Source organism: Eutrigla gurnardus (assembly GCF_963514095.1).
Source record: "Eutrigla gurnardus genome assembly, chromosome: 15".
Lineage (NCBI taxonomy): Eukaryota > Metazoa > Chordata > Actinopteri > Perciformes > Triglidae > Eutrigla > Eutrigla gurnardus.
Genome location: NC_139938.1, coordinates 672097 through 744185, shown reverse-complemented (window position 1 = coordinate 744185; position 72089 = coordinate 672097). Strand labels below are relative to the sequence as shown.

Genomic DNA, 72089 nt, shown 5'->3' with positions numbered 1-72089 from the left:
TTATGTCCAAAGTATCTCCCCCTACAGATTCAGTGGCGAAAGGTGAACTTCTGGTGAGACCAGGAGACTGGGTGTTCATAAAGACCCTGAAAAAGAAGAACTGGTCATCTCCTCGCTGGGAAGGTCCATATCAGGTTCTGCTATCTAAACCGACAGCAGTCCGCATCGCTGAGAGAGGAACGTGGGTTCATCTGACACACTGTAAAAGAGCATACAGCACTCCAGAGGGGACAGGTAAGTAAAAAGCACCACACCATGGCAGATAAACCGTGGAATCCATACCGAAGGACGGGATGCGGTATGAGAGGGACACTGTGTCTAGTGACTTTGATAACAGTGATAGGGGTAATTCCGATAATCTGGCTACACGAACGTCAAGTTCATCAACTGAGTGGCGGCAACAATCGCACCGAGACCAAATCACTGATTGCAAATTCGACACTAGCCAACATGACGCAAGCTAAACTAAGAACTAGGAGAGATATAGGACCACAATCTAGCGAAGACACTAGACCGGTGAAGGTCATTATCATGTGCACAGAACGACAAGATTGTGTGACATCTATAGACCTCTGCACTATGATTGACTGGTACAGAACGACAACAACAGTGGGCGTGGTCCGAGAAGTACATCTGCATAACAACCTCCCCGTGTTACAACTACATTGGGGTTTTCGGTGAATCAAAAACAACCTATGGGTGCGGATGTGAGGATTGGCAATGGGCTATAGCAAACACGGGAATAGAAGACTGGGGGTACAATCCAAAACCTCTCGCCTCTCCAGACCTGAAGGAACGGGTGTCCATTGTAAAACAGGCTAGCAAAGCACAGTGTGAAGTGAATGACTGCAATCCACTTATAATGATTTGGAAGAATGTTACCAGAAACGACAATGGGACATATGTGTTGGGGGTGTGGCTAAAGGGGAGAGATCCAACTGCACTGATAGGATTGAAAGTTGTAACTAAAAGGAGAACCACGGCGGGTCTATCAAGAGCATTACCTGCGTCAGATAACACTACAGCACCCCGACCCGGCAAACAATTGGTCAAATACCTCAACGTCACCACACTGCAGGACCGAGTTGCACTCGAGACAGGCTACCGGGAGAAAAATGAATGGTTAAATTGGCTGTATTATACGGTTCGGCAGAATAATCCTAACAATGATTGTCTGGCATGTGCAGCAGCGAAACCATCTTTGGGAACTATGCCATTTCCCCTGAACCCCGAAAATGATCCGACGGGTTTTAGATGTGTAGCTACTGCAACTGCATAATTCTCCGCTCCTACCCATTGACAGGACCTGTACCAGCTTGCACTACTTGTTTCCCCCGGTGCCAGCCTATACGCAGCCGCCCTGGTTTGAGCCGTATGACGGCAACTACACCTGTCTATCCAGGGAGGAAGGTACGCGCAGTGTAGGAGTTTTGACTTCCTGTAATTTGACCCTGAATCTATCAGCAGGAGACTTGGGCGTGCAGGATGCGTGGGTGAGGAAACAGTTTGTGGCCAGGGCGGACATCTGGTGGTTCTGCGGGGGTAAGACACTCCGGACAACATTACCAATTGACTGGATGGGTGTCTGTGCTCTTGTGCAACTTGTAATGCCATTTTATGTCCTGCCTTTGAATAACACGAGATCCCTGCAACATGCAGAGGCCTCAGGGACGCTGCATCGCATCAAGAGAGACGCCCCTGACGGCTCCTTCGATCCTCATGTTTATATAGACGCTATTGGGGTGCCTCGGGGAGTCCCTAACAGGTTTAAAGCTAGAGATCAGATTGCAGCGGGTTTCGAATCAATGCTCATGTGGTGGGCAACCACAAATAAAAATGTTGATTGGATTAACTATTTGTACTATAACCAACAGAGATTCATCAATTACACCAGAGACGGCATCAGGGGATTGTCTATGCAGTTAGATAAGACTAGTCTCATGGCGTGGCAGAACCGGCTGGCACTGGACATGCTGCTGGCCGAGAAGGGGGGCTTGTGCAAGATGTTTGGGGATATGTGCTGCACTTTCATTCCCAATAACAACGCCCCTGACAGCAGTGGGACTAGGGAGCTGGCAGGTTTGACATCGCTATCCGAGGAGTTTGCAGAAAACTCAGGTATTGACGATCACCCTTACTTTTCATGGATGGAGAGCATGTTCGGGAGGTGGTCAGGGCTCATACAATCAGTTCTGATAACCATAATTATAATGACCATAATTATGACTACGTTGTGTTGTGTTCCATTCCTGAGAGACTTAGTTCAGAGGCTGATTGACGTTGCCATGAACAAGATGTTACTGTACACCAGAGTGCCGGATGAGGAGGATAAAGGTGATGCAACATCATATCTATCAGATTACAGTGACGATGAAATAACCCCTGTGAAGTGTGCTTCCTGATTCCTAGGTGAGCAGAAAGTTCCAGGTGATCTGGAAGCTGGGGACATGTGCGGGGACTTGGAGGATTTCTATGATTAGTAGTTTAAATAAAAATAAAAACATAAATTCCACAGCACAATGATGTATTTACAGAAAATCCCATAAGGAAGATGTAAGATACTGATAAGCATTACGAGTGTAGCCTAAGAGAAGGATGTTATCTCCACTGTATGTTAATCACATGATGGAAGGAAGTCTGTAATGTTTTCCACGAGCTTAGGGTGAGATTTCTTAGGCAGGGTCAGGTTCGACTAACGGGATCGATGGGTTGACCAGCCTGCGTTGGACATTTTGTTTGATTTCTATTCTTCCTTCCCATTAAGCTTTAGACTGTTAGAGATTAGATTTGCTAGATGTATTATGTATAACCTTGTTTGAATTGAATCATTGTATTTTCCCGATTGGACTGGAGGACCACAAGGCGGTCGCCTGTAGGCAGAGGGGCCGTGAGAGAATTTCCCTGCCTGAATGTAAAGATGGTCACTGGAAGTTGCTAAGAAACTGCCTGACAGGGTTTTCGCTCTCACCCTCCACAAAATTTAACTAATTATTATGCTTGAGATAAGCATAAACAGGAGGGAATGTTATAAGAATTTTGTATAACCCCATGTCTTAAAGTTTTCTTTGTTCAGGTTACAGCTTTATGTGTTGAACTGTTTATTACTTTAGTCTCCCCATTGCTGACCTAAATGTTATCAGAGGCCTGGTAGTCATGATGTCTAGTTCTGCATGAAGATTAACTGTCAATGACGCATTATCTCCTGTGCCTTTAAAAGACTCAAGTCACAACAGTGATTTGAGCACTTCCTCTGTAGCATCCTCACACGTTGTTGCACTGTAACTGCTCCTCTTGTACAAGATTAAAGTCAGACGTCGACTTTAGATATGTCTCCGATCTCCTCCTTGGGTGAATTTATTCGTTTACGGAAAAATTCTTTTAACAAACGGGACCGCACTTTTTGACATTTTACACGTCTCTGAACCGGTAAACCTCCAGATAGCCGATCATTGGGAACTCATAACATTTTACCTGGTTAACTCACCCCGCACTCCCTTATCCTCGGATACCCGTGGCTAGTACGCCACAACCCAAGTATTAATTGGCACACCGGGGAGATTACGGGGTGGGGAGAGAGCTGTAAGGACCGTTGCAGGAAGCCAGAGCCCCAAGATAGGACTGTTACATTGAGTAATGTCTCTGCTCACTCTGCCATAGACCCAGAGATCTCCAACCTGACCAGGATACCAAGCTGCTACCACCATTTAGCTGAAGTTTTCAGCAAAAGCAAGGCCACAGCGCTTCCACCTCATCCCCCTTATGATTGCGCTAACGAGCTCCTGCCAGGTTCCACCATCCCCAAAGGCCGGTTATTTTCGGTTTCGGGGCCTGAGAGACAGGGCATGAAGGACTACATAGAGACCTCCCTTAAGGCTGGACTGATCCGACCTTCCTCGTCCCCGGCCGGGGCGGGGTTCTTCTTCGTGGGGAAGAAGGATGGGACCCTCCGTCCCTGTATAGACTACAGCCCCCTCAACGAAATCACAGTAAAAAATAGATATCCCCTTCCCCTCATTACATCAGTATTTGACCAACTCCAACAAGCACAGATCTTTACCAAATTGGACCTGAGAAATGCCTACCACCTCATTCGTATTCGGGAAGGGGATGAGTGGAAGACCGGATTCAACACCCCAAGCGGCCATTATGAATATTTGGTCATGCCGTTTGGTCTCACTCATGCTCCAGCAGTATTCAAAGCCATGATTAATGACGTGCTGAGAGATTTCCTGGATCCATTTGTATATGTCTACCTTGACGACATTCTCATTTACTCTCCCGACCTTGAGACCCACCAGAGACATGTCAAGCTCGTCCTACAACGACTCCTAGACAATCACCTATACGTAAAAGCTGAAAAGAGTGAATTCCATGCCGACACCATCTCCTTCCTGGGCTTTATCGTAGCCCCTGGAAAGGTTAGGATGGACCCGGCTAAAGTTAGCGCGGTAGCTGAATGGCCAACACCAGATAGCCGCAAGAAAGTACAGCGATTCCTAGGATTTGCTAACTTTTACAGGCGGTTTATCAGAAGCTTCAGCGCAACAGCAGCCCCTCTCCATGCTCTCACTTCTCCACAGGTGCCATTCCACTGGTCTGCCGCCGCCGCAGCCTTCAAAGAGCTTAAGCAGCGGTTCACCACAGCACCTATCCTCACGCTTCCCGATCCCTCTCGTCAGTTCGTGGTGGAGGTGGATGCCTCCAATGAGGGGACCGATCCCCTGGCCGTCCTGTCTCAGCGAGCGGAGGCAGACAACAAGCTTCATCCTTGCGCCTTCCTGTCTCGACGTCTGACGGCAGCTGAGCGGAACTACGATGTGGGAAATCGCGAGTTGCTGGCAGTGAAGGTGGCACTGGAGGAGTGGCGACACTGGCTGGAGGGGGCAGAACACCCATTCTTGGTTTGGACAGACCACAAAAACCTGCAGTACATAAGAAAGGCCAAACGGTTAAATTCTCGTCAAGCTCGCTGGTCATTGTTTTTTAACCGTTTTCAATTTTCTTTATCCTACAGACCGGGGTCCAAAAACACAAAGCCCGATGCCCTGTCCCGCCTCTTCAGCCCCGATCCTGTGGCCACGGAACCTGAGCCCATCCTCCCACTTAATCGTGTGGTTGGCGCAGTTACCTGGCCTATAGAAACCGAGGTGAAGCAGGCAATTGGTGAGACCCCTCCTAGGGGGTGCCCTGATAATCGCCTGTTTGTCCCAGTTGAACTGCGCCCACAGGTGATTCACTGGGCTCACTTGTCTCTGCTCACCTGTCATCCGGGCGTACGTCGGACCATGTTTGCCATCACGCAGCGGTTCTGGTGGCCATCCATGGAGCCGGAGGTTCGAGAGTATGTTGAGGCGTGTCCGGTCTGCGCCAGAAACAAGAACTCCTCCAGACCGCGTGCGGGCTTGCTGCAGCCTCTCCCCATTCCCTCCCGGCCATGGGCGGAGATCTCCATGGACTGGTCACGGGGCTCCCGGTCTCTAAAGGTAACACCGTGGTTTTGACCGTGGTGGATAGATTCTCAAAAATGGCACATTTTATAGCTTTGCCCAAATTGCCGTCAGCTAAAGAGACAGCTGAAATTATGATGAAGCATGTATTTCGGATTCACGGATTCCCACAGGACATTGTGTCAGACCGGGGGCCCCAATTCATCTCACGGTTCTGGAGAGAGCTCTGCAGGCTAATCGGAGCCACGGCAAGCCTCACATCGGGTTACCACCCAGAGGCTAATGGCCAGACGGCGCGCCTCAACCAGCAGCTGTAAACGGGCCTCCGGTGCCTGGTGGCAAAGAACCCTGCGTCATGGAGCAACCACCTCACCTGGGTCGAGTACGCCCATAACTCCCTTCCCACCTCAGCCACCGGTATGTCCCCTTTCAACTGTGTTTTTGGCTACCAACCCCCGGTCTTTTCAGAGTCCGAACCCAAGGTTTCTGTCCCCTCCGCCCATGCCCTAGTCCGTCGCTGCCGCCGCATCTGGGCTGCAGCACGCCAGACGCTGGTCCGACAAGGGGACAGGGTCAAGAGAGCAGCAGACCGCAGAAGGAGACCAGCTCCCGCCTATCAGCCAGGTCAGCGAGTGTGGCTCGCAGCTAAAGAACTGCCTCTCCAGGTGGAGTCGCGTAAACTGGCTCCACGCTTCGTCGGTCCATTCCCCATCTCCAGGATTGTGAACCCAGCGGCTGTGCGTCTCCGTCTGCCCCGGTCCCTCAGAGTACATCCCACCTTCCACGTCAGCAAGATCAAGCCAGTCAAAGACAGCCCTATGGTGCCGGCAACCACAGCCCCCCCACCCCCCCGACTGGTCGAAGGGGGGCCGGTCTATACTGTGAAGAAGTTATTGGCGGTGCGCAATCGGGGCCGGGGCAGGCAGTTCCTCGTGGACTGGGTGGGGTATGGACCGGAGGAGCGCCAGTGGGTTCTGGCCAGCTTTATCATGGACCCTGATCTCATCAGAGACTTCTACCAAGAACACCCGGACCTTCCAGGGCCGTCTGGTATCCGGCCGTAGGGGGGGGGGGGGGGGGGGGGTAATATCACACCGATTTGTAAAGTTGAGTTATTTTGTCCTGTCTCCATGTTTGTCTTGTCATTTCCTGTTTTATTTTGAAAAGTAACTCTCCTCTCGTTTCAGGTCACTTGCCCTTCCTCATGTGCCCAGTCTGTCGTCACCCCTGATTCCTGATTGTCTCCACCTGTCACCCATTACCCTCATGTGTTAAATAGTCATGCGTCTCCCTTTGTCTTGTGCGCGTGTGTCTTGTCGTGAGTGGAGTCGCCAAAGATCAAGTAAAGTCTAGTCCAAGTAATAACCATTCAGTAGTCTGCCTCATTTGAGAGTTTTTTGTTGGCCTTTGCCGTCCTATTGTTTCATAGCCTGTTTTAGTTCAGATATCTTCGTACGTAGCAATAGTTTTTCCCTCTCCGGAGGCGCTTTATGTTAGACCGTTTTTTCTCCTCTGTAGATAGAGAGTTTTTTGTTGTTAGACCCAGTTGTAGTTTTTCCCTCTCCGGAGGCGCTTTCAGTTTAGAGAATTGTTTTTGTTTATTTCCCCCATAGCTCATAGGGTAGTTTTTGGTTGTAAGTTTTTCATAGCCATCCCTCCTTTGAGGCGTCTTCTGTTTGGGTATTTCTGCTCGGCCTAAATAAAGTCCTGTGTCCTTTTGAAAAAATCTGCACCCGAGTCCTTTCCTTGTCTCCTGGGTGTGATAATTACAGTGTCATTTAATAAGCCCATTAGGCCTAGTCAATGTCAAGGCATGCACAATCCTGCAAGCAATTTGGGAAATTGGCACATCGTCAAACAATCAGGGTCTGAGTGGCCGAAATGTCATAAATAGACGCGGTGACGGTTGTGAACGGTGGCAAAACTGTGGCAGCGATACAATGTATCCTCGTGCTGAACCAAAGAAGTCGCCGTCCTCGGAGCCGTTTAGTTGGAATAGATCATTTCATAAGGATCAACTTCAATCCCATGGATATATTGACCGACGCTGCTATATTGCATAAGTTTCGACTACAACGGCAACAAATACGCATGTGATTAAGGATGTAATTGGCTCAATCTCTTCCGCTGTTTCTATATTTTCTATTTATTTTTTTTAAATCAGTATAGGCTATGGTAGTATGTTTGACCATGGTTAAATAAATGTTTAGGCCTGGAAGGATTTCTAGCAATGTTTTATTCGCAAACATGGCAATATCCTACATTTTATAATATAGTGCTGTCATGCACCTGCACATGTAATGGAAAATCGAACTCTGAGCAATCGATTTCAGCACTTTCTTTCTGGACAGCGCCGTGTACGTACGACGTAAGGAGTGTTTCTTAAGAAGACTCCTAAGAGACCGTTCGGGAACCACGACTACAAAGGTAAACAACTTTGGTGAGTCATAACGTAGGAGTCTTCGTAGCGTGCTAAGAGTGGACGTTATCGGGAAACCGGGCCCAGATAAAGAAGTATCCTCCTCCAGTAATCAGCTGGATCTTTGGTGCATCTGGGGGAAGGGGAAGGGAAAAAGGACAACGTAAGATCCACTGAAAAGTCCTTACTATAAAAAGGATTTTATTTATTTTTCTATTATTATTAGTTGATCCAGAGTAAATTTTTTTTTTTACGCTATTGACGCGCCGCTTGCCAAGTATAGCATGCTTTGTGGGCTGCCGCTAGGAGGATGATTGACAGGCGCTCTCCTTCATACAATCACGCCACACTTCATGGCTGCACCTGATGGGACGAACGCTTTCACAGCTGTCCTGTCTGCTCCCGGATTTCACACAGACCAACATGGCGGCTCGTCTGGAAACTTTCTCTTATTTTACGACAACAACGAAATGTGTTTCTGAAAACATTTTAGGCGAGAAATAAGCTATGCAGTTGCTGACTCTGTCTTTATTTTAGATCGACAATGCTCAGTTTAAAAGATTTTCGCGTGGCGCCCGACGGCGAGTTGAGCCGGGCGGCTCTGATTTGCACAAAGTAGACTCGACCTCAACTTTATACGCCGTGCAATGGCTTCGCGTAGCGGCGAGTTTTGAGAGACGGGGCGCCGCGTCCCGCAAGCTCTCAAAAATCTTTTAAACTGACCGTTGTCGATCTAAAATAAAGACAGATTCCGCAACTGCATAGCTTATTTCTCGCATAAAATGTTTTCAGAAACAGATTTCCTCTGCTAAAATAAGGTTAATCACCTACGACTATAGATAACGTTACTTAACGGTTAGCTAACAGTTTGACAAGACCATCACTGTAAAGTAAGGGAATGAACACAAACACTGCGTTAGGTTATGAATTCACAAAACGTAACAAGGAAATGTATTCTTACCTGATACAGCAGAACAGTTATAAAGTGAAGTCCAAGTAATGTTAGCTGACCAAACAGATCCGCCTGACCCTTCAACTGTGTCCATACTCCACTTTTTTGTTCTCCGTTGAAATCCCACAACTCAGATTCGCTCCAAATGAAAACATGGCGAGCAGATGTAAAATAGTCCAGGTAATAATCCGGAGGGGTATTCCATCAAACTCACTAATTAAGGCGGCGCTTACCTGGTTAAGCCTGGTTAGAACTCGATTAGACATGAAGCCTTGAGACAGCAGCAGCAGCAGCAGCAGCAGAGAGCGCGCTGAGACAAAAACAAGTTTCGAGATAACTTCTTCTTGTTCTTAAAAATAAAAGTGTGACAATGGCGCCGCCGAAGAAAAACCACGCTGAAACTGACTCTAAATTGGACTTATTGACCGAAAGCCTGGAGGCAGTGAAGGGAAGCCTGGAGGCAATAAAGGGAGAGCTGATGGCGGAGCTGAAAGACATGAAGAAAAAGATGGAACCTCTCCAAAAGTTGATGGCTGAAGTCAAACAACTCCGGGAGGAGGTTGCGGAGAAAGACGAGTTGATAAAGGAGCTGGGGAACAGAGTGGAGGAGCTGGACCAACAGGGTAAACTGAATGAGGTGATTGTGACTGGCCTCAAAATCAGGCCTCCAACCTACGCAAAGGCGGTTGCGGCTACAACCTCGGAGCCGGATGAAACTGAGATTAAATCTGTGGAGATGCAGGTGGCCGAGTTCCTGTCTGGCAAACACATTGAGGTAAACTTCAACAACGTCGAGGTATGTCACCTCGTACCCCGAAGGAGCGAGACTGCAACTCGAGCTGTTATGCTGAAATTCACCAACAGAAAATTCAAGACTGCACTGCTGAGGCAGGGCAGGAAGCTCAAAGGCTCGGACGTCTACATCAACGAGAACCTCACCAAAAAGAACGCAGACATCGCCAAAAGAGCTTGTCAACTGAGGAAGGATGGCAAGATACAACACACCTGGACGGCAAACTGCAGAATCTACATCAAAACAAAGGGAGCATCAGCAGAAGAAGTCAAAGTAATCCAGATCAGGAGTAAGGATGAGCTGGAGAAACACGATAACTAAGGTATGAATCATAAACACTCCCTAATTACAGCACAGCAAAGTTCAACGGTTCTTACACGGACTGAAAGACTGATGGAAATATCTGAAAGGATTGCTGAGCAGGGAAGTGTGGAGCTCACTACAAATCGACATGTGGATTATACCTTATCTGATACCTTATCTGACCCGAATGAAGGAATTGACCCAGACAACCATTTCTATTTCAACATGACTGGGAAATGTCAGTACTACACTGAAGTTCAATACAATGATAGCATTGAGATGGATGGGAAACTGTCTCTAATTCACTTTAATAGCAGGAGTCTATACACCAACTTTGTCCACATCAAGGAATATTTAAATCACTTCAAAAACCCTTTCACCATCATCGCGGTGTCAGAAACATGGATTAATGAAGACAAAGGCACAGAGTTTTTCCTGGATGGATATAATCTTGTATGCATTAACAGGAGGAACAAAGGCGGAGGAGGAGTGGCCTTATTCATTGACAGTAACACCAAGTATGAGTCAGTACAAATTATGTCTAAAGCTGTGGATCACTTGTTGGAATGTGTGACAATTGAAATCTGTGTAACGAAAGGCAAAAATATAGTTATAAGCTGTGTTTACAGAGCTCCTGACTCAAAAATAGAAGATTTCAATGAATGTGTGGGTGAAATATTCTCTGAAACAAGCCAGAAGAGAGTTTTTATCTGTGGTGACATAAATATTGACTTGCTCAACCCAAAACAAAACACGGGAATCAATGAGTTCATTAACATGATGTATACAATGGGCTTACAACCTCTCATCACACGCCCTAGCAGGATCACTACACATAGTGCTACTCTGATTGATAATATCTTTACTAACGTTACTGACACAGCAAGTGGACTCCTGATAAATGATATAAGTGACCACCTACCCATCTTTGCTATCTATGACTGCAAATTTACTGTGGGACAGACACCGAGCAAAAACTTATACATAAGGGTCAGAACTGAAGAAGGAATGAATACACTGAAAAATGAGCTACTGAGACAAAACTGGAATAATGCTTACAATGAAACAGATGTGAATGATGCATATGATTCCTTTTTGCAAATATTTAAAACACTGTACGACAGACACTGTCCTGTGAAAAAGAGACACCCAGATCGGAACAAGGAACAGAAACCTTGGCTCACCAAAACATTGACGCCTGCAGAAAAAAAAAAACTCTGTACAGACAGTTCATTAAATCAAGGACGGCCCAGTCAGAAGTGAGATACAAACGGTATAGAAACAAGTTAAACACTATCCTAAATGAACGCAAGAAAGAATATTACAGCAATTTACTTGTAGAAAACATGGAGTATACAAAAAAATTATGGGATATTCTAAACAACGTGACTAATAATAAAAGTAAAAAACCAAACTACCCTCCCTACTTCAAGCATAACAACACACAGGAGGATAACCCGGAGGTCATAACAAATAGATTCAACCAATTCTTTGTAAACATCGGGCCAGAGTTAGCGAATGACATTCCTGACTCACCCCTGCACTGGAGCCATTTTGATAAGGATGGAGTCAGAAATCCCAGCTCAATGTTTCTCACACCAGTGAAGGACACAGAGATTAGACACCTAGTCAACAAATGCGTAGCCAAAACTTCTACTGATGCTGACGACCTGGACATGAGATTAATCAAGGAAGTATTAGATGGAATCATCTCACCCCTGACCTACATTTTCAATCTGTCATTTCAAACTGGGACGTTTCCCACCAAAATGAAAGTTGCCAAGGTTGTGCCACTGTTTAAGAATGGTGACACACACGAGTTTACCAATTACAGACCAATTTCAATACTGCCACAACTGTCAAAAATCCTAGAGAAGCTATTCAACAATAGGCTCGACAACTTCATCAACAAACATAAATTGTTATATGACAGCCAATATGGCTTCAGAAGGCACCATTCGACTGCTCAAGCTGTCGAATGGAAATTCTGTGGAAATCATTACCGACGCTATTGACCAAAAACAATATTCCATAGGAATTTTCATACACCTGAAAAAAGCATTTGACACTGTTAATCATGATATTTTAATAGCTAAACTGGAGAGATATGGCCTTAGAGGTGTAGCACTGCAGTGGATCAAGAGCTATCTACACAAGAGATCCCAATATGTTAAAATAGGTGATAACACATCGACTAGCTTGGACATAGTCTGTGGGGTCCCACAAGGGTCAGTTCTGGGTCCAAAGCTGTTTATATTATACATAAATTATATATGTAAAGTGTCAGATACTCTGAAATTAATAGTATTTGCGGATGACACAAATATTTTCTGCTCGGGGAGCGACTTGAACCAACTTGTGGAAACAGTAAATCAGGAAATGGCCAAACTTCAAGTGTGGTTTAACATAAATGAATTATCATTAAATCTTGGAAAAACGAAATACATGCTATATGGGAAAAGAGGCTGCAACAACAGTATCAACATTCAAGCAAACGGAGTTAATATTGAGAGGGTCCGTGAGAATAAGGTTCTGGGAGTGATTATCGATGACATGTTAAGTTGGAAGCCACACATAACACAATTAAAAAGGAAGTTGGCCAGGAGTGTGTCCATACTTTGGAAAGTACAAAAAATACAAAACCAAAAAGCACTTCATCTGTTATATTGTGCACTTGTCTCTCCGCACCTGCAATACTGTGCAGAGGTGTGGGGACACACATATAAAGGCTCCACACAGCCCTTGTTAATTCTCCAAAAAAGAGCCTTGAGAATCTTACACTATGCCAACTACAGGGCACACACAAATCACTTATTTATCGAATCGAAAATACTCAAACTATATGATTTAATAAACTATCGCACAGTACAAATGATGTACAAAGCATCTAACAGAACTCTCCCCCAGAACCTGCAAAAATTCTTCATACACAGAGAGAGACACAATCTTAGAGGGGACTTGATTTTCAGGCAAAGGAAGGTACGAACTACGTTAAAATCCTTTTCCTTATCGGTCACAGGTGTTAGACAATGGAATGTGTTAGAAGAAGAAGTAAAAAAAACAGCAACACTAAGTGGCTTTAAGAAGAAGTATGTATATTCAACACTTGACCGGTACAGATTATTGCATGTGAGTTGATAAGGGTCTGAGGCACGAATCAGTAGACACGGTGTTGTGACGGGATGGGAGCATAACAAATGAACATTCTGTACCCAAACAATAAGCTGGACCTGAGAAGCTTGTATGATATGATGTCAGTTGTAGTGGCCACTAACCGGGAGGAAATAGTGACCAATCGGTCAGACACGTAATCTGTATGCACTGGACTTCAGCTCTCTGTACCACCTACTGCTGTAACATGTTACGTCAAATGTCACAAGTAAAAGAAAATGTTATGTCAAGCGAAAAATGCAAAAGACAAGAAATGACTATGATCTTGATTTTTTATTTTTTTATTTTATTTTTATTTTTCCCCCCTGTGGGTAATGGGGGCGGGACTAGATAAGCCTCGGCCTCTCCCGCTTTCCCTTTCGGCCATGTGTATTTTCTTTTTTACTGTGAGAACAAAGATGTGTGATGATGTTTTAACGGACATGCCCGAAATAAACAAATAAATAAATAAATAAATAAACAAACTAACGCCAACTTCCACTTGCGGCTAAACCCATTCCATTAACGCATTTCAGCCGCGCCTTGTTGAGGCTAATTCAAGCCAGGTTAACGTTGTCGTGTGTTACGCCGTTCACGGGATATGAAGCCAGACCAGAACCGTGAATGTCGAATCATCGAGAAAATGGCAGAAAAGACCAGAGCAAAAATTATTGATGGAACTGTACGAGGAGTACAAACCCATCATAACCAAAAAAAGGAATAGTGTAGTGATAAATAAAAATCGCGAGGCTGCTTGGGCAAGAATTGCCGAGCGATTAAATGCGCAAGTACCGTTAAGAGTAATATGTTCTAATATAATACTGACAAAAATTTCATGAATGTGAGGATAGTGTAGATGTAACGTGCCGGCTTTCCACGCAGCAGGCCACGGTTCAATTCCCGACTATGGAACTTTGTGAAATGTCCTTCTTTTGCCGGAACTCACTCACTCTCCCTCTCTCCCTCTCTCTCCCTATATAGGCCTAGTAAATGCATCTACATTGAACAACACATTTATCTCAACAATTCAATGAACTTATTAATGAACTCACCTGAAAGGAATTTATGTGGCTGAAAATTGCATGCAGCAATGCCTTTGTCATTGGGATCTATAACATGCTATTAATAATAACATCTTTATGCCTATCATGTTTTTGCAAGTTATATTTGGGTTCTGTGGAAATTTTATGACATATTTATCATAGTTAAAGTAAAATGTTGGTCTAATTCTCTGATCTAAAGACAATTATACAAGCAAAAAAAACGAAACCAAAAAACACATAAGACATCCTCACCGGGATGTGAACCCTGGTTGCCCACATCTGTGGGCAGGTGCATCACCACTCACCCAACTGGGGGATGAACAACATGTGAAATACATATGTATTTAGATAATAAGATGGCCAGTCGGTGTTCAGGAAATAAACGATTTATTCATTTTTTTTTTAATTGCAAGCATGTATTCTTAGACACTTGCTGAAAATATAGTCTGTTTGTACTTCATACAGTGCCTTGAAAAAGTATTCATACTGGTAAAAGAATTTTTCTGTAAACGAATAAATTCACCCAAGGAGGAGATCGGAGACATAAGTAAAGTCGACGTCTGACTTTAATCTTGTACAAGAGGAGCAGTTACAGTGCAACAACGTGTGAGGATGCTACAGAGGAAGTGCTCAAATCACTGTTGTGACTTGAGTCTTTTAAAGGCACAGGAGATGATGCGTCATCGACAGTTAATCTTCATGCAGAACTAGACATCATGACTACCAGGCCTCTGATAACATTTAGGTCAGCAATGGGGAGACTAAAGTAATAAACAGTTCAACACATAAAGCTGTAACCTGAACTAAGAAAACTTTAAGACATGAGGTTATACAAAATTCTTATAACATTCCCTCCTGTTTATGCTTATCTTAAGCATAATCATTAGTTAAATTTTGTGGAGGGTGAGAGCGAAAACCCTGTCAGGCAGTTTCTTAGCAACTTCAGTATCCATCTTTACATTTAGGCAGGGAAATTCTCTCACGGCCCCTCTGCCTACAGGCGACCGCCTTGTGGTCCTCCAGTCCAATCGGGAAAATACAATGATTCAATTCAAACAAGGTTATACATAATACATCTAAATCTAATCTCTAACAGTCTAAAGCTTAATAGGAAGGAAGAATAGAAATCAAACAAAATGTCCAACGCAGGCTGGTCAACCCATCGATCCCGTTAGTCGAACCTGGCCCTTCCTAAGAAATCTCACCCTGAGCTCGTGGAAAACAATAAAACATTACAGACTTCCTTCCATCATGTGATTAACATACAGTGGAGATAACATCCTTCTCTTAGGCTACACTCGTAATGGTTATCAGTATCTTACATCTTCCTTTTGGGATTTTCTGTAAATACATCATTGTGCTGTGGAATTTATGTTTTTATTTTTATTTAAACTACTAATCATAGAAATCCTCCAAGTCCCCGCACATGTCCTCAGCTTCCAGATCACCTGGAACTTTCTGCTCACCTAGGAGTCGGGAAGCACACTTCACAGGGGTTATTTCATCGTCACTGTAATCTGATAGATATGATGTTGCATCACCTTTATCCTCCTCATCCGGCACTCTGGTGTACAGTAACATCTTGTTCATGGCAACGTCAATCAGCCTCTGAACTAAGTCTCTCAGGAATGGAACACAACACAACGTAGTCATAATTATGGTCATTATAATTATGGTTATCAGAACTGATTGTATGAGCCCTGACCACCTCCCGAACATGTTCTCCATCCATGAAAAGTAAGGGTGATCGTCAATACCTGAGTTTTCTGCAAACTCCTCGGATAGCGATGTCAAACCTGCCAGCGCCCTAGTCACACTGCTGTCAGGAGCGGTGTTATTGGGAATGAAAGTGCAACACATATCCCCAAACATCTTACACACGCCTCCTTTCTCGGCCAGCAGCATGTCCAGCGCCAGCCGTTTCTGCCATGCCAAGAGACTAGTCCTATCTAATTGTATAGATAACCCCTTGATGCTGTCTCTGACATAATTGATGAACCTTTGTTGGTTATAATACAAATAGTTAATCCAATCAACATTTTTAATGTTGGTCTAAGTGTCTTACCACCGCAGAACCACCAGATGTCCGCCCTGGTCATAAGTTGTCTTCTCACCCACACATTCTGCTCACCCCCTTCTCCTGCTGATAACTTCAGGGTTAGATTACAGGGAGCCAAAGTTCCTACACTAACTGTACCTTCTTCTCTAGACAGACAGGTGTAGTTGCCGTCATATGGCTCAAACCAGGGTGGCCGCGTGTGAGTTGGCACAGGGGGAAACAATTGGTGTACAGTGGTACAGTTCCTGTCAGTGGGTAGAGACACAGAGTTATACAATTTGCGGTCTGATTTCTCTTTTAGCTCTTAATTTGGCTGGTGTTGAATTAGCTAGCGTTGTATTGGCTAGTGTCGAATTTACAATCAGTGATTCAGCTGCGGTGCGATTGTTGTTGCCATTCGATTGTTGAGACTGAAGTTTGTGTACCCAGAGTATCGGAATTACCACTATCACTGCTATCAGACTGATTAGACACAATGTTCTTCTCATACCGCATCCCGTTCTTCGAAACAGATGCCACAGTCTATCTGCCATGGTGTGGTGTTTTTACTTATCTGTCCCCTCCGGAGTGCTGTATGCTCTCTTACAGTGTGTCAGATGAACCCACGTTCCTCTCAGCGATGTGGACGGCTGTCGGTGTAGATAGCAGAACCTGATATGGACCTTCCCAGTGAGGAGATGACCAGTGATACCAATGATAACTGCAATGAAACTTTTAGTTGAATGTTAGACATTTCTGATAATTTAGCCATGACTTGGTTTCTGAAATATGGACTGTTTTCACAATAAATTGTTTCTGGGAATCCGAATCTTAGTGCAATAATAGTAGCAAAGATTTTTGCTACCACTATAGCGTCGTTTGTTGCTGTTGGTGTGATTTCAACCCATTTTGAAAACATATCTCCTATTACTAGACAGTATTTCTTCCCCTCTGATTTGTTTAGTTCGATGAAGTCCATGCATATTGTTTGGAATGGATATTCAGCTTTCGGGAACGCTCCTCTTTTAGGTCTCATTCTTCCTTGCGAGTTGTGCTTGGAGCAAATCAAACAGGATGCACAAACATTTTTAGAGTAATTTTGGAATCCATATGTTGTAAAACATTTACTTATCATTGTCACCATCCCTCCTGTTGAGACATGGGTAATCCCATGACTCAAAATAGCCGCAAATCGATAGAGGGTTTTAGGAAGGATGGGCTTACCCTCAGGTCATCTCCAGATGTCGTCATCTGTTTGTTTTGCTCCTTTGTCGCGCCACAGTGATTTCTCAGTGTCTGGTGTTATAGCCTGCATGTCCTTCAAGATATCATGGTCAATGTGCTCTGTGTCAGTATCAGCTACAAAAATGTAATCTAAGCCCCGTCCATCCGTCGCTGCGCGTTTAGCTTCTACGTCTGCTTTGCGGTTTCCCCGTGAAACTGGTTAGAATCAAATTTTTGTGTTGAATAGCTTTGCCTGTAGATGTTACCATGCCTCTGTTTTTCCACTGTTGTGCGAAAACATGCAGTGTGGAGAATGCATACTGGCTATCTGTGTAGACTGTGATAGCTTTCCCTTCCCCCAATCTACATGCCTCCATCAAAGCTACTCTGTCTGCTGCCTGTGCTGAGAAATGTGATGGCAAAGGTGAGGATTTCAGCACCCTCCCCTGTGTCACCACCGCACACTACTGGCATTCCTGCCATCTGGATTTTTCCTGCAGGAACCGTCAACAAACATTGTTATGTCTGGATGTGTGAGTGGTGTATCAGTCAGGTCTGCTCTCAGCAAAACAGTCTCCTCAGTTTTAACTAAGCAGTCATTTTTATCACCGTCCTGCTCGTATGGCAAAGGTGTGGATGGATTCAATGTGTTGCAGCGTTCGATTGTCAAATGTGGCTGCACCATTAGAATTGTCATACAATTGAGATGCCGTGCTGGTCACATGAAAGCTACTTTGTTTTGCATCAGAAGTACAGAAATCGCATGTGAAACCTTCAATGTCAATGGATGAAACAACACGAGTGAAGCTGAACTTTGTACAGCAATAGCTGCTGCCTGCACTGCCTGTAAGCATGGAGGCATAGTTCTTGCTATGGGATCAAGTTTAGAAGAGTAATAAGCTACTGGTCGTAGTTTTTGTCCAAAAGGCTGTTAGAACGCTAGTCTTGAATCCTTGTCTCGCGTCACATTTTCAAAGTCAAAGGTTTTTTGTAGTCTGGGAGTGCTGATACTGATGTGCTCACTAAAACCTGTTTTAGTTGTTTAAAGGCCTGTTCTGCCTCCTGTGTCCAAATAATCTTATCCCCGGCTGCCATAGGCTGATCATAGATTAGACCCTGCAGTGGATGTGCTAATTCAGCGTAATTAGCAATCCATTGCCTGCAAAAGCCTGTCATGCCTAAGAATGACATCATTTACTTTGTGACCTTGTTCAGCTAAAAAGTTCAGCAGTGCTAAAGTGTCTATTTTACAGTCAGCTTGAGTTTCTGAAGCCATCAGAATATCATCAACATACAATAGAATTTTGGTGGGTTCAATTTGGCTAAATTTGATGACATCGCCTGTGTGCTGTGTATGTGTGTGTGTGTGTGTGTGTGTGTGGGTGGGTGTGTGTGTGTCTCGGCATGACCTGTCCGTTGAGATAGTCACGCAGTTGATGAGTCTCGATGCCGTCTGAGTCCTCTGCCTTTTGCCCCTCCTCCTCGTCCTCCTCCGGACCTCCAGCCTCTCACCCAATGTCCAGTTTTAGCAAACATCGTTCCTATCTCTCGACCTGCTCCCCTCCACGCCCCCTCCCTCCTTCTCCTCCTCTCCGCCATCCACCCCGCTTTCTCGGTGCACCCTCTCGGTAAAACACATTGCAATCACTCCTCCAATCATCACCATCATCATCAAGACAAAGTAGTCACTTATCTCCTCCTTTCCCTTGTTTCTGTGTATGTGATGAAATAAGAGGATTGAATGTCTTACCGCTACGGGTTTTACCCCCTTGTTCTGCGTCCCATGGGTGCCCTGGTATTTGCGGAGCGGAGGCTTCTGGCGGTTCGGAGGAGGCCAGAACATGTGCCGGCCTGGGGTGGAGTGGAGGTGGCCGCAGATGAGGCTGATCCGGGTAGGGGGAGGGACAGGCGTCGGACCCAGAGGGACCTCGTCATCATCTCTCCGTTGTTCTCGGCGAGAATAAAGAACAGGATAAAGATTAGAACTTTTGTAGTACACTACACTCTGTTTGTGTACTTCTTTTTCTTTTCTCTCCTGCTCTAGTCTAATTTCCTTATCTTCCTGCTCCCAATCTCTTAGTTTCCTCCACATTTAGTCTTCCCCGAAACCCATATTTGGTTTTCCACAGCTTAAGATATTTCACGCTGTCTTTATCTTTTTCCTGCATATACTTTGAAACTCCTGTATATCACCTTCCGTGTTCCGGCCGCAACACGAATGGCTGTTACCCATTTTTATTTTATTTATATCTAGTTCACCCTATCCTATTTTATTTTAAATAGGTTGTACTGTATATATACTCACAAACAAATATAATAATAATAAGAAGAAAAACATACACGGCAGAAACTCACAAACAAATATAATACGAACGTGCTCAGCAAAAAACTAATGTTTGTCTTACCTGAATGATAGCGCTTTTTCCCTTTTTGTTAACTCAGGCGGCCTGGTGGATCAAAGTAGTTTACGTCGTTCCAAAGACGTGTTACTGGCCTCCAGACCCAGTACTTTGAGGTAGGAATCAAAGTAGGTCTCGTCGTTCCAAAGACGTACACCTTATACTGTTCTCAGACCCAGTACTCCGAGGTGCTTGTTTGACCTCGGGTTGTTTTTACTTATTTAGCAAGACTCCCTCCTAATCAAAACTACCCGATAGGAGAATCCCTCCTCTCCCTTTTTTTTTTTGTTTTTTTTTTTGTAACTGGTCGACTGTTGTCAACACAGTTCTCTGTGTCTTGCTAAATGAGTAGAAAAACCTTTTCACCCGATCTGGTAAAACCCTTTCTCGGCAAGTTGAGAATCCTGGATTGCCTTGTTGCTTCTCGGGCTTGTGGCCCCCGGACTTTAAACCGTGCAATCCTAGACAGCTTTGCGGCGCTTTTTGGGTCTCCCACCCCCTCAACGCTTTTCGGACCTAAGCCTAAGCCCCCCGGATTTTAAACCCCACGCTTTTTTGGACCGTAGCCCCCGGACTTTAAACCTGGCTGTCTATTACTGGCACCAGACGCAGTCTTCGAGATCCCAGATCTCAGTTGTTTTACCAAATGGTGAAAATCCCCTCATTCAGGAATTTTGTGTTTGCCCGATTTGTTTTAGATGCCTCAGATTCCTCCTTCGTTTGGACCCCGTCACTGCTCTCCTCTCCAGCCGGGCCCGCCTTGCAAGGTGTTCAGGTCCGGTAGTTGGAGAAAAGAAACAGATATTGGGCCCCACGTTGGGCGCCAAATGTTAAAAGAATTTTTCCGTAAACGAATAAATTCACCCAAGGAGGAGATCGGAGACATAAGTAAAGTCGACGTCTGACTTTAATCTTGTACAAGAGGAGCAGTTACAGTGCAACAACGTGTGAGGATGCTACAGAGGAAGTGCTCAAATCACTGTTGTGACTTGAGTCTTTTAAAGGCACAGGAGATGATGCGTCATCGACAGTTAATCTTCATGCAGAACTAGACATCATGACTACCAGGCCTCTGATAACATTTAGGTCAGCAATGGGGAGACTAAAGTAATAAACAGTTCAACACATAAAGCTGTAACCTGAACTAAGAAAACTTTAAGACATGAGGTTATACAAAATTCTTATAACACATACCCCTTGAACTTTTTCACATTTTGTCACTCTACAACCCCAAACTTAAATGTATTTTATTGAGATTTTATGTGATAGACCAACACAAAGTAACACATAATTGTGAAGTGGAACGAAAATGATACATGGTTTACAAAAATTTAAGCAAATAAAAATCTGAAAAGTGTGGTGTGCATTTGTATTCAGCCCCCCTGTGTCAATACTTTGTAAAGCCACCTTTCGCTGCAATTACAGCTGCAAGTCTTTTGGGGTATGTCTCTACCAGCTTTGCACATCTAGAGACTGAAATTTTTGCCCATTCTTCTTTGCAAAATAGCTCAAGCTCAACCAGATTGGATGGAGAGCGTCTGTGAGCAGGAACTTTCAAGTCTTTCTCAAGATTCTCAATTGGATTTAGGTCTGGACTTTGACCGGGCCATTCTAACACATGAATATTCTTTGATCTAAACCATTCCATTGTAGCTCTGGCTGTATGTTTAGGGTCATTGTCTTGCTGGAAGGTGAATCTCCTTCCCAGTCTCAAGTCTTTTGCAGCCTCCAACAGGTTTTCTTCCAGGATTGCCCTGTATTTAGCTCCATCCATCCTCCCATCAACTCTGACCAGCTTCCCTGTCCCTGCTGAAGAAAAGCATCCCCACAGCATGAGGCTGCCACCACCATGTTTCACAGTGGGGATGGTGTGTTCAGGGTGATGAGCAGTGTTACTTTTCCGCCACACATAGCGCTTTGCATTCAGGCGAAAAAGTTCAACTTTGGTCTCGTCTGACCAGAGCACCTTCTTCCACATGTTTGCTGTGTCCCCAACATGGCTTGTGGCGGGACTTCTTATGTCTGTTTTTCAACAATGGCTTTCTTCTTGCTACTCTTCCATAAAGGCCAGATTTGTGGAGTACACAACTTATAGTTGTCCTGTGGACAGATTCTCCCACCTGAACTGTGGATTTCTGCAACTCCTCCAGAGTGAACATGGGCCTCTTGGCAGCTTCTCTCACCAGTGCTCTCCTCGCTCGGTCTGTCAGTTTAGGTGGACGGCCATGTCTTGGTAGGTTAGCAGTTGTGGCATACTTCTTCCATTTTTGGATGATGGATTGAACAGTGCTCCTTGAGATGTTCAAAGCTTTGGATATTTTTTTATAACCTAACCCTGCTTTAAACTTCTCCACAACTTTTTCCCTGACCTGTCTGGTGAGTTCCTTGGTCTTCATGATGCTCTTTGTTGACTAGTGTTCTCTAACAAAGCACTGAGGCCTTCACAGAACAGTTGTATTTATACTGATACTAAATTACACACAGGTGGACTCTATTAACTAATTAGGTGACTTCTGAAGGCAACTGATTGCACTGCATTTTATTTAGGGGTATCAGAGTAGAGGGGGCTGAATACAAATGCACATCACACTTTTCAGATTTTTATTTGCTTAAATTTTTGTAAACCATGTATCATTTTCGTTCCACTTCACAATTATGTGTTACTTTGTGTTGGTCTATCACATAAAATCTCAATAAAATACATTTAAGTTTGTGGTTGTAGAGTGACAAAATGTGAAAAAGTTCAAGGGGTATGAATACTTTTTCAAGGCACTGTATATGTAATTTTGGTCATTTTTGGTCTTTGACGTGATGAAATCACGAGGACTAGGCTTGGCGGAACCTTCTGCTGGTACAGTTGTTTCCGACAGACGGACTTCTCTGAAACCCCCGCTAAAGTAAGCCTGATGGTTAGCCTGCCCCGGAGCAGGCTAGTTTGGTCGGATAAATTCCCATGGTTACTTAGCGGAGAGTGCCTCAAGTCACGTTGATGGAACGCAACTCTCACTAAAGGTAGCGAGGCTTATCGAAATTAGCCCGGCTTTGCGCTTAGCGAGTTTGATGGAATACCCCTCAGGTAATACGTTAGTGGTCAGGTAGTCCACTAGTGCACGATTGCCAGCACGTACCCATCCAAACTGACGTATTTTCAAAAAGAAGGCGCGCACAGTTGTCATTGGCCAGTTTTCTTGATGACAGCCACATCAACCAATCACATTCAAAGCAACATGGCAAGACGGCCAATAGCAATTGTATCAGCGTGGTATCTTTTTCTCTATCAAGAAAAGATAATAAAGAAATGTTTATTTATTTTTATTTGTAGGCGGGTATATATTTAGTTACATAAGCATCTCTCTCTCTCTCTTTCTCTCTCTCTCTGTCACACACGATCTACTGCATTATGTGTAAAGCACTATATAAACAAAGATGAGTTGACTTCACTTCATTTAAGCAAAATATCAAATGCATCAATATGTTTACCGATACTTGCATTACTTGCCATTATATCCAGAATTACAGTTTGAATATTAAAGTACTCACTAGTCTAATACTATCTAGTCTAATACAAAGTATATACAAGTACTTTTATACATACCACATAGTACTAGTGAACTAATAAGATTTACCTTAACCTTACAGAGAAAAACGTTAGTATGGACATAAATCTTAATACTAGAAAATTCCCCCGCCGGGAAATTTTGAAAGGGCCACGGGGGCTACTGCCGGAGTGTATATACATTACGATGAGATTCTTCGAGATTTCAAATGAGACGGAGTTGTTTTAGAGGCAAATACAGAGACTGCTTGCTGACTGAGCTGTCAGAGTAGTCCGTTTTGAGTATTGTGATGTACTTCAAAAACTGTCCACCAATCAGAGCACACCACTCGTGTCTCCATTTTAAAGTTTAAATGGAGTTTCTAGGTGAAAGTATGCCCGAGCAGAAGACGGTTGACTAAAAAAAAACTACATTTCCCACTACTAAATGTAGTTTTTAAGTACATTCCTGTCTACCAATCAGAGCACACCACTTGTGTCTCCATTTTAAAGTTTAAATGGAGTTTCTAGGTGAAAGTATGCCCGAGCTGAAGGCGTTTGACTAAAAAAACTACATTTCCCACTACTAAATGTAGTTTTTAGTACATTCCTGTCCACCAATCAGAGCACACCACTTGTGTCTCCATTTTAAAGTTTAAATGGAGTTTCTAGGTGAAAGTATGCCCGAGCAGACGACGTTTGACTAAAAGAACTACATTTCCCACTACTAAATGTAGTTTTTAGTACATTCCTGTCCACCAATCAGAGCACACCACTCGTGTCTCCATTTTAAAGTTTAAATGGAGTTTCTAGGTGAAAGTTTGGACGAGCAGAAGACGTTTGACTAAAAAAAACTACATTTCCCACTACTAAATGTAGTTTTTAGTACATTCCTGTCCACCAATCAGAGCACACCACTCGTCTCTCCATTTTAAAGTTTAAATGGAGTTTCTAGGTGAAAGTATGTCCGAGCAGAAGACGTTTGACTAGAAAAACTACATTTCCCACTATTAAATGTAGTTTTTAGTAAATTCCTGTCCACCAATCAGAGTACACCACTCGTGTCTCCATTTTAAAGTTTAAATGGAGTTTCTAGGTGAAAGTATGACCGAGCAGAAGACGTTTGACTAAAAGAACTACATTTCCCACTACTAAATGTAGTTTTTAGTACATTCCTGTCCACCAATCAGAGCACACCACTCGTGTCTCCATTTTAAAGTTTAAATGGAGTTTCTAGGTGAAAGTTTGGACGAGCAGAAGACGTTTGACTAAAAAAAACTACATTTCCCACTACTAAATGTAGTTTTTAGTACATTCCTGTCCACCAATCAGAGCACACCACTCGTCTCTCCATTTTAAAGTTTAAATGGAGTTTCTAGGTGAAAGTATGTCCGAGCAGAAGACGTTTGACTAGAAAAACTACATTTCCCACTATTAAATGTAGTTTTTAGTAAATTCCTGTCCACCAATCAGAGTACACCACTCGTGTCTCCATTTTAAAGTTTAAATGGAGTTTCTAGGTGAAAGTATGACCGAGCAGAAGACGTTTGACTAGAAAAACTACATTTCCCACTATTAAATGTAGTTTTTAGTACATTCCTGTCCACCAATCAGAGCACACCACTCTCGTCTCCATTTTAAAGTTTAAATGTAGTTTCTAGGTGAAAGTATGGACGAGCAGAAGACGTTTGACTAAAAAAACTACATTTCCCACTACTAAATGTAGTTTTTAGTACATTCCTGTCCACCAATCAGAGCACACCACTCGTCTCTCCATTTTAAAGTTTAAATGGAGTTTCTAGGTGAAAATATGCCCTGAACTCAGCTGTCACTCAAGTACTACCGAGTACTAGCGAGTACTAGCGAGTACTAGCGAGTACTACCGAGTACTACCAAGTACTACCGAGTACTACTGAGTCTCAAGTACTGAGAACTACTAGGTACAATGTATTGTCAAACAGTTGAGTGCTTCGCACTCAACTGTTTCCCTGTACAGGTCACTGAACTCAGCTGTCACTCAAGTACTACCGAGTACTAGCGAGTACTAGCGAGTACTACCGAGTACTACCAAGTACTACCGAGTACTACTGAGTCTCAAGTACTGAGAACTACTAGGTACAATGTATTGTCAAACAGTTGAGTGCTTCGCACTTCATAGCTGTAGGGGGCCAGTGCTCGGTGTGATTGCACCGTTGCCCTAATAATGAGCTACATATTTAATTACAGAGTTTGAATGTAAAAGTACACATGAATCTAAAACTAATAAGATTTACCTTAAAATTACAGAGAAAAACATTAGATTGTTAGTATGGAAATAAACCTTCATATAACAAGCTACATATTCAATTGCAGGTTGAATGTATAATTACATGCAAATGTGAAAATAAATGAGAAAAGCGTTAAGATTGTTTTTATGGACATAAACAAGTTACATATTTAATTATAGAGAATTACTGTCATTTTACGTAAATTTGTATTTAATTTAAGAAAACAGAAAGATAACATATAATTAATATTGTATTTTTCTGTAAAAAAATTGGAAATAAATGTAGTTTGTCATTACTGTCATAATACTTAAAATAACAGGCAGATTGTTCATTTACTGATAAAGTCTGTAATTTTACAGTTTGTACACTATTTTCAAAGAAGAGACAAACTACTAAAATTAGAGTCATATACCGTAAAATTAGGATTTTTTTTTACAGTGTATAGTAATTGGAATAGTGATGATAAATGTGTGTGGACAGTGATAATAATTGAATGGTATTTTTATTTATTTCAATCATGTTACAAACTTGACAAAAAGGAAACTAAAACCACAAATGAAATGTAAATACAGCAAACGGTCAACAGGAAGGAGGAGCTGCTGAACCTGAAGCCGGTCAGTGAACCAGCTGCTTATAAAACCAACATGTGGAGAAGTGGACGATGCGTTTTTGTAGTCCATTATTGTAGTTTCTCCAGCAGAGACGCACGTCAATCGCCGGTGCCGATCATCAGCTGTCAATCATCAGCGGCCGCGTTATAATGACGTAGCTTAGTGAAAGTCTGGTCGGATTCTCTGAGCACCGCGGTCGTCTTTTCCTAAATCCTTTTGAGTTCTCCTATCGCCTTTCCTTAACCCCGTGACGTTTTCCCCAGAGGTCAAGGAATAGGAGTTAGGAATAGGAGTTAGGACCTTATTTTTTGACTATTCGACTGCACCCATGGCCTGTATATCAGCCATCACTGCTATTGCTTCTTGGCGAAACCTTGTGAGAACAGAAAGCAAAGAATTTGTCAAATTGGGTCCCTGGAGTAGCTGACTGTTGAGTGACATCCCTTTAAAGCTTGTGTTCCAGTCAAATACCAGTCTTAAGGTTCCCTTTTTAGGATGGTGTACACCATGGTGCGGGATGTACCAGACCTTCCTTTCCTTTTGATTGATATTCTGGTATCCTTTCTGCATATCCTTTGCTTATGACATCGTTGAGAAAGTGAGTGTATTCTTCTTTAAATGTAGCACTTCTTTACAGTTTTTTTTCCCCAGAGGGCCCTTTGCTCAGCAACATGATGGTTGTTGGGCATGGTGAAATCATCCTCCCTGAAAGGTAATCTCATGCAGTAATGTCCATTGGTGAGTTCCACTGAACTGTACATGATTTTCAGAAACTTGAGATCTTCTCTGGACATTTCTGGCTTTTCCTCAGTTGATTTGTCATTAAAGTCATGGTTGTATTGCTTCACCAGCAGTTCTTCTATGTTAGCGATGGCGATTTGGTTGGCTGTAATGGTGGGACAGCTGCTCTCAGTCACATAGCCTCCTCTCAGTGGTCCATTGATAATCCCCCCCATTAAGGTTCTGACAGCATAAGGTCCTCCTCCCTTGCTGTTTACCACTTCCCATGGTTCCATTACTTTTGAGACATTGGTTCCAATTAACAAGTCCACATCAGATGATGGAATTTCCACAGAGTGTAGGTGCGGCCATGAACTCTTCCTTGTCGTGGAATGTTATCACGGGTCACAGGCATGTTACACTGTGTGTACACGTCACGCAATTCAAAGAAGGTGTTGGTATTGAGTGCAGCCACTTCCAGCCCTGAGATGTGTGTGTGTGTGTGTGTGTGTGTACATTTTTCTTGATGTTATAGCCTATACTTTATTATTATTACTGGACTATTATGTTACTCATCATATTCTATTGTGTTAATATGTTATACAGTCTTAGTACATTTCTATTTTGGTATAATAATACAGACAACACTATCATTACTTAATTACAGTATATAGTGTTTAAATACTAGACTCGCTGCTATTAATCATATTGTGTCACTATACCTCGTAACTTTGTTGGTAATTGCTCTTATATAGTAAATTCTTAATTACTTTTACTTCTCTGATTTGTTCCTGTCTTTGCAGCGGCGGCGCCAGGGTGGGGCTTGGTTGGGCTATAGCCCCATCGAGAATTGTGTTAGCCCTACCATAAAACCACCAAGAAAAAAACAACAACAAAATAACCAAGAAAAGTGCGGAGTCCAACAGCACCACCACGTCACGTCGTAACGGCATTCAGGCAGCTGCGATGACAACTGTCACTGATCTGGGTTCATTAACAGACTGTACTGTCCGTACGTCAACGTCACTCATGTGAGCCGCTTTTAGTGTATGCTCGACACAGAGACAGTAGGCTACTAGTTTGTAAGCTACCTGGCTCTAGCAGTTAGCGTAGCGGCTTATAGTCACTCACGTTAAATTAAGGTTAGTAAGCTGGTCAAAATTTATCATGGATAAATTTGTTTTTAAAAGTCGTCGGACGTGGCGGGCGTGTTGGATAAAACTACTGACGCACCGTTGACACCTGCAGGGGAAGATGACCACTCGGGTTCCGGCTGTTAACGTAACTATTCACGTTTCGCTGTGTCTGTCTCTCTCTCTCACTGTGTGCGTGTTTATAGCTGTGGGAGGGTGTTGTCAGCGGCGCCGCCAGGATTCAATTTCAATGTACGCACAAAAACGGCAAATACAACAACAAATGGAAAAATACTTTTTTAAGACAAAATCTAATGTTTTCAGTATCAGTGAAATCAGTAGCGTATATCATGGTGATAGGCCCCGGTGCAAATAGTTTTTTGTGCCCTCCATCCCCACCCTAAACACAAGCGAACGCTTGTGAGCACTCCACGCATGCACACACACGCTTGGACACACACGCACAGTACGGTATGATAACTCTCCCGGCCCGGGGAGAGAGACATGCATCGGCTCGGCCCGCAGTGCTCAGCAGCAGAGGTAACGAGACTAGAGCCGAGCTGTATTGTGTAGTGGAGAGGGCCAACACACGCTATGCGCAATTGCGCACACACGCGCGATCGTCCTCTCAAATGCGGCTGCGTCTCTCCAGGTCACTGTGTGAGAGAAAGAAAGCTCTGACTTGCTTGGGCAGACGTTGTTTGGTGTCACCCGCTGATTTGCAAAATTTAAATATCTAGCCCGCTGAATCTTCCAATCCGGCCCCGGTTCAGCACCATCAATTTTTTTTTTCACCTTCAAAAAAAGTGCGCACAGTGCGTACTGGATTCTGGCTGGCGGCGCCACTGGGTGTTGTTATATATTCACATTGAAATTCTGGCATTGATTTGAGCCCCACCGCCGTATGAGTTAGCCCCACCGTAGTTGAACCAGAAAAAATACTCTGGCGCCGCCACTGTGTCTTTGTAGTTTAAGGCTTGTTTTAGCCTGTAAAAATGTATTCTTTTTTTGTTAGTTTAAAAGTTATCAAAACTAATTTTATTCAGTCTAAAAATACAAAAGGTAGCAAAAAGGAGGAAACTGAACCTTTAATATTATAATTTAATGTAAAATGAAGTACAGGAAATATAGAGTACAATCAAATGAAATGAGCTGTACCAAAAAAGAAACAAAAACATGGTTCCTGTCAACTAAATGATGTTATTAGTAGCTATGAACATAACCTCACAAGTAAACTAATAAAATATTAAACTTAACAACTATGGAATCATCCTTCTGAGAGTAACAAAATAAAGATTTGTTCATTTGGAATGCAGGGCCTCAGAAAACAACAAAAGGCTCTGCTTAGCTGTGTTGCACATCAAACAGAGAAAACTATACCCTTCACAAAGTCACACTCACTCAATCATTTTCTCACACACACACACACACACACACACACACACACACACACACACACACACACACACACACACACACACTTCATACTAGCCTTAGAAATAATTTATTAAAACTCTAAAAGCTAATGGAAAAAGTTATCCAATGTATCTAATCCATGACAAATGTGAGGGTGATTATTCTCTAGTACAGTTGGTGAGGTACAGATATGCAAATTTTGCACCAAGAGACCACCAAGTGAGGTGCAAGCTGAAAAATGTTTGCTGGCAAACATAGTTTGTAATTAAAGGTACATTGCTGGGTTGACCCACAAACTCTGAAGTGAGCTACTGCCTTAAAAGTGGGAGACATGTAGAGGATTGTGATATTCTGTCTTGTAGATGATGACCATTGTTTAACCTCTTTTCACATAGCCAGTTAAAAAACCTTATTCTGTACCTCTATCCATAAACAGTGCCTGTATGAAAAAACAGAATAGACAGAAGAGATCTATATGGGTCAGAAAGCAATGCTTAGAAAAAGTCCCATTTCCTACAACATCATCTCTAATGTGACACAATGTCAGGGGACGCATGAAGAGAAACTATCAATGGTACTCAAAATCAAATACTGACTGTATCTTTAATCGGATATTCATCTGAGGCAACCAGTAGAGGAAAATGTGTCAATTAACCGATGACTGTGATGTTAAGAGCCGAGCAGTATTTTTGGGACCTTTGTTCTTCAAGGCTTCACTCATGTTGTCTTTAAAACATATAGCTGTAGGCCTCCTACTGTACACTGACTTATTGTGAACTGCTATGAGCCTGATAAAAAGAGTAAAGGGGAGAAAAGGCATGTAATATGCAATCCATTCACGTTAATATGGCTAAAGAATAAGAATGACCATACAGTGTAATCTCAGGCCATCATGCCCTCTGCTGGAGGACCAGAGTATTTCAGTAGAGTTCAACTTTTCACCAGCATTAATAACTCTTATACTGTTAGCACTATGAGTGAGCAACAGAAAATAATAGCGCCACACTCTGGCAATAATGTAATGGCTTGAATTTTGCAATTGAATTTGGTTGAAATTATATAAAACATGATATCTCAAGCTACAATCCAAATTTAAGGCAGCAATGCTATTTTCATTTGCCGACTGATTGAATTATCTGTGTGGTTAGAGAAAAACTTTGCACAGGTTTTTTTTGTAATGAAGGTGGACATACTGAAGTTCATATATAAAAACAGCTAAAGAGGAGGATCCTTTAGCCACGGAAAAGTAATGACGAGAAGCTGGGGGCTGACACCTTCCCTACTCTTCAGGTGTCCTCTCTGTGTCCTCTCAATTTCACACATGGAATGGGTGGGGGCACCAGTGGGCGCTCACTCCTACCTCCAAGATCATGTCAACAAACCGGGATGGTGAAGGATCATGGTGCCAGCTCACCAAAGACAGCATTAGCAGAGAGAAACATGCAAGGTTGTCTTCAAGTACAGCAGTCCTGTGGTTGACTCTCTCAAACTGTCAATCAGACACACACGCACACACATACACACACACGCACTGCTTCATTTCCCAAAACTGCCAAAGTTAGCAAAGGCATCCTGTTTGGGTGGAACCCCGGCTGGGGTGATGGAGTGTGCTAGGCCCACACCTACTCCTGGCACTCCCATGCCAGCCATACCACCCATCATCACTGGAGTGGACAAACCCATATTCAGGCTCATGTTCATTCCCATCAGGCCTTGGTTTACAGGACAGCCCCCCATCGCCATGGTCCCTGTGGTCATTGAAGGGGGCATATTCGATGCGATTGATGCAGGCATGCCCATCATCATTGCATTGCCTGCCATTACGGGATTGGCTGATGGTATAACGGGTGTCACGTGGGGTGGAGAGCTGAGGTTCAGTCCTCCGAAGTTCTGGGTCAACAGGCTGACGGGAGGCACTCCTGCACAGACACACATGGGCGTTATTCAACTCTGTTTTACCACTTAGGTTGTGGGTTTAAAATGTTTATTGGGCACCGCAGAAAACGGATGGATGAATGATTAATGTATATTTTCCATAAGGTCAGGGGTCTGGAACAGGAGTACTGGGAATTTTCCAGCATGATTTGAGCATTAGCTAACTAATATTACTTGCTTTGGCAGGTTAAAATTCTAAATAAAAAAAAACCTTTTTGAGAATTTTTTTTTCTTCACATCCACGTGTAAAATGCACACAGAGAATAAATCACATGATGCAACATTATACCTTGTTGCTGGATGATATTGTTGAGTGTGGGCGGTGTCTTAGTGGGGTTGAGACCCGCTGACAGGAAGTCCAGGCTGATGTTGACAGAGGGATCCGACCAAGTTGACCCTAATGATCCTGGACCTCCAATGCCAAGCTTCTGCAGTTGTCCTATAGGTTGCTGAGATGTCATGCTTCCCAAGCTCTAAAATAAAACAAAATATTTTACACAAAGAACATTGTTTTTACAGAAAAAACATACTATGAAGAACCACAAAACTGCAAGCAATTACCAGCCTCAGATGGATTATAATAATGTATATTGATTGATTTAATTGATGTCAACATTTATTACACTATTTAGACTATTAATTGGACAATTTAATACAAACCGGAAGCCTTTTTTCCAGTAGAATTAATTATCTACATTTTCAGATTTTTTTATAGTTTGAGAGAAAATAGGCCTTCCTGTCAAGTGTACCGTACCTACCTGCTGAGAGCGAGAAAGGGGCATGGTTGGCATTGCAACAGATGCTCCTGGCGTTACACCTCCCAGAGAGAAAGTCATGCTCTGAGAAGCACTCAATGTTGTATGTGGATTGGTTAATTGATGGTTAACCCCACCCATCAGGTCAAAGAGCTCGGCAGAAGGCGGAGCAGTAGCAGGATTAGAGGCTGTGGCCGTGGGTGATTGGACACTGCCAAACAGGTCAGTGACGGGCTGGGAGGAAACAGAGCTTGACGAAGCTGGTGGATTGGCCGAGAAAGCATTCCAGTCTCCAAATTCTCCATTTCCATAGGATGGTGCAGCAGCTGCCCACAAGATAGGAGTGGTATAATTACCGTAGTCATGATTTTAACATTTGTCTTGGATTGTGACAGGAATTTCTACGAATCTCCACAAAAAATTGAAATAAGCTAAAAATGGTATGTATAACATGGCTTTTTGTCATGGTTGGCCTGGCCTGAACTTGTTTTTAGAGAGTGTATTTTAGTACTAAAGGCTTTCAAATTCGACCTGTTTTTTTTTGTTGGTTTTTTTTTGTTTTTAGTTAAAACTTACCCTGGTGAGTTTGCCTAGATATTACAATCAATTGAACCCTGGTGCTGACAAAACAATTAAACCGGCACAACTTGAAAAGGAGGGTATTGGTCCAAATGGACTTGTGTAGGTTTGTATATGGTGTGAAAGCAAAAGAGACCAGCCACAGGAGATGATGCAACAATGTACTTTATAATTGAACCCTTTAACCAAATAAACCGAACTACAGGTATAAAAGCACACTTGGATTACTACAGAAAGAGTTGAGAAAGCCAAGAACAAGGTTACCAGTGGAAGTTGGGAGGCTGGCAGAGGCTGCAGGAGAGGAGAAGTCAGCAAAGCCACCAATGAGGTCTGAACTGCCACCTGGATGGACGGAGGCACACAAGGATTCATGAAAATAGAGACTGAGAACTCTCTTATCCACCCACATTTTAAAACCACCTTTATGGACTTCACTTCTTCCATACCTTTATGAGTGTAAAGGTTTGTGATTACCTTTTGCAGTGCTCTGATTGGATAAAGGGTCAATCACTAGCAGGTCAGCTAGACCACTACTGGACGACTTCCTGACTGATGACTAAAGATGGGAACAGAGAGACATGCTGATTTGACATGTACTCTTGAAAATGTATCTCACATTTGGAAAGGCTGTGTTTGGGTGAGTACCTTCTCCTCTGGGCTCTTGTCCCCGGTGTAATGGGCTGCAGCACCCAGGTCCAGAGTTTTGCTGCTTGTTGCTCCACTGCGTTTCCGTGTGGTGGTCGTTGTGGTTTCTGTTGCTTGTGTGATCTGGATGCTCTTTGTTGTGACAGTTTCCTCCTCATCTTTGAACTCAAGAGTTTCCTGCCTACCATTTCTTGATGTTCGGTCCTCCTCATTGTCACTATGGCAACCAGACACAAGGAACATATGAGAGGCAGCACTCAGAAGATTGTGCGATTGATGGATTTGTTGCTTTGCAATTATTGTTTATCTGTGTGTGTGCAAGTGTTATGTAATGGATAATCCAAGACACATTTACATTTAGGTCATTTAGCAGACGCTTTTGTCCAAAGCGACTTACAATAAGTGCATTTGTCAAAAGAAAGAAACAAAGAAACCACAACATATCATTGCAGATAAAGTAAGAGCTAAAAAATAGAAACAAGTGGTCCTCCTCTGAGTAAAGTAGTAGCTGTTCAGCAAACATACCTTTAGAACAACAGTGCTATGATCAAAGTGCTATAGGGTAAGGTTTTTTTTTTTGGGGGGTGGGGGGGTGGGTGTTGTTAGTGGGTCATGCTATACAGAGTCGAGGTGAAGTCTGAACAGGTGAGTCTTGAGCCTTTTTCGGAAGATGGCAAATGACTCTGCTGTCCTGACATTGGTCGGGAGTTTGTTCCACCACTGAGGCACCAGAACAGAGAAGAGTCTGGACTTTGCTGAGCGACATTTGTTTGATTTCAGCGAGGGTGGTACAGCCGGCCAGCTGAAGTAGAGGAGCGAACTGCTCGCGTTGGGACGTGTGATTTGACCAGTGTTTGAAGGTAGATGGGTGCCGTTCCATTGATGGCCTTGAAGGCCAGTGCCATCGTCTTATATTGGATGCGTGCTGCAACAGGGAGCCAGTCGAGGTCGCGGTGGATTTGGGTAGATTGAAGACGAGGCGTGCTGCAGCGTTGACGATACGCTGCAAAGGTTTCGACGCCGAGGCCGGGAGTCCAGCCAGGAGAGAGTTGCAGTAGTCAAGGCGGGAGATGACCAGTGCTTGGACCAGGAGTTGCGTTGCATCCTTTGTGAGGAAAGTCCGAATCCTGTGGATATTATAGAGGGCTAATCTTCAGGATCGGGCCACAGCAGTGATGTTGGGGATGCAGAATAGTTGGTCATCGAGGATTACACCCAGGTTCTTCGCAGTTGACGACGGCAATATTGTGATGCCCTCGACAGTGACCGACAGGTCCATGCGAGGGCAGTCTTTTCCTGGGAAGAAGAGGATTTTTATTCAGGTTAAGCTTGAGGTGATGTGCAGTTGTCCAGACGGAGGTGTCTGCCAGACATTCCGAGATGCGAGTTGGAATGTGAGTGTCAGAAGTTGGGGGAAAAGAGAGGAAGAGCTGGGTGTCATCTGCGTAACAATGGTAAGAGAATCCATGTGATGTGATTACAGAGCCTAGTGATCTGGTGAATAGTGAGAAAAGAAGCGGTCCTAATACTGAGCCTTGAGGGACACCCGTGTCCAGAGAACAGGGTTTGGACATAGAGCCATTCCATGTGACCTGAAAGGTGCGATTTGTCAGGTATGATGTGAACCAGGTTAGAGCAGAGTCAGTGATGCCAAGTTCAGCCTGAGTGGAGAGGAGGATTTGGTGGTTGTCTGTGTCGAATGCAGCAGATAGGTCAAGGAGAATGAGAATGGAGGAGTGGGATGAGGCTCTGGCGTCTCGCAGGGACTCAGTCACTGTGAGGAGGGCCGTCTCAGTGGAGTGAGCAGTCCTGAATCCTGATTGATTAGGGTCAAGGAGGTTGTTCTGTGAGAGATAGGATGACAGTTGGTTGTAGGCGGCATGTTCCAAGGTTTTAGAGAGAAATGAAAGAAGAGATACAGGTCTGTAGCTTTGGATGTCAGCAGCGTCTAGGGTGTTTTTTTTTAGGAGGGGCTTCACTGTAGCTGTCTTAAAAACCGTTGGAATGACATCTGAAGTGAGGGAGGAGTTGATCAGGGTGGTGAGGAATGGCAAGATGTTGTGTGAGATGTCTTGGAGAAGAGAGGAGGGAATCGGGTCAAGGGAGCAGGTGGTGGCACGGTTAGATGTAACAAGTGCATGAATGTCTTCAGAGGTGAGAGGGCTAAAGCTGGTAAGGCAATCAGAGTTGAGAGTTAGTGGAGATGTTTTCTGGGAGATTATAGGCGTGAATGAGGAGCTGATGTCATTTACTTTCTTGGTAAAGTAAGTTGCAAAGTCATCGGCAGTGAGGGAGGAAGGAGGGGGAGGGGTAGGAGGGGTGAGGAGGGAGGAGAACATGGAGAAGAGTTTCCTGGGGTTGGAGGCGGAAGAGTTGATCTTTGCCAGGTAGAAGGCAGATTTAGCTGCCGAAACAGTTGAGGTTAAGTCAGAGAGGAGGTGGTGGTAGTGAGCAAGGTCCTCGTCCCTGCCTGATTTCTTCCATTTTCTCTCTGCCGCTTGCAACAATGATCTGTTGGTTCGCAGAGGTTCAGACAGCCAGGGAGGGGATGGAGATGATCGCACTGGTCGTGAGGTGGGGGGGACAGAGAGTGTCCAAAGAAGAGGAGAGTGAGGACATCAGGATGGAGGAGGCTTCCTCAGTAGGCATTAAGGAGAACTGTTCTGTGGATGGTAGTGAGGAAAGAACAGTTGAGGAGAGAGCAGAGGGAGAGAGGGATTTCAGGTTGCGGCGGCTGGTGACAGTTCGAGGCGTAGGGAGGAGGGATGTGGTGGACTTCATGGGGAGGGAGAAAGTCACAAAGTGGTGGTCGGACATGGTAAGCGGGGTAACAGAGAGTGCCGAGATGCAACAGGATCTTGTGAAGACAAGGTCAAGTTGGTTCCCGGCCCGGTGAGTGGGTGGAGAGGGGGAGAGTGTGAGGTCAAATGTAGAGAAGAAGTCAATAAATTCAGATGAGTGCAGCTTTCCCGGGTGGATGTTGAAGTCACAGAGGACGACGAGTGGTGTGCCATCATCAGGGGAGCAGCTTAGGAGGGCATCCATCTCATCCAAAAAGTCATGGAGAGGACCGGGTGGGCGATAGAACACTATCATGTTGAGATTGAAAGGAAGGGCATGTGGAATTCAAGTGCAGAATGGGGTAGGTGGTCCAGAGGAAGGACCTGGTAGGACCACCTGGGTGAGATGAGGAGCCCAGTTCCTCCTCCTCGCCCTGTTCGTCTTGGGGAGTGTGAAAACGAGTAGGCAGTTGAGAGAGCAGCTGGAGTGGCAATGTTTTCTGGGGTGATCCAGGTCTCCATAAGGGCCAGGAAATGGAGAGTCTGCAGGGAGGCATACGCTGAGATGGTGTCCGCCTTCTTGACTGCAGACTGGCAGTTCCATAGCCCCCCTAGTACTTCAAGTTCTGTATCGGTGGAGAATGGTGGGTAGCAGAGATTGGATTGGTTACAGCCTCGACCAATGGGTCTCTGGCGAAATCTTCTCTGGTTTGATGTCCTGTCTGGAATAGGACACATGGCTGCAATGGGTGGTGGTTGAGATGTTATGCCTACCTCAATGGACTTCCTCCATGGACTCCCGCAGATAGACTCCCTTGTCTTCGTTCGGCTGTCTGATGCTGCAGCTGACGCTGTAGTGACAGGCTCTTAAAGCAACACTTAAGAACTTTTCCTCTTCGGCCCCCCTACAGGTTGGAAGGGAATTGTCCATTACTGCCGTCGTAAATAATTTAGCCTACCGCAGCCTACCGTCGAACGCACGTTATTTGTTTGTATGCAGAACCGGCTCTGGAAACAATGAACGAGTTGAACAATGTCCAGTGACAACGTAGAGTAGCTAACATCTTAGCTAAGATTAGCTAACATGAGCCATAGCGATAGTTACATATATATTAGCACAATAGCTAACGCCTTAGCTAACATGAGCCAATAAAATAATCGACAATGTATTGTACACAGATGCACACTGTTGGAAAAAAAATGATTACCGGTATTATTTACAAGTCCAGCAGCAACAAAGCCAAGTCAGTAACCGTCTTGCATTTTGTAGCCTCCTTCAGCTCTCGCCAACGAGTGTGAGCCGGTCCAATATTCACTCTCATATGAGCTCTTTCTTTGTCATGCTCCCGTTTTCTTTTCTTCGCCTCATCGGACATTATACTCCTCCTTTTCTTTGCAGGCTCTGCCATGACGCCAATTTAAAAACTACCTAGCTGCAAGGTATCTTCCACGCACCTGCCGGGTGTTCTCCCACTGATCTCTATGCAGAGCCTCCACCTACCAGCTTTTGTAACGCTTGCCGTAAAGCAGGTCAAATTCGTAGTCTCATTAGAACTATAAAACCGCTACCCAATGAGGGAAAGTTACATAGTGCGGTTACAGCCGATAGACGGCTGCAGAGCGAATGCTGAAGTGCCGTTCACCCGGTTTTGAGGTGATGAACCACTGAAACTATTTTGGAAACATTATTTTAAGGCACTAAATACTCTTTAGTGTTGCTTTAAAGTGATGGTTCGGAGTAAAATGCACCCTAGGTCATTTCCACCATGACATCCAGCCAAATACCCCCTCAGAAGCATTTTTAGCGATGGTCAATATTGGTCAAGATAGGGCTATCAGCCGAATGGCTTAGTACTGGCACGATGGTACATCTTGTATATCTCATAAATTACCCCACTAATAATGCATGGAATGTTACCAAACTTCTGCAGTAGTACACATTTTTATAAATGCTTGTTTTATCAGGTCAACACAGGTTAACCTGATAATACAAGCATTTTTTCATACTCTCGCGTGACGGCATCTGCTGGGTAAACACGGAAGTGGCGTCTACGCAGCAGTAGCGTTAGCAGCAGAGGATAGAAGCTATCAGGCAAGTGTTCTTTTAAATAAACTCCTGATGTACTTACAAACTTTCAAATGCCTCGTTTTGTGAGTACTGACCCTATGTGTACTACTGCAGAAGTTTGGTAACATTCCATGCATTATTAGTGGGGTAATTTACGAGATATACAAGATGTACCATCGCACCAGTACTGCCATTCGGCTGATAGCCCTATCTTGACCAATGTTGACCATCGCTAAAAATGCTTCTGAGGGGGTATTTGGCTGGATGTCATGGTGGAAATGACCTAGGGTGCATTTTACTCCGAACCATCACTTTAAGTGGTTAATTTACCTCATGCAGGCTGAGCCCCTCCCTCCAATCAAGTCTAGAAGACTACAGCTGAGCTGGCTGAAACAAGAATTTGCCCACTCAGTAAGACACAATGGCTTAATGATTTTAAACACATGAGCCATCTTATGTGCAACAGGCGGTTGCATTATTTTTATATCTGCGATAACGCCACTGTGCACAACTAAGGAAGCATGAAGCATCGCTGGATGATTTTAAAATTATATATTTTTTCAGAAATATGTATCAGGGCACATGTGAAGAGGCATCTCGCTGGAAATTCGTCCCGTCCTGTTCTGTTCTAGTGGCCCAGTTTTTTTTTTTTTTTTTTTTTTTCGGACTCGTCCAGGCCGTGATCTACACTCTCGCCGCCGCTCAAGTGGTCCTCGCTGTGGGTTGTGGATCATCGGGAGCGGCTGCTATTGCTGGCCGCCGGTGTCTCCGAACTGATCGGATCCTTGGACCGGCAAACAGGTATCCGGCCGTAGGGGCCTGCTGGCCGCCGGAGACTGCTAGCCACCGGAGTTTGCTGGCCGCCGGAGCCGACCTGCCGTTGATTGGAGCCCGCTATCCACTGGAGCCTGCTGGCCACCGGAGCCTACTGGCCGCTGGAGCCGACCTGCCGCTGATTGGCGCCTGTTGCCTGCCGGAGCCCGCTGGAGCCTGCTGGCCTACTGGTGGAAGGAGTCTGCTGGGGCCCGTAAATCGCTGATGGGAGCCTGCTAGCCGCCGAGGGCCGCTAGCTGCTGGCCACTGGTGGAGCGGGAGCCTGTTGGCCGCTGGTCGTCGAGACCCGCTAGCCATCGGTAGCGGGAGCCCGCTGGCGAGGCTGGCCGTTGAAGTCCGTTAGCCGCTAGCCGTTGGCCGCTGTTGCCAGTTGGTCATCGGCAGCGGTATCCTGTCAGCCGCCGGTTGCCGGGAAGTGGGCCGAAACTGGTCCATCTATTCCACTCTTGTTGTTTGCCCTCCTTGTCGGTGTATCTATAGATATTAACAATGAAGCTCATCTTTGCATTGTTTCTTGTATTTTCACTTGCTTCTCGTGGGACGGGTTTTTCGCACTGTGGTAGTGGGGTTCCCGGACATGACCCCCCTACACCCTTGGGTCCTTCCAGGTCAGTGACCTGCACTTGGTCATTGGCTGTTGATAGACTGGCCCATCATCCAATGCTGTCCTGCTATTTGCTTGGAGCAACTCACGTATCTCTTCTTCCTTTGATGTGTATATCTGTCTTGCAAAACAGTTTTATACACACAGAATCTTCACTCATTGTCCTGGTAATTTCCAATACTGACGACAAATCAACTTCTAATATAAAACGAAAATGTTTTATCCTTCTTCTCCTTTTATTATCAGGCAATGTTCAGCCTAACCCAGGCCCCTTTCTGAATAATATTAGTACCCCTGATGATTTCAGAGCTAGATTAGGCCTGGGCATTTTACATCTCAATGTCCGGAGTTTGCTCCCTAAAATTGATACTATTAAGATTTGGGTACAGACAACTGAGACCGATATTCTTGTGTTATCCAAAACTTGGTTGAGTAAATCAGTCTCAGATCAGGACATCTCTATTAGTGGATATAATGTTTTCCGCTGTGATCGTCCAAGGAAAGGTGGAGGTGTAGCCATCTATATAAAAAACAAGTTTCATGCTACTCTCCTCTCCTCTATTTCCATCAGCAAACAGTTTGAATTTTTGGCATTGAGACTTGAATTTCAACTAGGACAGTCCCTTACAGTCATGGGCTGTTATAGGCCTCCCTCAGCCTGCAGTGAGGCTCTAAGTTCTTTAAATAATTGTGTCTCAGGGTTAAATTCTGGTGAGTTTGTTTTAGTGGGGGATCTAAACCTTGATTGGTTATAATCAGCCTCAGATGGCTTGAAATCTATTTGTGACTCTTTAAACCTAAGCCAATTAATAGATAGCCCTAACATTAAATACCCCTCGAGATCATCGCTCCTTGATCTTATAATAACAAATGCCCCCCACAGGTATACTGATGCTGGTGTTTTCGGGAATGATCTGAGTGACCATTGTGCCATTGCAGTGGTCAGAAATGCTAAACTCCCCAAAACCAAACCGCAAATTTTAATCAAAAGAGATTTTAAGCTTTTTCATGAGCAGGCTTTTTTACATGACTTGTCCAAATTTAAGTGGGAACAAATCTCCCTCCTTGATGATGTTGAGTTGGCCTGGAATTTCTTCCACTCAGAATTCCTGAAGCTAATCAACAAGCATGCTCCCTTACGCAAATTCAGGATAAAGGGGCGAAACAATAGATGGTTTTCTACTGAAATTGGAATCCTTCTTAAGGAAAGAGATCTTGCCTGGGTCAAAGCACGAAAAACTAAAATTGAGGCTGATTGGATCACTTTTCGTCAGCTCCGCAACAAATGTACCTCCCTAATTAAGAAGGCTAAATCTGAATTTTATCTAGCTGAAACCACCAAAAATCTAAATGATCCCAAAAAATTTTGGAGAGTTGTGAGATCTGCCTCTGGTGCTATACCTGCTACTGAACTGCCAAACTTTTTGGTCAAAGATTCAGCTAACCTGACTGACAAATGTGACATGTTAAATCATTTTAATGAACATTTTATCACAGCTGGGCACTTATTTGATTTTTCTAACAGTACTTCTAAAAGCACCGTTTTATCTGATGAACCCTCTGTTGTAAGTCGTCTCCCTGTTGATTGTTCTTTTCATTTTGAACTTGTGTCTACTTCTGAGGTCTGTAGTGCGCTGAAGAACCTGGATTCCAAAAAATCAGCTGGTCCAGATAGTTTGGATCCATTCTTCCTAAAGCTGGCTGCTGACTTCATTGCTGAGCCTCTAGCTTGTATTTTTAATCTAAGCCTCAGCACAAATAAACTCCCTAAAGTTTGGAAATCCGCTTTTGTCCTCCCATTGTTAAAAGGAGGCGAACCCTCAATTGTTAACAACTACAGGCCTATCTCCAAATTATGTATTTTAGCCAAATTATTTGAAAAATTGGTCTGTGATCAGTTGAAGGATTTTCTGGAATTGGAGAATATTCTCGATCCCCTTCAATCTGGTTTTAGGAAGCAGCACAGCACTGTTACTGCTGCCCTGAAAGTTCTAAATGATGTGTTTGAGGCGCTGGATTCGAAAAAGTTCTGTGTGGCTCTGTTTATTGATCTATCCAAGGCTTTTGATACTGTGGACCACAATCTCTTGCTACAAATTCTCCTCAAAAATGGTATTTCCAAACAGGCTGCCTCTTGGTTTGCTGATTATCTGACAAATAGGACACAATGTGTTCAGATGGCTGGAGTAAGCTCCACCTTTCTTGAGGTAACTAAAGGTGTACCTCAAGGCTCAGTCTTAGGACCCATCCTTTTCACAATCTACATAAATAATCTGTGTGCAAACATATCAAATGCCTCATACCATCTTTATGCGGATGGTACTGTAATTTATTGCTGCTCTCGTTCGATTGCTCAGGCATTTTAATTTTTGCAGTCCGCCTTTGATGCTGTACAGGTCCGATTGGAGAAACTGAAATTGGTTTTAAAGGCTGATAAATCCAAACTGATGATTTTTTCAAATTCAGCTGTTCCCCTGGAAAATGTCCCTTCCATCAGAACTGTCCGGGGTGAAACTCTAGATTTGGTCACCAGTTATAAGTATCTGGGATTCATTATTGATGATGCACTTTCATTCAAATTGCACATTAAAAATTTGATCTCTAAATTAAGGGTAAAGCTCGGTTTCTTCTACAGAAACAAATCATGTTTTTCACTCAGAGCTCGGACGTTTCTGATGTCAGCAACCTTCATGTCTGTCCTTGATTATGGTGATGTGGTGTATATGGCAGCTTCATCCAGCTGCCTCAAATCCTTAACTCCGGTCTATCACTGTGCGCTGAGGTTTATTACTGGCTGTAGTCGCCTCACCCACCACTGTGAATTATACGCAAAAGCTGGCATGCCTTCCCTCAATGTAAGACGCCATACACATTGGCTGACCGTAGTTTTTAAGGCACTTCTTGGCCTGGCTCCGATATATATTTATGCATGTTCCTTCAGAGAACTGGAAGCCGCTATGCCTTAAGGTCAAATGACATTCTGCACTTCACTGTTCCTCGAGCTCAGACTGAATCGGGAAAAAAAGCATTCAGTTTCGCTGCCCCTTCTGCTTGGAATGCTCTCCAATCTGAACTGAGATTATCAGAACTTGTTTCATTGGAAGCATTCCGCTCTATTTTAAGAAAACGTCAAAGGAAAACTTTTGAACAGTGCCTATGTTCTTAATTTGTTACTGTATCTATATCTTCTGCACTTTATTTGCCTATCGACTTGCACTTTAGTATTTGCTTATTCACTCGCACTTTAGTACTTAATATTTTAATGTTTTCATGTTTGTTTTTTGCTGCTTGTTTGTTGTTGTCTGTCTGTCCTGATTGTCATGACGTGTGCTGCTGCCTTTCTTGGCCAGGTCACCCTTGTGAAAGAGGTCTTGATCTCAATGGGTTTTTTATCTGGTTATATAAAGGTTATAAATAAAGATTGTCAACGTGTATATTTACCTGATTCTGTCGGGCGAGTCATCTCGTTCCTTCTTTCTGAACTTGTTGAGTGTGTCGTCGATAGTGCTGCCTATCTTGTCGCTGATCTCTCCGAGCTTCTCACTGAAGGGGAAAGCTCCTCTGCTCTTATCCCAGTCCTCGTCCCATTTACTCCGATCCAACTCATTCGCTGGAAGGAAGAACACAGAAAAGGACAGCGAGAGAGAGAGAAAAAGAGAGAGAAAGAGCGGACCATTGTAAACTTGGGCAGTTTCACAGGCGTCCACCAGGACATACACAGTCTCTCATACTAGCCATACAAACCCCCTCATTTCAGGTGCACAGTTTGTGTAACAATTGCCGTTCTATAACAAATATAAGATTTTAAAAGCAACACTAATATTGGAGCAGCTGTTAATGAATTAGTATTTAAAAAATGTTGGTCTGTAAAATGTCTTGTTCGTGTGTCTGATAAACAGAGTGAACAAATACTTTGCTAGTACAGTTTGATCCATTCAAAAAGTCACACATTTGCTTTACATGATATCCTCCCTCCAATCCATTTTAAATCTTCTAGGTTTGGAGAGGGGAAGTTCATATTGTTTTATTCCACATCGGAAGCGGTCAAAGGAGATGTAGTGAAATACTTACAGTTCTTAATGCTTCCTCCTCCTCCTCCTCCTTCACCTCTTCCTCCTCCTTCTCCCCCTCCGCCTCCTCCTCCCATACTGTCAGAGGAGACGCCAATGTATTTGTCTTTGTTCTTCTTGGCTTTCTTCCTCTCCTCTCTCAGTCTGTCGTCATCCTGGATGAACTCCACCATCTCCTTCACCTTCTGACGGACATTGATACCCTGATCCTTACCACTCTCATCTGGACAGACATACAAACAGAAAAAACTTAACTACTGGCTAGACTGATACAACACATGTTGTGAATAGTAACTTTGGGGACATCCTGACATTTCATATATTGCCACCCACCCTGGTCATTTCTAAGGTGTCTTGAAAACTAAATGTTAAATATTCCATGAAATTAGAGATATTCATGGTCCACAGAGGATCAATCGTTATGATTTGGTTACCTACGACCATGATCCAAATTAAATGCACAGATTTAAGTCTTACTAAGCACATTCATGCTACCCAGAGAATTAACCATTTCTATTTCTGATCTTTTCTAATAGCACCAAATTTGTACACACATTTCTATAAAAGCAAGACAAACTAGAAAAAGAGATAACAAAATTTAGTTTAGAGAGTCACCAATGAGGTGGTAGTTTTCTAGAGACCGCAGGTCGTAGATGTGTTCTCTGGCACTAGTTACAACTCTTTCAGACCCATTCCTGATCAGATAGGCCAGCAGCAGTAAAGCCTGGAAGAGGGGGATAAAGACAGCTGGTAAGAAGTGGAGGGAGAGACCGATTAATACATCTGTATCTGTGTGTATTTAAAAAAAATAGAAATTGGTTATAAAAATAAAACCAGAGAATCAATAAGCCCAAAAGCTCTTGATCCAGTCAGCCGTGTAAATACTGGAATGCATGTGGGAGTCTGACTGTGGGCATAAAGAAGCACTGAGACTTGGCTTCAATAAATGCTGCTATAACAATATAGAACTGAGCTGCATGATATAACTCAATACAGATACAACACGGGACACAACCTGGGAAACAACCAACCAGAGTGTAAGCATACCTTGTAGACTCGTCTCCAGTTCTTCTTATTGTCCTTCAGCATCCTGGTCCACAGCATGTTCATCACCTCAGGGAACTGCTCATACATAAAGGTAGATCTACATACACAAACACACAATAAACAAAATATTATGCTGCTGGGAAAACCCATAGAGGTAAACCAAACCATAATGAGGTCAAGTGACCGGAGCCTTACTTGTCTTTCAAACAGAACTCTTTTTTCTTAATAAAACCTTGTAATAAAACACCTCACGTTAATGTGTGTGTAATAATACAACACAGTTGACCTGTTACCTTAGTGATAATGTGCATTTATATTTGGGCACATAAAGAAACTGTGTGTGTGTGTGTGTGTGTGTGTGTGTTACACATACTTGGCTATTTCTCCCATCAGTTGTCCAGAGGGTCCCCAGGGGTCGTCATTGGTGGCCTCTCTCACCTTCGATTCAATCTCTGAGTAGTTCATCACCACATTCGTGCTGTTGACACAAACATATATGTTTATATTCATAAATGACCTCAATCAAAAATATATTTCAATTATGTAAAGGTGAAACCGTGTGGCTTTACTTTGTTGTTTTCAATCTGTTCACTTATTGTGAACATATGGCTTGTTATTATCAGTTGGCCTTGCTGGTTATCAGCAAATGTTCTGTGCCGATTCCCTTCACAACCCAACGTCACATTGGTCAAGCAGACCAAAATACATACAATCAAAAGCACACACATTGGCGTATTTACACAGTATAATACACACAAACACTAGCAGAGCCTCATTATCATATCTAACTTCTACGCACACTCTCTCTACACAACACAGATGTCTACCTACTGCTACACATGGCAACACCACAGGATTAGATGGATGGATGGATGGATGAATGGATGGATGGATGGATGGATGGATGGATGGATGGATGGATGGATGCTTTATTGATCCCAAAGGAAATTCAAGCATCCAGTAGCAATAACATACATAGAATATACATTAAACATACATTAGAATCTATACAAAAGCTATATAAAATAGAAAGTGACTAGGAATAAAATGTTTTATACAACTATAAACTATATTACAACTATAAAGTGACCAAGTGTCCATTGTCTATTGTGCCTCCTGCCATCACTGAGAGCTGTTGTATAGTCTGATGGCCAGGGCGACGAGAGAGTTCTTAAGTCTGTTGGTGGAGCAGGATTGGGACAGCAGTCTACCACTGAACACACTTCTCTGCCTGATGAAGGTGTTGTGCAGAGGGTGGTGGGTGTTGTCCAGTATGGACAGCAGTTTGTCCAGGGTCCTTCTCTCTGCCACTGTCACCAGAGAGTCCAGCTCTGTGACCACCACTGAGCCAGCTCTCCTCACCAGTCTGTCCAGTCGGGCAGCGCCCCTCTTCTTGCTGCTTCCTCCCCAGCAAACCACAGCGTAGAAGAGGACGCTGGCCACCACAGATTGGTAGAACATCCGCAGCAGTTTTTTACAGATGTTGAAGGACCCCAGCCTTCTCAGGAAGTACAGACGGCTCTGTCCTTTCCTGTGGACAGAGTCCATGTTTGCTGTCCAGTCCAATCTGTCGTCCAGCTGCAGCCCCAGATATTTGTATGTCCTGACCACCTCCACATCGACTGTCCGAGGGGGGTTGAACTGTCCATGGGTGTGGCGGGTGGGGGGGGGCTCTGCAGTCCGAGGTGATGATGGACGTGATGGGGGTGTGAAGGGTGTGAAGTGGGTAGTCACTGGCTGTGGAAGCTGGAGTATCAAACCTGTTAAAAAACAGGTTTAGCTGGTTTGCTCTCCCAGCATCCCCCTCTTCTGTGCTGCTGCCCTTCTTCTCAGGGCTCCAGAGTGCGACCATTTTGGTCGCATATGCGACCAAAATTTTTATGAGTGCGACTGAAAAAAATTGTAGGTCGCACTGGTGCACCTAACGCTGCTCGGGTGAAAAAAAAAATCATAAGCGCAGCATCTCTTTATGTTCTCCTGACGGTATCGTGGTCTAAACCAATAAGAGACAGAGCTCGGGCGGGTCCTTGCCTCTGATTGGCTGTGGTCCTTTTCACTGCTGTAAATTGTGTCAGTTCGAAAATGCGAGCGAGCAGAGCAGGTACTCTGAGCGCTTCGACAATGAGCGCTTCGATTTTCTTTGAAAATGAAGAGAGGCAGAAAGCCTCGCCCCGAGACTAATTAAAAAGCCCAAAAATACGCCTTCAGACAGGACTGGTTGAAGCAATTTCCCTGGCTGATGTACGATAAAGAAAGGGACTCAATGCACTGCATTTATTGTCGGGAGTGCGGTCAGAATTTGTCCGGTAATAGTGCGTTTGTGGAGGAGTCAACAACATTTCGCATCGAGACATTGAAAAAGCGCAATATGTCCAAAAAGCATACTACATGCCGTGATAAGTGTGTTAATAAAGTGGCCCCTCATCCAGCTGCATTTCAGCGTCAGGCTGTATTAATCACGTCCGCTGAGGAATCTGAAATGATTATAAAATTCAACGTTGCATACAATATTGCAAAGGAGGAGTTGCCGTTCACTAAATTTAAGTCCGAAATTATTCTGATGAAAAAAATGCCGACACTAAAGAACAAGACAGCTGCGGAGGTTGGAAACGCCACGTACACGTCATTCATGACTGACGGCGACACAGACGTCTCTACGAAGGAGTGCGTTATTGTCTACTGCTGCATTTTGCATAAAGGGAGGCCGGTCAACATGTTAATTGGACATGTCGGTGGAGCATGGACACGCACAGTGTTTGAAGGCCCACATTACAGATTAAAAACATTAAAAATGAATAGCCTAAGTAAAAATATAATTAGGCTAGGCTAAGATCACATAAACAGTTTTCCATTTGCAATCTATAGACTAGTGACCTGTATGATCTTTTTATTCTTGAGGAATTTATGCTGCCACAAAGCAAGCATTTACTGCGCTTGGGCATCAGTGTGCAGATTGGCTGGAGAAAATGGTTCCTCTGGGTGCTGATGGTGCTGCAGTTAACCTAGGCCATAAGGGGGGTGTCATTATGTAAAAGGAGAGCGATAAAAAGGTGGCTTTTTGGCGTTAAAGGCGACGCAATGAAAAATGTGGGTGCACCTAAATTTTGTGCTGGTGCACCTAAAAAAAAAAGTTAGGCGCACCAGTGCAACCAATGCAAAAAGTTAGTCTGGAGCCCTGCTTCTTACAGCCTGTGATGGTTTTCATGCCATCCCAGACCTCCCTCATGTTGTTCTGCTGCAGCTTATGTTCCACCTTCCTTCTGTACTCCTCCTTTGCCTCTCTCAGCTGGACCTTGAGTTCCCCCTGTATGCCCTTCAGCTCGTCTCTGTCACCATCCTTAAATGCCCTCTTCTTCCTGTTAAGGATGTCCTTGACATCACTGGTGATCCAGGGCTTGTTGTTAGGGAAGCAACGTACAGTCCTAATGGGAACCACAACATCCATACAGAAGTTCAGGTAGTCAGTAGTGCAGTGGGTAACCCCCTCGATGTCCTCACCATGTGCGTCCTGCAGGACGTTCCAGTCAGTAGATTCAAAGCAGTCCCTCAGAGCCTCCACTGCCTCAGGAGACCATTTCCTGAAGGAGCGTGTGGTTGTGGACTGTCTCTGGATTTTTGGCTTATAGTGTGGTGTGAGCAGGACCAGGTTATGGTCAGACTTTCCCAGTGGGGGCAGAGGAGCGGCAGTGTAAGCTTCCTTCACGTTGGCATACAGGAGGTCTAACGTCCTGTTCTTCCTGGTGGGGCAGCTTACAAACTGGTGAAAGTCTGGTAGTGTGGAGTCCAGTGTGACGTGGTTAAAATCCCCAGAGATGGCGATGAAGGCGTCTGGGTGCTGTGTTTGCAGTCCTGCTATGGTGGAGTGGATGACGTCACACGCGGTCTCGGCGTGTGCATGCGGAGGGACGTAAACACAAACAACAATGGCGTGGGAAAACTCTCTAGGCATGTAGTACGGTCTGAGACCTACAGCCAGCAACTCAATATCTCTGTTGCACACAGTCTCCTTCACCGTAACATGCCCCGGGTTGCACCATCTGATGTTAATAAACAGTGCGAGTCCTCCGCCTTTACGTTTGCCGCTGCGTCTGCAGTCCCTGTCCGCTCTCACCGTCGTGAATCCAGGTACATCCACATTAGCGTCCGGTGTGTTCTGAGTGAGCCAAGTTTCAGAGAGACACAGTAAACTGCTCTCCCTGAATGTCCTGTCGGTCCTCACAAGGGCAGCCAGCTCGTCCGTCTTGTTGGTAAGACAGTTAACATTCCCCATGATGATCGAGGGAACCGAGGGCTTGTACTACTGTATCACAACAAATAGCTACATTCATGCAGGTGTCATAATGTGTCATAATTAGGGCTGTCAACGTTAACGCGTTAACGCCCGCGATTAATCTGGAAACCATAACGCGTTAAAAAAATGTTTACGCAAATTAATCATATTGTAATGTTTCACTGAAGAGTCCGAGGCGAGGAATAACTCTTAAGTCAATGCTTTATTTAGCCTCTCGAAATACACTCTCAGCAACACACATCAACTGTCCCACTCTTACACCGAAAATTCCGAGAACCCCCCCCCCCCCCACCCCCCACTCTCTCCACCAACCACCGGCCAGCACCCTGATTGACATGACCTGCAGTCCAGTGTTTGACAGAGAGACCGGGGTAACAGGCTGACAGCCTATGTCTTTTAACCAGGGACGTTACAATATTATCAAGTTTGACCCCAACTTCCTACCGTAATTCCAGCGCGCATGTTTACCTGGCTGAATTACTGAAAGGCGTCACAAACACAGAACACTATGACTGAGGAGGCGTTCCCTGGTGTGCTTAACGGTAAATTTCGTTTTAAAAAGCTTCCAGACGGAAGTTTAGATAAAACCAAAGTTGTGTGCACATATTGCAGTGATGAACTGTCTTTCCACCGAAGCACAACAAGCCTGAAGTACCATCTTCGGGCAAAGCACATCTTTGCTGATGCTAGCAAAGATGCTAGCACTGAGACATCATCAAGACGTGTTCGCCAAACTACACTGGCAGAGTGCAGCAAGGGCAAGTCTGTCAACAAAGCGACAACAACTAAGCTAACCAATGCTATCGCTAAATGGATCGCCGTTGACTGCAGGCCCATCAACATCGTTGAAGACCAGGGGCTTCAAGGTATTATCCAGATCGCCTCAAATGACCCATCATACAAGCCACCTGCTAGGGGAACTATTGTCACAAGAATTCATGAATTGTTTGGCAGTGAAAAGGCAAAGAAAGCAGAGCAGTTGGTGTGAGTGAAGTGTATATAAATAATGGTGGCGTTAGCGAAACGCAGGGAGGGTTATCAGAGGAGGAGGAAATACAGGCAGAGGAGACAGGTGTGGGGGGCAGTAAGCCCACATGGGGGGAACAGGTGGAGGAGGCTGAGCTGGAGGAGGAGGAAGAGGAGGCAGTGAAGGTGAAAACTGCTTCCAAGCGAAGGGGAAAAACTAGAACAAAGCAGGAAGCAAAGAGCAGTAAGGTGGAGGACAGACAGACTGTAAGGGGGCAGACAGAGGAAAGTGAAAGTGATGAGTGTGTCTCTGACAGCAGTGACATATCTGGTTCTAAAGTAAGCAACAGTCAACAAAAAAAACTTTACTCTGTAGAATTAATACAGTCGTTTTTAACCAAAACCAAAAATGCTAAAGGGGTTAAAATAGAAGAACATTTCCCAGTTTTAAGTTTGTTTTATACCTCGGCCAGACTCCACATGAGCAAAAAAGATGAGTCTAGTTTTACTGATCAAGAGGTTTTTAGGTTAAGGAAACTTTTACCTAAAGTTAAACGACAAATGAACAAGGAGGATGATGGGAAGAACTCCAATGTGTGTTTTAAGTAATTTATTGGCTTTTATTTTTGTTCTTAACTTCTTACTTATGGATAATTTTAGAGTGGGAAGTCTAAATGTAAATGGAGCCAGAGAACAAAGAAAAAGAGCAAGTATTTATGAAATGGCCAAAATGAAACATATTGATGTATTTTATGTACAAGAGACACATAGTGACAGCACCAATGAGGCAGACTGGAGGAGAGAGTGGGAGGGGGAAGTCATTTTAAGTCACAACACTTCCCTGAGTGGAGGAGTTGGCTTCCTCCTCTCCAAATCTTTTACTCCGGTCTCACTGGAGGTCGAGCATTTTATCGAGGGGAGGTTGCTTTTAATGAGAGCACGGTTCGGCCTTTTTACTGCTGTTTTTATCAATGTGTATGCTCCAACAACCGGTACAGAGAGGAAGCTGTTTTTACAAAAAACTAATGATGTTTTAAATGGCTGTGCCTCGGAGGATTTTTTATTCTTTGGGGGGGATTTTAACTGTACTGAAAACGCTGCGCTAGATCGCAACCATGCAGAGCCGCATCCAGTTTCCCAACATGTTCTGAGGCAGCTGGTCTATTCTCATGGCCTGGTGGACGTGTGGAGGAGGACGCACGCAGACTGCCGTCAGTACACCTGGTCCCACCTCAGAGAGAGTAGGATCTCCTCAGCTCGATTAGATCGTATCTATTGTTTTAAGCATCATTTTAATATTTTTAAAATGTGCAGTATTGTTCCTTCTGGTTTTAGTGATCATTCTTTAGTTTTGTGTAATGTTTTTATTCAGAATATTATACCTAAAAGCGCTTATTGGCATTTTATTTATTCAGTCTTAGCATCTGATAAACATTTTAGAGAGGTTCTTATTTATTTCTGGGATGTTTTTAGACAGAGGAAGGGTGATTTTAGCAGTATTAGGCAGTGGTGGGACCATGGTAAGACTGAGATTAAACTTTTATGTCAACAGCACACCCTCAATGTCACCAGAGACATCACCAGATCTACGAAAGACCTGGAGACTGATATAGTGGAACTAGAAAGATTGAGTGAGTCCACAGCAGATCGAGGATATATTGAAATCCTCAAAATCAAAAAGCTAGCGTTAGCAGACCTGTTGGATGTCAAAGTACAGGGTGCACTGGTCAGGTCCCGGTTTCAAGCCAGTGCGGAGATGGATGCTCCCACTAGCTATTTTTTCGGCCTGGAGAAGAGGAGCGGGCAGAGGCGGGTAATCCACTCACTGTTAGCAGACACAGGGCAAACAATTACAGAACCAAGCCAGATACGGAAGCGAGCTGTGCATTTTTATTCATCGCTTTACAGCAGTGAGTATGAGGAGCAGGAAGCTCAGGTGGAGGGGTTCTGCAACGGACTGCCTCAGGTCTCTGAGGAGATCAATGCACAGCTAAACAGGCCATTAGAAATGCAGGAGCTGGTAGCCGCTCTGCAAGGCATGCAGGGGCGGCGGGCTCCCGGCATAGATGGCCTGAGCGTAGAATTCTATAAGGCTTTCTGGGACATCTTTGCCAAAGATCTTTTAGATGTTTTTAATGAAAGTCTGGCCTCTGGTTCAATGCCCACATCCTGCAGGAGAGCTGTGATCACGCTGCTCCCCAAAAAAGGAAACCTGCAGGACATTAAAAACTGGCGCCCTGTGTCTCTACTGTGTGTGGATTACAAGCTTCTGTCCAAGCTCTTTGCCTCCAGGCTGGGGGTAGCTATGGAGCATCTCGTCCACCGGGACCAGACCTACTGTGTGCCTGGCAGGTCCATGGTGGACAATGTCCACCTCATTCGGGATGTTTTGGACATCTCCAATTCACTGGGTTGTAGCACTGGTCTGATTTCTCTAGACCAGGAAAAGGCATTTGACCGCGTTGAACACAACTTCCTCTGGAAAGTTATGGAAAAATTTGGGTTCAGCGCTGGTTTCATAGCCAAGATCAAGGTGCTGTACAGTGATGTTGAGAGTGTGCTGAAATTTAACGGCGGTCTGTGTGCTCCTTTCAGGGTGTGTAGGGGTGTCAGGCAGGGCTGTGCTCTGTCCGGCATGCTCTACACACTCTCCCTGGAACCCCTCCTTAACAAATTACGAAACAATTTACAGGGCTTGGTTTTACCGGGTTTTAATAGTAACATTGTTTTAAGCGCTTATGCTGATGACATTGTTGTTTTTATTAAAAACCAGAGGGATGTAGACATTTTAACCAACATTGTAAAAAGTTTTAGCGTAGCATCGGCAGCGAGGGTGAATTGGGAAAAAAGCGAAGCCCTCGCTGTCGGTGAGTGGCGTGGCGCTCTCCCAGTTCTTCCCCAGAGCCTGACTTGGCAGAAAGATGGTTTTAAATACCTGGGGGTGTTCCTTGGGAAAGAGCACATAGTCAAGAAGAACTGGGAGGGCGTCACAGAGAAAATTGAGGGGAGACTTTCCAGGTGGAAATGGCTGCTCCCTCAAATGTCTTTTAAAGGTAGGGTATTGGTTTTAAACAATCTTGTAGCATCCCAACTGTGGCACCGTTTAACCTGTGTGGACCCCCCTTCAAACCTGCTAGCCCAGTTACAGAGGAAAATGGTAGATTTTTTTTGGGATGGTCTGCACTGGGTGCCACAAGGGGTGCTGTTTTTAACCAGAGAGGAGGGGGGACAGGGCCTCGTCCACCTGGCCAGCCGGACAGCCACTTTTAGACTACAGTTTTTACAGAAATATCTCACAGGCCCGGCTGACCTAGTGTGGAGAGATGTGGCCAGCTGTATTCTCAGACATGCAGATTACCTGGGGCTGGATGCTGCTTTGTTTTTAATTGATTCTAAATTTTTAAAATTAACTGGGCTACCTCCGTTTTACCAGAGTGTTTTTAAGTCTTGGGGCCTTTTTAACTGTAAAAGGTGCCCAAAGTCTGACTCTCTGTACTGGTTGTTGAGAGAGCCATTGATTCACAGGGCCAAGCTGGACATCAGCAGCAGCGTCACCCCCGGCCTGACGGTGGCGCTCATTAAAGCCAAGATCCTGTGCCTGCAGCAGCTGGTGGATGCAGTGGGGCCGGCGCTGAGTGATGCCCGGGCCTTGGGTTCTCTCCTGGGCCTGCACTCTGTCCGGGTGGCGGGGAGGCTCCTGGAGCTGTGGCGCCAGAAGCTCACTGGGGGAGATAGGAGCCTCCTCATGGACTATGGAAAAAGAAAGGCCAGACCGGACCCAGCAGACCCCTTCCCTGACGTCTCCCTGAGCCCAGGCCTGGGGGAACTCGCCGGCCCCCTGCTAGCTTCAGCATACCCCGAGAAGCTGACGATACACAAGGCTGACAAAAAGACTTGGTATTTTAATTGTGTGAAAACCATTCACAAGGCCAGACTGTGCCACCGTCCCCCCACTGTGTGGTCCAACAGACTGGGAGCAAATGGACCCGGCCCACAGTGGAGGATTTTATACCAACCTCCCCTAAAAAACGGACTGCCGACCTTCAGTGGAGAATTCTTCATGGTGCCGTAGCCTCCAATGCTTTTATCTCTGTTCTTAATCCTTCTGTTATTAACACCTGTCCATTTTGTTGCCTTCGAGAGACTATTTATCATGTTTTTACAGAGTGCAAGAGACTCACAAGTTTCTTCTCTCTTTTAACATTGGTTTTTAGTTTTTTTGATGTGGCTTTTACTGAGAAGGTTTTTATCATGGGAGCTGCCTACAAAAAAGGAAAAAAAGAAAAATGGCAGCTCCTTAATTTCCTCTCAGGTGAGGCAAAGATGGCTATATATATTAGCAGAAAAAACAGAGTGGAGAACAGAGAAGGGCAAGAGGCAAAGGCAGTGTGGCTGATAAATATTAGAGCGAGACTCTGGCTAGATTTTAGATTTTACAAACACATTAGAGATTTGGACTCTTTTAAACAGCGCTGGTGTTTTAATGACATTGTCTGCTCAGTGGTTGACGAAGAGTTGGTGTTTGCACAAGTTTTTAAAGGATGAGTTATATATATATTTTTTTTTAAAACATACTGGGATTTTAAAGCATTTTAGCACTTTTTCTGAACCGCTGAAATGTAAAAACCATATTTAAGTAAATAAAGTGTGTTGTTAAAATCAAATCTCTCTCTCTCTCGCTCTCTCTCTCTCTCTCGTTCAATCTATCGAACTTTATGCAAATTCACATACGGCGACTGGGCCGCCAACTCGACGTGCCGTATCCATCATGCGGAGCTCCTGCTCTACATAGACAATGAATGGGATGCGTTGATTTGACGTCCGTTGCCGGAGTTGGTGTGTCTGTACCTTCACGCGATTGTATTCGCGTCTATCGCGTCCAGTGTGAACGCCGCATTAATCTGCACAAAAAAGGAAGGCCACTTCTACCAGCTCTGTGGAGGTAGATCAATAATAGTGTATTCATCATGCCCAGCCAGGCACAACCAACAGCTGATGGGAGCTGATGTCTATTACTCCATCTAAAGCTCTTTTGAGCTCTCCGTCTGTGGTATTTCTAAACAGTATATTTCCTCTTATCTCCTTTCTTCTGTCTATTCACTCATTTTTCCTTTATGCAATATATAATTGCGTATATTTGGTTCTTTAAAGGATGGACCCAACTGGAGAATGTATGGTCTCAAACAGGTATGTATACTCCACTGAAATGTATTTAAAATAAGAAATTAAGACTGACATACAAACTATCCAAACAAAATCTAAATGACATAACCTGCATTGGCTGTATTAAAAAACTAAAATGTTGATAAACTAAGAGAGAACAAAAAAACAGAAACGACTTTAACTCATGCCTCTCTGCACTTCTCTGGCGTGAAGATAATAGATTGAAACAAGGGGATGTACTGATCTGCAGCACTATACATATATCAGAAAAACTATATGGTTGAGATAAGTTTGTTCTTTTCAGTCAAGATAAAGATTAATGTGTATAGTAATTAGGGCCGGGACTCGATTAAAAAAAATGATCTAATTAATTAGAGGCTTTGTAATTAATTAATCGAAATTAATCGCATTTTAATTGCATATCAGTATTTGACCTGAGAACAGTGAGAAGTAATTTTTTTCACATGGATTTTTAGTATACCATTGAATAATGACTGAATACATAAGCTTAAGCAACAAAATATTGTTTATTTTTGTTCAACCAAGTCCAACAGACCAGTGCATTTTTTGCCATTAAGTGTAGCATATTTAGAAATATAGTACATTTCAGAAATTCAGGTAGCCTATAGGTAGGTAGACCTTCTGTAAACTAACTGTAAAATAACACTTTGTTTTTTTAAGTAAAACACAATACTTTCAAGTACATTCAGAACATTGGAAACCCTGACTATTAGAAAACATCTCTTTGTTGGCGAGGGTTAACCCTCTGACGCTAGCTACCACGCTAGCGTCCACACTAGCTGCTATATGTTTTGCATTGAGGTGATACTTGAGGCTCGATGTGCTGCGGTGATATGCGAATTACGTGTTGCATAGCTTTCACACAACCATGCTCTTATCGACGCTTCCATCCGTTCGTTTCTTATAACAAAATTTCCCATCCACGGGGCCAACCAAAGCGGTCTCATCAGCTTCTTCATGTTCACTGTGGTTTGTTGTTGTATGAAGTCATGAACGCTAGTTGGTGCTCCAGTATAATCGGTCCGCCTGAAACTCATCCAGTGAGAAACATTCCACGGTGCAAAAATAAGTGCGATTAAGATGCGTCAATTTTTTTACGCGTTATGGTACAGACACACCAACTCCGGCAACAGACGTCAAGTCAACGGATCCCATTCATTGTCTATGTAGAGCAGGAGCTCCGCATGATGGATACAGCACATCGAGTTGGCGGCCCTGTCGCCGTATGTGAATTTGCATAAAGTTCGATAGATTGAACTTTATGCAAATGCCGTCCGTCCAACGCAATGCCGCCGGCTCCAGAAACTTCGTTCAAACTATCAAACTAGGCAGTGTTGATCAAATATGAATCCAGATTCTGTTACTGCACTACACATTTCCCGCCTCAAATGTTTTCAGAAACATGCTATAGTGTGTTGTTTAACTGTAAAATTAGATCGTTTGTGGCCCGGCCGCCATGTTGGACACGGCAGAGCGAAACTCAAGTCCCGCCCACTTCGCAGGACGTCTATCCAATTGATCCAACTTGAACACAGCCCACTCGCCGGTTCGTTCGGCAGTCCGTTGCGTCCATATCCGTCACTGCCGGAGTTGGTGTGTCTGTACCATTAAGGCCTGATTATGCTTCCGCGTAGTGATCACGCAACGGCCACGCAGTTGCTTGGAGACCGTGATGGTTCTGCGTTGGGTTTACGTGTCGAAATGCAATTCAATGCCACACCGGTAAAGGGCGCTATGTTTTTTGTAAAGACTGACCGACCGACTGAGACTCTTGACGTATATCGTCGTTAGCCTCGTTATAGCCTATTTGTTTACTTTCCGGCTTTAAACATCCACAATTTTTCAGAACTTGGTGTTTTATTTCTTTGTGCAAAAGCGACAAGGTGCAAACAATAAAACGAGGTGAAAACAATTAAAGTAGCCTATTAAAAGTTTAAATGGCGGTGTTTATGAGTGGAAACCGGATAGCGGTCTCCAGCGGATGTAGTTAGCGGACCAGCGGATGTAGTTAGTGGACCAATCACAGCCAATGCCGCTGCGTTGGTGTTGCGTCGCCTCGACGCGCGTCTAGGGGTACAGACACACCAACTCCGGCAGCGACGGATACGGACGCAACGGACCGTCGAACGCACCAGCGAGTGGGCAGTTCTGTGTTCAAGTTGGATCAATTGGATAGACGTCCTGCGAAGTGGGCGGGACTTGAGTTTTGCTCTGCCGTTTCCAACATGGCGGCCGGGCCACAAACGATCTCATTTTACAGTTAAACTACACGCTAAAGCATGTTTCTGAAAACATTTGAGGCGGGAAATGTGTAGTGCAGTAACAGAATCTGGATTCATATTTGATCAACACTGCCAAGTTTGATAGTTTGAACGAAGTTTCTGGAGCCGGCGGCATTGCGTTGGACGGACGGCATTTGCATAAAGTTCAATCCATCGAACTTTATGCAAATTCACGTACGGCGACAGGGCCGCCAATTCGACGTGCCGTATCCATCATGCGGAGCTCCTGCTCTACATCTACAATGAATGGGATCCGTTGACTTGACGTCTGCTGCCGGAGTTGGTGTGTCTGTACCATAGGATTTTTGGGAGGTACACGTCAGGCCCTTGCGTTGGACGTAAGGGGGGTCCGCAAGGACGTAAGGGGTCCGCAAGCCCCCTTGCGTTGTGTCGACGCGGAAGCATAACTCAGCCTTTAATTTTTATGTAATTAATTAATCTTAATTAGAGCATTAAAGTCCCGGCCCTAATAGTAATGTTTTTCATGTTTAGTTTGAACTGAAGCTATTGTTTATGGCTTACCTTTGTCCAGCTTTTCTGTCCATGTTCTTAGCTGAATATATGTCTATTAAGTACACTGAACACAACGTAAAACAGGATTCAAATCCCTCGAATATGTACACATACATGGCCATTAAAGCTGGTTTGGATTATTGCTGCTCTATGAAATATATGTCTGCTTCCTTAGTAAAGCTCCAGATAGTGACATCATCCTCATCAAAGGTTGTTTACTTGGTTATTAGATAAAAGAGCCTGTTAAAAAAAAAAAAAAAAAAACCCAGGATACTACTAGTCTACGTATATCAACTCATTGAAATCATCAGTGCAGCTTCTCTTTTTGTGGATTTGGTTTACTCAGCAAAGATATTCATATAGCTCAATGAGCCTCTTAGAACAACAGGACGTCGTTTTTCTCCCTCCTCCTCCTGGGTTACAGTATAATGACTATATACATTACCGTATATTGTACATTAAACTTGCAACAAAGGATATCACAAAGGCACACATCACCAAGAAGCACACGTAGTCTAGTGCTCAGACAAACAACACAGCGCAGTAGGATGCAACAGCAGCATTAGCTCTACAGTATGTTCTGTTCGGCCACCAGCTGGTTGTCTTTACTCTCCGGGACCATGGGGACAAGGGCCTCGTTGAGACATGGTCCATCGCTAATTGGGAGGGAATTTATGATCCATATATTGTTATCGAACCACTCATCTTTGCATCATTAACGCTTAGCTTTCCACACGGGATATACTATTATGTGAATGCATGGTGGAGGTAGCGGGCATCGCCAGGTTGGGACAGGGCGTGATTCTGCAGCTGCACCAACAGAATCAGTACACAGACCCGACCTGGGCTTAGCAATGCTAACGGAATTGTCTAGCTAACGGGATAGCTTTCGTGATGGATCGGAAATAAATTAATTTACGGGATATAATATTGTATTTCCCTCCGTCCTGCATATATAAGCGCAGGACATCTACAATGTGAGACACCGTTGTAGAACGCATATATCTATTTAGGCCAACAGGTTGAACATTGGCAGCTAGCCAGCTAGTCGGAGCAAACAGCTGAGGGGCTATCGTCGTGACGTCACGGCCTGTATACACTCCTCTGTCAGCGATAAAAGCTGCTGATGCTGCCCGGCTAAACCCGCCTAGCTAGCCAGTTAGCTTAGCAGCCACTTAGCTCTTTAGCTCCACCTGCTCATCGGTACTCACGCTTTGTCCACCAGCTCTCTGACTTTCCACATATTCAGCATCTCCGCGCGGAACTGCGGACTCGCCGCCTCGATACGACGTCACCCCCGTGTTTCTAGGACCCACAAGTCGGAGGAGGTAGCCGGTTACCGACGACAATCCGCCCCAACTCCTCTATTAGCTCCGGTAGTACACTCTACAGTGGCCGCTGCGGTTAACGGATCACCCCCAGTTGCTACGGAAACGTCGTTCACCTCCTACGTCACTGGAGCGTCGAGATGTTCCCGTTGCTCGCGGGCTGTATTCATCAGTTATCGTATGAGTTTTGGCTGAAAGCTAAATGACACGAGAACAGTGTGGCAACGACGATGATACAATTGAGTCTTGCCCAATGTCTTGCCCAAGGACACTACAGCACCGCAGTAAGAACGGTGGATGTTGGGTTCAGAGTTTATCTTCATGATGGTCTGAAAGAATAAAATGGACAACTTCGAGGTTGCTGTCTCTAAAAACGTTGTTATCTCCCCTTTAAAAACCACTATGTAGAACTTAAAAATTCTATAAACCTATTTCCCCTTAATTATGGTAACATACTCCAAGGAGCTGTTTCAAACGTTTGAAAGTCATATTCGACAAACAACTTTGATGCTTTTAATGACTGGTTCATGAATACGGTATGTTATTCGTTCATAATAAATCAATCAATTTCACACGTTTCAGTATGTTATAATAAAAAAAATGCAGGGGAAACTGGCATGAGTGTGTGTGTGTGTGTGTGTGTGTGTGTGTGTGTGTGTGTGTGTGAAAGTAAAGTTTAGGAGTGTGTTATTTATCTTGGAGGTGTTTACAGGACATTAAATCCGCTGCGTGCTGACTACGCCTAGTCTACGAAACTAGGGCCCTAAATGTAATTTTAATCAATCAAAGAGATTATGATTATTTTTGCTACAAGATAATGAAGTATCTAGCTAACACTAGCAAAATATTACCTCATGACCTGACCAGAAAGAACACTTGGATACAGAACCCGGAGGCAGAACACTCGCAGTCAGATCAGCCACAAAACATTTTCCAGCCAGGAAAACACATTGCCTGTATCTATGATGATGACTGGTTCATTGGAAACATTGTTGAAGGTTCAGATGAACATGGTGACGTTTTTGTGAAATTAATCTATGGACGCAGTGCTCGCCAATACAAACGTGATCAAAAGGACCATGACAAAATGATGTCACTGCTTCCACAATTTCTTGAATAATAGTTATCCATAGATGAATTTCACAAAAACGTCATCATGTTCATCTGAATGTTCAACAATGTTTCCAATGAACCAGTCATCATCATAGCAATGTATTTTCCTGGCTGGAAAATGTAGTAAAATGTAGTGGCTAATCTGACTGCGAGTGTTCTGCCTCCGGGTGTTCTGTATCCAAGTGTTCCGAATCTGATTGTTGTTCTGCATCGACATCTGTGAATATTGTATCCTGTGATATTCTTTTCATCCATATCTTATTATTGGAAATTGGTTTAAAGCAATGATGCGATCGTGTTCCACTGATCGTTTTGGCCGAGGCGTAACGTCTCTCCAATTTGTACATTTCATTGTGTTTTTTAATATCTTCTGCACTAACAAAGAAGAATGTAATGTTCTTAATGTTTTCTTTTGCCCATTGAAACATCTCCATTGGTGTCAGAATATGGTTTGCATCAGTGGCCTGCAGACTTGCTTGTGCTGCAAGTCGCTTGTCACAGGCGGGTCTCTTTCATCAGGGATAAGGGGTTAATCTGTGATTTTCAGGTAATTAATGGCCAGCAGTCTAAATATTTAATTGTTTGCCATCACTGAGCATAATACTAAGTTATTTCCACTATCTTCATGCTTTATCATCACAAAATTCTCCCTGATCTACATTCCAGACTTCTGGAAAAAAAGTCCGAAATGCTGCATTTTGACGAATAAAATTCTTATGATGGAGCTTCATAGTCAAAGGTTTTATTTCATTAAAAGAAAGAACAAATATGTATCTTTATCTGGTATAAATCCCATTAGGATCATCAAGTGCCCACGTGGTCATTTGGGGGTCCAAATATGGGGTTCCAAAAGATTCACCTCTGCCCGGGAGGGTTTTTGGACCCCCATAAAACCCCCACCAGTGGTACCACACCCTTCAAATTCATTTTGGCAAGAGCAAAGGTCCCAAATATAACAAATAATCCTGTTTAGAATAAATGTGATCATTAATCGTGGTGCTAGGAGCACCCAAAAAGTGAAAAATAATTTTGTCCGTCGAAAAAAAATTGGACTTTGGTGACCCACCTCTCACCCAAACAGTAAGGAATGTTGATTCTGCATTCTATTCTTCTTCTTCTAATTGTGTAGTACACATTACAATGAACTAACAGACCCATTTTCAGCCTTCTATCACTATTAGAACAGAAGTTATGGGCCTCCAAAAATGCCAACAAATGAAATGCGAAATTCCAATGTGTCAAAAAGGGGTGTGGCACTTGAAATTCAAATGGACGCCACGGGCAAACCGTTTGAGATATTGACCTGAAACTTTAGATTCCCTCGTTTGGTAACATAAGGCATATTTTCACCGCTTTTCAGCAAAATCTGAGAGGTGTCATGTACATGGGTGGCTGAGTTGGCACGGAATTACCCTTTTTATTTTAAGTGCAAATAGATTTGTTTTAGAAATGAGACATTTTGACTAGACATAAGAAGTATTTGGTAAGATTTAGATTTTTTCAGTGAACCTTTGAATTAAACATGGTTTACTGTGTTAAAATACTCAACATCATTTAATTTTCTGCTTTAGACATAAGAAACAACTTGGTTAAGGACAAGCTACAAATCTTGGTTATATTTAGGAGAGTAAAACAACTTTGGTTATGTTATGTTTGCATTTATATGTATAAGCAATGCCTAAGTCATGGCTGCCTAAGTCACTTTTATTTGTTAGGCAACTGATGATGGGTCTTTTTCTTTTTGCATACTTGTTCATACATCTGGTTGAATGCACTGTTACAATCCATCCATCCATCCATTGTCTACCGCTTATCCTGTATTCATTGTCACAGGGGGGCTGGAGCCGATCCCAGCTGTCATGGCGTTGCTAGACATAAAGCTCTACTGGGGCACAGGCCCCCTATTACTAAAATCACAAAAAACATCCTTGAATTCCCGCTGCGTGTATGAAATGTGCTATACAATGTGTTACACCTTTCCTGTTCCTTGGCCCTCAGACCGTAGTCGGGGAGCACAGGGGAGACGTTCCCTCCAGGGCCGATGTCTTTTCGGGGGTAACACCCTTCACTATAACCGGCAGTGGGTCTGTTTATAGGTCGGAAGACACGGGCACGGATTCTTGGCGTTTGGTACTTTATTTAACAGTACACGTATACGCAAAACCACAACCGGACTTGTTTTGTTCCTCCTAGACTGACACTCGGGCAATCGCACGTTCACTCATTCGTCGACTCATTCGCTGACGTCACGCTCACACACACACACAGACATTCTCGCGCACACACATACGCCACTCTCGTAACAAATGTGCTATATAAACTTCCCTTGCTTAGCCCACTATTACTGCCACAGCCATACTGCTGCTGCTAAAACTGAAAGGTAAAAATGTAGAGATATTAATCTCTAATTCATATTTATTTCAACATACATAATGAACATGCTCAACATGTTTTTGTTGATTTTGGAGTATCATTCCCACATTTGTGAATGAAGAACATCAGACTTTTGGGGTTGGGGAAATCACTGTGACTGTAAATCTTATTTTAATGCTGTGCCATCACTTGGTTTTCAAAGTACTATAAATGAAATTGTATTAAAATTAAAAGATAATGGGGGTAAACCGTCAGCTATCTAACTCCTATGAAACAACACAAAGAGTGATCTGTGATTCAGAGCAGCAGGAATGAGGACTGGTGGTGATTATTGAGTGGTAATAGAAATGTGTAACACGTCGTTGCTTGTGTTACTTACTGGAACGACCGCAACACTATCAAAAACTATGCGCACTGTGCCGCTTCAAGCCGGCTACTGCGGGCATCGGGGCGAGCGGAGCAGGTGGGAGAGAGAAGTGGATCATACCATGACGTGATGGGGGGGTCTGTTGTATTTTTAAAGTAAACCATATCGTGTCTATGGTTTTTTGACCATGTTTAAGCTTGTCAAACACGGACTTGCGTTTAAAAAACAACATGACTGATATTTTTTTTTTTGCATTTATCTATGCGTGCGCCGCGGTGGCCCGGCTATGACATGCACACTGCCGTGCACGGACGTAATGTGTGCGCCGGACCCGGACCACAAGGTGCGCGCCTCAGCTTGTGTTTTGGGTTTAACTGCGTTGGTTTGACATTGTGGATGAGAAAGAAAATCCATTCTTTTACCGTTATTATCAATATAAATGAATCCACTGCACTGCCAAATATAGTAGCTCGTTAAAACTCGAACGTGAGATTTTACTGGGGCACGGCAGATCAATACTGGGGCACGTGCCCCACTAAAAGAGGTCTAGCAACGCCCATGGGCAGGGTACACCCTGGACAGGTCGCCAGTCTATCGCAGGGCCGACATCTAGAGACAGACAACCATTCACACTCACATTCACACCTACGGGCAATTTAGAGTCATTTATTTATTTATTTCGGGCAGTTAAATCATCATCATCACACATCTTTGTTCAATAATACAATACACATGGCCGAAAGTGAAGCCAAGGCTTATCTAGTCCCGCCCCTGCACAGGATAAAATCTTCATCATAATATTTTCTTATCTTTTGCATTTTTCATTTGACATAACATTTTCTTTTACTTGTGACATTTGACATAACATGTTACAGCAAATGTGCCAGTGTTGTTTTTTTAGTGTTGGTGTAAATTAACAGGGGTTACTATTAATTTTACTCAGAATTGATCAAAATTAACTCCCCCTAGAGTTATGGAAAGCCGTTTGAGCATTTATTCAATATCCTTGATATCGGACTTAAGGTCCATGTACTAGTAAGCTTTTTGTCCTCACTAGTAAGACAATTTGGCGCACTAGTTGAACTACTAGGGCGCACTAGTAGAACAACTGTGTCTTACTAGTAACGTTTTTCTACTACTAGTGCCACTTTTGGCCTACTAGTGCGCAATCAAACCTTACTAGTAAACTACTGTGCTGCACTAGTTACACTACTAGGCCCTACTAGTAGGCATGTGCCACGCACTAGTAGCCTCCTGGACCCTACTAGTAGCACCAAAATGCCCACTAGTAGCACTAGTAAGGCATTTTTGACCTCACTAGTACTACTAGTAAGTACAAAGATGTCCACTAGTAGTACTAGTAAGGTATATTTTACCTTACTACTTCTACTAGTAACAGCGAGAATGCCCACTAGTAGTACTAGTGAGAGCCAAAATGTCCACTAGTACCACTAGTAAGGTGTTTTTTACCTCACTAGTACTACTAGTAGGGCCCAAATTGTCTACTAGTACTACTAGTAAGAGCCACAGCAACCACTAGTAGCACTAGTTGGGATATTTTGGACCATACTAGTACTACTAGTAAGGGAGAAATGCTCACTAGTTGAACTAGTAGAAGCCAAAATGCTTACTAGTAACACAAGTTTCACAAAATGTTAATGGGGAGGTGGGAAAGAAGCATGCATTGAGGCTTCCTATTGGCTCTCTAATTCAAAATAAATAGTGCCAACCAATCAAGACTCAGGATTTTGTCATTATCCCACCTGCTTCATTTGCATTTTGCACACTAGTACTACATGTTGGCCTGACGAAATGCAACTAGTGACACTAGTGGATTCATGGCGCAGCTTACATGTTAACTAGTATGTACCAAAATGTCCACTAGTAGTACTAGTACGGCATTTGTGACGTTACTAGTACAACTAGTGTGGGCCAGAATGTCTACTAGTACTACCAGTAACAGGCAAAATGTCTACTAGTAGCACTAGTAAGATATTCATGACCTTACTAGTACTACTAGTAGAGGGCAACATGTCTACTAGTAGTACTAGTAACAGCCAAAATGTCTACTAGTAGCACTAGTATGGGCCAAAATGTGTACTAGTAGCAAGAGTAAGTGGCAAAATATCCACTAGTAGCACTAGTGGGGGACTTTTGCACCTGACTAGTAGTACTAGTAACATCAAAAATGCTCACTAGTGTTACTAGTGACGGATATTTTTTTCTTACTAGTGTTGGGGACCTAACCGTTAGGACTACACAATGCGGCCTACAAAAGCCTACACATGCGGCCAGGACAAAGGGACAAAGGGGATTAAAACTACACCGCCATTTTAGTTTCACTTCTCACCCAGGTGAGGAATGTGACGTCACAACGGGCGCCCCAGGGGGTCCCCTGGAGCGGCCTGAGCTTTATAAACCGAAGCCGCCCGGAGAACGCTCTTATTTCACTCTTACTCCGACTCCTACTCTGGCCTCTTCCTACAACCGGCGCAACACCACGTTGCAACGGGAGGCGACCCCCTCCCGCAGCGCACCGCTGCAACAAGAGGAACCAAGCCGGTTCCTGCCGTCCAGCTACCAGACGCTGTCTGAAGTAAGCTGACTAAATCGCCAAGCCGCGATTATATCGCCGTCCGTGGAAGAAAGAAACACGGACTGTTTTCTTTATTTGAGTTTGATCAACGAGAGGAAACCCGCTCCGCTCTCGTCTGGACGAAGCCGACTCATCACGTCCCCCGCTGACGCCGGGGACTCACGAACCACCGCCGTTACGGAACGCCGTCATCGTCTTACGCAACGATACCAGTAAGAGGCTATCAGTCTGGGCAGAGACACAAGTGATAGTGTAGGATATGCTTGTAATTCTTGTTGTGTTTCTGATCGCGGACCGCCGAGTCCGTTGGTTCATGTGCTGCTGTATTTGAATACTGATCGTGATCGCCGCTGGGTTGATTTCTGTAACAGTGTTTTCGACTAACCTCCGCCATATTCGCGATCTCAGAAAGCCTCTACTATCAGTTAAAAGACCCGTCTCGCGGAATAAACGCCAGTTCATTCACGCGAGCCCGTGTGATAACGGCACGCTTTCTGTCCCTCCGAATATCGCTCGCGCATCCTCTATCTTTGTTTGTGTCCCGCTAACACACACACACATACACGCCGCACACACGTGTCCTAAGCCAGCTGTTCCCGGCGGGCGCTAGGGACATAGCTACATCTGGTGGCTACATACGGCTATCTCTCTCTCTCTCTCTCGCTACTCCGTCAGACCTCAGTGGCTCCGCCCCTGACCGCTGCGAGGAATAGCTCCACCTCTCTCTCTCTCTCGCTACCCCATAGAACCTCAGTGGCTCCGCCCCTGAACGCTGCGAGGAATAGCTCCATCCGGTGGCCGCCCATAGCCATCTCTCCCTCTCTCTCTCTCTCTCTCTCTCGACACGCACGCACGCACGCACACACACACACGCACGCATACACACACATACGCACACACACTCCACGTGTGTATCTCCCTTTGTTTAAGCTTGGCTTTGTGTGTTAGGTAGTTAGGTAATAAGGCTTTGTTAATTGCAGTGTTATTGATTGTGATCATTATTACTGATTTTAATAAATCTTATTATATTATAACTAGCGGTCTCTTGTGCTTGTTGTGTATATGTCACTGGATAACAGCAGGTTGTGAAGGCTAGTGCTTGAATTTCACGCCTTTTTAATTGTTCGATTGGTTTTGTACTCCTATGCCAATGATCACGATGATTGGCATGTGAGTATAAAACCTTCATATTGAGACTGAATACAGTTTTAGGTTATCTTTTCCCTGATCCCAGGGTGGTGCCCCGTTTATTCATGATTATATCATGATAATATATTAAATATAATTATTAATACCGATAATCATATTGATATTGATAGTTAACTGTTGATAACCAAATCTGCTCCTGCTACAACCCCAACACTAGTGTAACTAGTAGAAGAAAGTGTGTCTTACTAGTGAGCCTCTGGACCTAACATGTAAGAAGTTTGGCTGTACTAGTATGACACAATACACTACTAGTGCGGAACTAGCGCGCTACTAGTATGCAATTGCACACTACTAGTGCGTGACTGCATGCAACTAGTAAGACATTTCTGTAACATGTAAGACATTTCTCCGCACTAGTAGGACAACTTTGGCATACTAGTAAGACAACTACATCTTACTCGTGAGGCAAAACTGTGCACTAGTTGACATCTGCGCGCTACTAGTACTACTAGTGAGGCAGTAGATGTTAACTAGTAGAATTTTATAGTGTCACTAGTAGTACTAGTAGCGCACAGTTGTCAACTAGTGCACAGTTTTGCTTCACTAGTGAGATGTAGTTGTCCTACTTGTATGCTAAAGTTGTCCTACTAGTGCGCAGAAATGTCTTACATGTTACAGAAATGTCTTACTAGTTGCATGAAGTTGCGCACTAGTAGTAGTGTGCAATTGCATACTCGTAGCGCGTTAGTTCCGCACTAGTAGTGTATTGTGTCATACTAGTACAGCCAAACGTCTTACATGTTAGGTCCAGAGGCTCACTAGTAAGACAAAATTTCTTCTACTTGTTACACTAGTAAGAAGAAAATATCTGTCACTAGTAAAAAGTGGGCATTTTTGATGTTACTAGTACTACTATTAAGGGGCAAAAGTCCCCCACTAGTGCTACTAGTGGATATTTTGCCACTTACTAGTGCTACTAGTACACATCTTTGCCCTTACTAGAGCTACTAGTAGACATTTTGGCTGTTACGAGTAGTACTAGTAGGCATGTTGCCCTCTACTAGTGTTACTAGTAAGATCATGAATGTCTCACTAGTGCTACTAGTAGACATTTTGCCTGTTACTAGTAGTACTAGTAGACATTCTGGTCCACACTAGTAGTACTAGTAAGGTCACAAATGCAGCACTTGTACTACTAGTGGACAGTTACAAGTAGTACTACTAACATCATAATAGCTTCACTAGTGTTACTAGTGGATATTCTAGCCATTACTTGTGTACATGTAAGTTGCAAGATGCAGCCACTAGTAGTACTAGTGGACTGCATGCTAATGAAGAAGGTGGGACATGGATTTTGATTGGCCAATGTTCAAACTGTGTGCTTGAGGACTTAAAGGGGCAGCTCTGAATACCAGAGTGTTTAGCAGCAGTCATTTTGGAAGATATGCCAACTTGTTTTGTATTATTATTAAATGAAAATTAACTGAATGCATTTCTAATATTAAAAGGTTTATTTTTTAGGTAATTTATTTATGTTTCTTTAGTATTTTTTGTTAATTCATGTTCATTATATATATTATATTACTTACAAATCAATATCAATTTTATCTCCATTTGTAGGAATTAAAATATTCTAAAATAATCTAGAAATAGATAGACAGAAAGATAGATAGATACATTGATAGATAGATTTAGTGGCTAAGATATGCCCAGAATTTTTGTAATAGTTTTTGTCATTACTTTGGTCCCACTTGTACTACTAGGGGCACTAGTGCTACTAGTAGTACTAGTGGACCTTTGATATCCGATATCAAGGACATCAGATATCCTTGATATCCTTGATATCAGATATCCATGATATCCGTGATCACTGATATCCGATATCTGATCCTTGATATCAACGATGTCAGATATCCGATATCCTGGATATCCGTGATATCCGCGATATCCGCGATATCCACGACATCCGTGATATCCTGGATATCAGGGATATCCTATATCCTGTATACTAGTCCTTGAATTTATTATGAAACCATACAGTAAAATCCTTGATAATTTTACTGTATGGTTTCATAATAAATTCAATTCAAAATCACTCCCACTGTCAAAGTGCATCAAGGCGAATGGATAATTTCCTGATTTCAGAAATTGATTAAAATTATTCCAGAAGAGGTTTGCTAATATTTTCAATGGATTCTTGTTCAGAGTGATCCTGAGTGTCATTATATAAAATATCAAGACATTCTACTGTATGGTTTTATAATAAATTAAATTAAAAATCCCTCCCACTGTCAAAGTGCATATTGGCTGGATTCCTCATGATTTAAGACAGAGGTTTGCACATTTGTTTTCTTTATTGAAAACCCAAGGAAGTCTTTAGTAGCAAAAAATAAATAAAAATCCAACTTTCAAAACAAATTTACATATATATATTTCTGAAAAATGACATAGGCCTAAGTATCAAATAAAAAGAAGAATTGCAATATTTTACAGTAGCCTAACTGTTACAGTGTCGACTTTAAATGCAAAACTGAAGCCTTACTTTTTTTTTTTTTACTTTTGGTTTTAACATCAATACATTTCGAAGAGTAAAAACTCTCATATAAATTTGAATCCCGGCCGGATGTCCTTTGCTGCTGGAGTTGGGGCTCCAGCTGGTCTGAGCGGCGCGCGAGGGCCGCGCGCAAGGGCCGAGCGCGAGGGCCGCGCGCTAGGGCCACGCGCGAGGGTGGGACTGGCTGCGCTGTTTCCAGGCTAGTGATTGGCTTTCACATTATGTGAATCACTTTCTTTCGACAACGGTCTGTGGTTAATTGTAGCGTCGCACTTGAGCCAATATTTTTACTGTAAAGTTCCTTAATTTACTGAAGACAAAGAAATGTGTGCCCAACTTCAACGAAAGGATGAGTAATCCAAGTGACAGGTAAGATGGTAATTACCCTAAAGTCTTGTATTACAGTGTGTGTGTGTGTGTGTGTGTGTGTGTGTGTGTGTTTATGTAGCCTGTCGAGGGAGGGGGAGGGGGAGAGAGACCGGCCTCTGTATTACTATGTTGTAACACCGGTACGAGTTTATACATTGTCAGTGAAAGAAAATTGGCTGTTATCCATTACATCTATTTTTAACATGACACATACATAGGGGTATTGGTTTCATAACTTTACAATTACATTTCTGCTCTAAAATACACAGCAATATAATTTGAATAACATAAAGTGAGTGCACCAGTATCTATAAACTCTATACAATTTTAGGCAGAATTTCCATCCAAAAAATATATGTAGCCCCAACTCAAACTAAGTAAATCCATTCAGTATTATGTAATTGAGTTAGTCCAACTAATTATTACGAAATAAATAGAGCTATTCAATACAATGTTTAAAAAATAAATCCAATTATTATATCAGAAAGAAATATTTTACTTTAAATGTGTATAACTCTGTATGCTCAAGTACTCAGAAAGTATGAATAATGTATTACACATGGGTACATGGACTACAAATTACATAATATACAGCTGAAGTGCAGAAAATGTAATAGCCACCTCACTGATGGTTGAACTTAAAAAGAGCACAGAAATGACAATTACCTACATAATCTGCCATGCCACTGCCATAACAGGCACATTAAAACACAAATTAGCATCTGCATTTTGAAAGATGGATCAGCAAATTTGAAGCAAACCACTCTAAGAAGGGCTTGAATTGTATATAACGTATATATGTATTTGTTCCAGATTCTGCACCTTCACCACATTTGGAAAGGCAAGTATTTCACTTAACTCACAACTTTGAAAAATAAGGATCTTCACTCTTGTAATGACTATTGAATTACACAAATATGTGTGGCATATAATACAATTTATTGTTGTGATCCTATTGAAATGTCCTAATTATATAATTTTCAAGTCACAGGGAACTTCCAAAAGCCTGGAACAAATACTGAAAAGTATTGAAGAATTGGCACAACCTGGGACCAATATAAAGGATTGCAGTCATTACAATGCTGATGGCCTTTGGGGAGATGTCTGCAAAAGCCTGGACGTGCCCAATACATCAGCGAATCGGCAAAAAATGTATAAGGCCGCTGCACATCTTTGGAAGGTATTTAGTCATCTGTCAAATTATTTAATGACAACATAATTGGTGGCCATTTTGAGGATGGAAACTCATGTTTAAGTTGTCAATGTGTTAATGTTATTTTGAAAATGTAAATAAATGCTACAAATGATTATAGGATAGAAAAATTAATCTGAAAATATTGTGACTTTTTTATAGGACACCTCAGGGATAAAGAGTAACTTAAAAGTGACAGATGCTGATGCTGAGGAGAGGGAACACATCGCCTCCTCGGTAAATTCTCTGATGTTCCAGTCAAAACATTTTGTTATTGTTACCCATGCCACTTTTGTCGTATACAATTTCAAGGAATACAAATTATTGTTAGAGTGCCCACTGTACAGTGAGCCAGACACTATTTGATTATTTATATTTATCTTTGGTTGTACACCGATGTGATCCTCAAATGTTTACTTACAGATGTCAGATCCAGTGCTGTCATTGTAAGATATTAGCAGAACAAAAAGTGGATATATCGCTGTTCATTACATGAAATTATGTTTTCAGTTCCTACTACTTCAGAAAATGACTATTACTAACTAACTGTGCCACATCAATTTAATGTTAATTTACAGTGATCTGTATGCTCTTGTGTGTGATTACATTATATAGAAGCTGCTATTAATTAAAATGCTTTTCTGTGCCTTTTTACCTACAAAGGATGATGGTGATGTTGGAGACACACATCTGTCTCCACCTTTGGAACAAGAGGATGAATGTTCATCTTCATTTGAAAAGGTATATTCCTACTATATTCCCCGGCTCCTCCTAGCTGAGTGCCTGGTGTCCCTGAGCAAGACACCTCACCCTAATTGCTCCTGATGAGCTGGCTGTCGCCCTGCGTGGTTGACTCCGCCGTCGGTGTGTGAATGTGTGTGTGAATGGGTGAATGTCAGTCATGACTGTAAAGCGCTGTACTGGACAAATCGCTATATAAATGAAGCCATTTTGCCATTTACATTTCATTTTCCTTTTTAAGTGATGTAATACTTGCATTTATTTCAAGCGTTTGCTCACTTTTTGAGATTCCACTGGACAATGA

General features: G+C 43.5%; 1 protein-coding gene across 1 annotated transcript; it reads right to left on the bottom strand.

Annotated features, from left to right (window-relative positions):
• Nucleotides 1–29130: 29130 nt before the first annotated feature.
• LOC311025379 (clathrin interactor 1-like) lies at nucleotides 29131–59406 on the bottom strand. Its single transcript, XM_084028231.1, has 12 exons — nucleotides 59215–59406; nucleotides 45141–45245; nucleotides 44768–44864; nucleotides 44336–44444; nucleotides 43722–43943; nucleotides 43092–43260; nucleotides 33365–33581; nucleotides 33194–33275; nucleotides 32984–33061; nucleotides 32144–32466; nucleotides 31675–31858; nucleotides 29131–31369 (listed from the first exon to the last, which is right to left on the bottom strand). Exons 1-12 carry the CDS (start codon nucleotides 59253–59255, stop codon nucleotides 30987–30989), a joined length of 2010 nt encoding a protein of 669 aa, XP_083884357.1. The 5' UTR covers nucleotides 59256–59406; the 3' UTR covers nucleotides 29131–30986.
• Between the last annotated feature and the right edge of the window lie 12683 nt (nucleotides 59407–72089).

Excerpts from the sequence above, each read along its gene's own strand:
- LOC311025379 (XM_084028231.1), bottom strand. The coding sequence starts at position 59,255 with ATGCTGAATATGTGGAAAGTCAGAGAGCTGGTGGACAAAGC. Across the intron at positions 43,944-44,335 it reads AGAAAACTACCACCTCATTG|ATGAGAGTGGTAAGGATCAG; the intron begins GTGACTCTCTAA and ends ATGTCTGTCCAG. Across the intron at positions 33,582-43,091 it reads GACTCGCCCGACAGAATCAG|TGACAATGAGGAGGACCGAA; the intron begins GTAAATATACAC and ends TGGTTGCCATAG.